Source organism: Anastrepha ludens, chromosome 5 (genome assembly GCF_028408465.1).
Source record: "Anastrepha ludens isolate Willacy chromosome 5, idAnaLude1.1, whole genome shotgun sequence".
Taxonomy (NCBI): domain Eukaryota; kingdom Metazoa; phylum Arthropoda; class Insecta; order Diptera; family Tephritidae; genus Anastrepha; species Anastrepha ludens.
Window position 1 is genome coordinate 9,033,810 of NC_071501.1, and position 72,089 is coordinate 9,105,898.

Genomic DNA, 72,089 nt, shown 5'->3' on the forward strand with positions numbered 1-72,089 from the left:
TTTTTAATAATTAAAAAAACCCAAAAATTAACGTAACCAATTTCATAAAAAGTGTGTAAAATCGAAAACCAAATTTATTTCAACAAGTATCAGCAGTTTTTGCAGAAACTCGCTTTAATAAGTTCCTTCTTTCAAATTTTTAACGTGGAATCCAAATAAAGTCGGAAAATAATACGGCCCACTAATGCATTTTTTACACGAATTTTTTGTTTTTTACGAATCTCAAAACAAAAAATACTTTTCCAAACAAAACATTACTCCTAAAAGGATGTCTTATTAAATAAAAATTTTTGGTGTAAGAGCAATAAGTACATCTTAGAAGTAACCAAGTTCCATTGTGAATTAAAATTGCAACGCAAATTTTAGGCCGCGTCTAGCCTGATAACAAGTATTGTACAAGTTGGCGCAAAACTAATCATCCAATTTGGTTTCTGAATCATTTGTTTACTGAATAAATAAAATAATTTAGAGTGGTGGAAATCTTGAATATTCTTCATCATAAATATGCCATTGGCACACATCTGAAAGTGCTCCGAAATCCTTTCTTAAATTTTCCTTTAATTCCTTAAATTCTATGATGACTTAGATCCCTGCAGAGCACTGCACGTGTTGGCATCACTGGTGCTTGTAGAACATGCCCCACTGCTGCGCTCAACGTTGTTCTGCACTTACTCCCTGTGGATCTGCAGGTTAAATCCATTGCTGCTCAGAGCGCTATGAGGTTGAAGGAGCTTGGCCTCTGAAGACAATTTGATGTAGGACATAGAAGCATTTTGAAGCAGATCTCCCTCCCCTTCCTTCTCTGTTCTTCGCACTGATCTCTCCATCCGCAAACTGTGTTTTGAGGGTTGTGCTAGGGCTATCTTTCCGAGCAGGCAAGACTGGAAAGAGGGGAGAGTCGGTACGGTTATAGGTACCTCTGTTTTCACTGACGGATCCAAAATGGAATCTGGAGTGGGAGCGGGGGTTTTCTCTAAATCAGCCAGCATTTATCCTTTAAACTGCCGGAAACGAGCAGCGTTTTTCAAGCAGAGGTCGTCGCGATCCTGAAGGCATGCAAAATGCTTCAAGATCGCTGTTGGGAGGGAGACATTAATATTTTTTCCGATTATTATTATTAGAAGGCCATTACGCACTGCGACCAGAGCTGATCTATTGTGAAAGGCCTATTTTGTAACCCTAGAGTTTTAGGCTTTTTAGAAATTTTAGCACAGTTTTGGGTTTGTTGTTCCAAAGATTGCATGGAGATACTACGATACCACCAAGGTGGTGAAGTCTTTGTCTGCCCAACGCAGGACATTCACAAAGCACATGTTCTGAGCTTTCTATGTCCATTTCGCAAAAGCGGCAGACATTGGTCTCGGATAGACCAATATTGTTTAGATGGTACCTCAGGCTGCAGTGACCTGTAAGGTATCCGGTTAAAAGACGCAGATCTACTCTGTTTAGTGAGAGAAATTTGTCAGATATTCCTTTGTTGGGACTTAGGAATAGTTTGGCTTGACGCTGACCGGCACAGTTTAGCCAATGTGCGGCAAGTTTTCTTTCCTCCCATTTCCTAAGGAATTCATTAATGTGGCCTTTTGTCAGTCCACAGAAAGGCTCAGGACCAGTAAGTTGCGTATTTGCTCCTTGTTTTGCAAGGTCGTCAGCCATTTCATTTCCCTCATGTCCTTCATGTCCCGGAATCCAACATAGTGTTACTGTGTTGAGGTTTCCTAACGTGTTTAGGAGGTTTAGGCAATCGTTTACCAATTTAGAGGTGATGGTTGTTGATAGAAGGGCTTTTAAAGCCGCTTGGCTATCTGAAAGCATGTAGATGTGAGTACCTCTCATTTTCCTTCTAAGGCATTCTCTCACACATATTTCAATGGCATGTATTTCTGCCTGGAATATTGTTGGGTAGGATCCCATCGGAATCGATTTTTTGAATTTGGGCCCATTGATTCCTGCCCCTGTTCTACCATTTTCCAATTTGGACCCATCAGTAAACCATAGCTGGGAGCCAGGTTTGAAAGTGATAGAGTTAGTTCTCCAGTCTGTTCGTTCATTGATTATAACTTGGAAGTTCCTGAAGAGTATCAGTTTGGGTGATAGTATATCATCCCTATGAAGAATGGGACTACGTAGGAAGTCTTCTAAGATCTTTAAATGTCCTTTCATATCCCCACTCTTAAGTTCAGATATACCTTTTAGTCTTAAGGCACTCGAGCGAGCTTCCCTTTCAATTAGAATTGGAAGCGGTGGTATGTTCAGGAGCACACCCAATGCATCCGTGGGACACGTTTTCATAGCCCCTGTAATACCAACACATACCAGGCGATGCAGTTTGCTTAATTCGTTTGCCGCCTTTCTTTGCTTGGCCTTGGGCCACCATGCTAAGGATGCATAAGTGACTATGGGTTTTACAACTGTGGTGAATGTCCAGAAGGTCATTCTAGGGCTTAGTCCCCATGTCTTACCAAAAAGCCTTGTACAGGCAAATAATGCCCTTGTGGCTTTTGAAGTAACTCTCTCAATATGGGAGTTCCACGTAAGCGTTTTGTCAAGACTAACGCCAAGATAGTTCGCTTCTGTCGAGAGTTCAAGTGTTGTTCTATTAAGGGTCGGACATTTGAGATTTATGTTCCTTCTCCTAGTAAACGGTACAAGTGTTGTTTTGGATGGGTTGATGGAGAGCCCTTTTTCTGTGCACCATTTGTTTATTATTGTAAGGGCTTGCTGCATGCGATCCGAAATGGTTTCCTCATGCCACCCTAATACATAAACTACTAGGTCATCAGCGTAACCCTGAGTGTGAAATCCTAGGTTATTCAGTTTGTGGAGAAGTTCATCTATAACTAGAGTCCACAGAAGAGGAGAGAGCACGCCACCTTGAGGGCAACCTCTTGTGGCTTTGATAGATTTAATTGTTCCTCCTAGTTCGGTGCTGATCGTCCTAGATTTCAGCATGAATATAATCCATCTAGTGATGGGTTCAGGTACCTCCTTTAGATATAGGGCATTATAGATTGCCTCATAGGAGGTGTTATCAAAAGCTCCTGATATGTCAATAAATGCACATAGAGCTATCTGTTTGGACTCAATAGCCTTTTCAATAACTGTTACCAGGCTGTGTATTGCAGTCTCAGTGGATTTTCCCTGTTGATAGGCAAATTGAAGTCGATGCAGTGGGAATTTAGCTAGATTGTATTCCCTAATATACTGATCAACTATCTTTTCCATTGTTTTAAGGAAAAATGAGCTGGGACTAATTGGTCTGTATGATTTAGGCAATTGTTCGGGTTTTTTCCCTACCTTTGGAATAAATACGACCTTAACCTCAGCCCATTTTGTAGGCAAATATCCTAGCAGTAAGCTTGCTTTGTATAGTCTGGTCAAATTAGGGATAATATGGTGTGCACCCTGTTGTAAAAGACAGGGGAATATCCCATCAGGACCAGGAGATTTGTATGGGCTAAATGTTGATATCGCCCATTGTACCCGCTTTTCATGGAACAGCTTGTTTGCTAGTTTTAAGTTCTCAGCACCCACAGATGTAGTAGTTTCTGCCGGTACAGAGATCTCGTCTAGCACAAGTGATCCAGGGAAGTGAGTGTCCAGCAGAAGTTGACTGGTTTCCTCTGGATTCCTTGTGTAGCTTCCGTCTGGCTTTTTCAGGGTACTAATGCCGTTTGAGTGATCTTTTAGTAGGGCTTTTTGGATACGAATAGCATCCGGAAGACTACAAATCTTTTCACAGTGATTCCTCCAAGTAGCCCTTTTAGATTTCCTTAATTCTTTATTGTAGTTGGTTAGGGCTGTTGAGTAGGAGGACCAGTCCCCCATTGCTTTAGCTCTATTCCATAGGGTTCTTGTTTCTTTACGCAGGTTGGAAAGTGTACTATTCCACCAAGGAACATTTCTTTGTGGCTTTTTCACTTTTACAGGGCAACTTTCGTGAAACGCAGATATTATGTTTGAATGTAGTTCGTTCGATTCGAACTCAAGCTCAGATATAAGCTGAATGTGTCGCTTAGAGCAGTTAACACTTTGTTCTAAATAGAAGTGAAAGTAGTCCCAGTTAGTTTTTCTGGGGTTTCTGTAAATTGCCATTTCTGGTTTGGTTGCACCTATATCGAATCTAATATGTCTGTGATCCGACATAGATGTTTCCTCTGACACATGCCAATTTGAGACTTCGGACAAAACATTATGGCTAGAGAGAGTGATGTCAAGGACTTCACCTCTGATTGCATTAATGAATGTAGGTTCGTTGCCTCGGTTTAGGATAGATATATTATACCTAAGTAGAAATTCAATAAGGTACTCACCTCTTGGATTGATGTTTGTGCTTCCCCACGCTGTGTGGTGCGCATTTGCATCACAGCAGAGGATCCACCGGAGACGTTTTTGCTGACAATATTCCACCAGGGCTATAACCTCCCTTGTTGGAGCAGTGACCTCATCTCCTGGAAGGTAGGCGGAGGCAAGTACTACCTCATGCTCACCTTTGCTCGTTGGCACTTTTACCCAAATCGCCACCAGGCCTTCCGATAGCTAAGCTGCGATCAAGGCACTGTCTCGCGGTATTGCAGCTCTCTTCTGGTGAGCTCCTGTAAGGAGTAACTCAAACATCTCGAACGAGCTGGAAACATTTCCCTTATCTGGGTTCCTGGGCATAGGAATATAGAGGGAAATGAAATTTCAGCTACCGCCCTCGGTGTCCCTTTGTCCGTTTTTAAAGGGAAACTACACAATTTCTGTCTCATCGTGTGCTATTTTGAAAACACTATGGCCTCAATACGATAGAAACAGAACGCTTAAGGTGATGGGAATCCCCCGCCATTCAATTTCCAAAACTCATGCGGAGAAGCTTGGAATTCCTACAGAGAAAGAAACTGTTAACCATTTCCTCCGCAAATGTCCGGCTCTGGCGGCTAGGCGCTTGAGATTCCTTAGCGTGCCCTTTGGAGATGACTTGAAGAAATTCTCCAGCCTAGATACCTACTAGAGGATGGTTCCATGTGTAGAAGTCCACGCAAGTGGGGAAAGTTACTGATCGCCATTCACTTGAGAGTGGCCAGGACGATTCTTCTACATATGGTTCAAGCAGCTCACAACGGCCGGGATTAGCCCACGTATCCTCTGGGTAGCTCCCGAACACCCGTTCGGGAGTGAGCTAACGTGAGAAGGCGAAGCATCCCAGCATAGCTGGTTGTGCGCTGGGTTTGGGACCCGCCACTTAAAAATCCCCCCCAAATGAAAATAATTACAAAGCCTCGGATGAGAACTGCCTTTACTGATGACGACCCCTGCAAACGAAATAAGGAATATGATTTGAGGGCATGCACCTGGAATGTCCGGTCCCTTAATGGGGAAGGTGCCTCTGCCCGGCTGGTTGATGTCCTCGTGAGAGTAAAGGCTGACATCACTGCCATCCAAGAGATGCGATGGACGGGGCAAGGTAAGAAAACCATAGGACCTTGCGACGTCTACTACAGCTGCCATGTAAAGGAGCGCAAATTCGGTGTCGGATTTGTTGTGGGAGAGAGACTTCGTCGCCAAGTACTGTCGTTCACTCCGGTGGACGAGCGTCTCGCAATAATCCGCATCAAAGCGCGATTTTTTAACATCTCGCTAATTTGCGCCCACGCCCCGACGGAAGAGAAGGACGATGCGACCAAAGATTCCTTCTATGAGCGCTTGGAACGTTCCTATGAGCGCTGCCCCCGCCACGACATAAAAATCGTGCTTGGCGACTTCAACGCCAGGGTGGGCAAGGAGGGAATTTTTGGTCCCACAGTCGGAAAATTCAGCCTGCTCAACGAAACATCCGGTAACGGACAGAGGCTGATCGACTTCGCCGGGGCCCGAAACATGGTAGTCTGCAGCACCAGATTCCAGCATAAAAAGATACACCAAGCTACCTGGCTGTCTCCTGATCGAAAAACGCGAAACCAGATCGATCATGTTGTGATAGATGGAAGACACGCTTCTAGTGTATTAGATGTACGTACGATCCGAGGGCCCAACATCGACTCGGATCATTACCTTGTTGCAGCCAAGCTGCGCACCCGCCTCTGTGCAGCAAAAAACGTACATCTACCTACGCAAAGAATGTTCGACATCGAAAAGCTGCAATCACAACAGACAGCCAGAAGATTCGCCACTCGACTCTCACTCCTGCTCTCGGAGAGCACTGCCCAACAAACCGGCATGCGCGAGCAATGGAGCAACATTTCTCGTTCACTACGTACCGCCGCCGAAGAAGAAATCGGATTCCGGCGAGCCCGAAAAAACAATTGGTACGACGAGGAATGTCATGCTGCCGCAGAAAGAAAGGATGCCGCCTATAGAGCCACGCTGCGATCGGGCGCAACGCGAGCCATGTGGGATCGCTACAGAGAGCTGAAAAAGGAAGAGAGACGTATTATCCGACAGAAGAAACGAGAGGCCGAAATACGTGAGTGCGAGGAGCTTGAGATGCTGGCCAACAGGAACAACGCCCGAAAATTTTACCAGAAAGTTCGGCGGCTTACAGAAGGTTTCAAGACCGGGGCGTTTTCCTGTAAGAACAAAGACGGCGATCTGGTGACTGACGTACAGAGCAATCTTAAATTATGGAGGGAACACTTCTCGAACCTGTTAAACGGTGACAGCTGCGCATGTCATAGAGAATGTGAAGATCCCGATACCCCAATCGTTGACGACGGAATTGTCGTTCCGTTACCCGATCATGACGAGGTGAGAATAGCGATAACGCTGCTAAAAAACAACAAAGCCGCGGGCGCCGACGGACTGCCGGGTGAGCTATTCAAACATGGCGGCGAGGAGCTGGTAAGGTGCATGCATCAGCTCCTATGCAAAATATGGTCGGATGAAAGCATGCCTGCCGATTGGAATTTAAGTGTGCTCTGCCCAATCCATAAGAAGGGCGATCCTGCAATTTGTGCCAATTACCGCGGGATTAGTCTTCTAAATATCGCCTATAAGGTTCTAGCGAGCGTATTGTGTGAAAGGCTGAAGCCCACCGTCAACCAACTGATTGGACCTTATCAGTGTGGCTTCAGACCTGGAAAGTCCACCATTGACCAAATATTCTCAATACGCCAAATCTTGGAAAAGACCCATGAAAGGAGAATCGACACACACCACCTTTTCGTCGACTTCAAAGCTGCATTCGACAGTACGGAAAGGAGTTACCTGTATGCCGCGATGTCTGAATTTGGTATCCCCGCAAAACTAATACGGCTATGTAAGATGACGTTGCTCAACACCAGCAGCGCCGTCAGAATTGGGAAGGACCTCTCCGAGCCGTTTGATACCAAACGAGGTTTCAGACAGGGTGACTCGCTGTCGTGTGACTTCTTTAACCTGATGTTGGAGAGCATCGTACGAGCCGCAGAACTTAATCGCTCAGGCACAATTTTTTATAAGAGCGTACAATTGCTGGCGTATGCCGATGATATTGACATCATCGGCCTTAACAACCGCGCTGTTAGTTCTGCCTTCTCCAAACTGGATAAAGAGTCGGCGCACTCGCGTATCGGCACCCACGTCACTGTTGACAGTTATAATTTTGAGGTTGTAAAAGACTTCGTGTATTTAGGAACCAGCATTAACACCGATAACAATGTCAGCCTTGAAATCCAACGTAGAATCTCTCTTGCCAACAAGTGCTACTTTGGACTAAGTAGGCAATTGAGCAGTAAAGTCCTCTCTCGACGAACAAAACTAACACTCTACAAGACTCTCATCATGCCCGTCCTAACGTATGGCGCAGAAGCTTGGACGATGACAACATCCGATGAAGCGACGCTTGGAGTGTTCGAGAGAAAGATCTGCGTAAGATTTTTGGACCTTTGCACGTTGGCAATGGCGAATATCGTAGACGATGGAACGATGAGCTGTATGAGCTTTACGACGACATAGACATAGCGCAGCGAATAAAGATCCAGCGGCTTCGTTGGCTGGGTCATGTCGTCCGAATGGATACAAACGCTCCGGCTTTGAAAGTATTCGATGCGGTACCAGCTGGTGGTAGCAGAGGAAGAGGAAGGCCTCCTCTGCGTTGGAAAGATCAGGTGGAGAAGGACTTGGCTTCACTTGGTGTGTCCAATTGGCGCCGGTTAGCACGAGAGAGAAACGACTGGCGCGCTTTGTTAATCTCGGCCAAAATCGCGTAAGCGGTTATCGCGCCAATTAAGAAGAAGAAGATACCTTTTCTCTCCTCCACTACATAAACAGCACTGGATGGCTGTAGATGGTTTTCTTCTCCCAATAATTTTTCTTTGCACAGGGAATGTTCCACATTATAGTATCAAAACGGCACGTAAATGCTACTTGCAGTGTGCCTGCGGCACTCTTGCCATTTTATCTACCTACTTAGCTTCATTCAATCTATGTAAGAGTTCACTGGCTCTCAATTTTATATATTAGAGTTTCTAAAACCTACTTGAAAGAATATCTGTGTAGAAAGACTCCATCGGGGGAATCACACCTCATAGTGTAACACAAAATGTGTGGCTGAAGGCAAGTTTCTGATATAAAACACTTTCTCGAGTGTCGCAAAGTAGCCTAAACTCATCTGTGAATAGGTTCACTGAGTCCCAAGTATAAGCCTTTAACGTGCCAAATTTGGAAAATTCACTGCCATAAAAGACCCGATCAGCTACCACAACAGTCGGGTCTTCGTCACCGGAACAACCCGGATTCACATTCGGCCAAGGACTGCACTTCAGCAGCTTTCCCCTTATATATGTATAGGGAATTTTTATACTGCTGCAACAACAACAACCCTATCACCTAACACTTCTCTTCCTGTAGACCGAACCTGTCGAAGCAGCACGTTTCCTAGCCTACCGTTGGATGGGCTGGACGATGACAATCGGTGACTACACCGCATTAACAGGGTCTAGTGAACTGCTAAAACAGCAACAACAACTAGGTTAGGTTAGTTAGTTAGGTTAGCTTAAATGGCTGCCCTAGCTTAGGGCACACTTGGACAAATATTGAAAATTCGTTGGTTGTGATTCCATAGATGGGAGAGGAGAAAGGAGAAGAGAAGGAAAAAGGAGCCTTGGGATTAGAGACGATGATGACCATGCATTTTTCGACGGCGCCGACGGTGGCTGATTTGCGTTCGTAGTTAGCCGCAACAAGCTACTGATGAACTTCATCAAATTTATGATATTTAGACCCGCTATATCCGCAGGCGTAGCAAGAACAACAACAACAACTAACTCGGAACAATCACGAATTTGAAATGCACGCACTAATTCTCAAGCTCATATCTATGATACATCATTAGGATAGCTGAAACTATGATTAACTTATCTCATCTTTTTAACTTTTTCCCATTCTTTCGGAGGCGAAGATGTTAAATTTAGATACTTCTGAAAAAAGTTGTTCCTCGGTCAAAAATAGTTCAAAGTATTTTCATTGTCCACAGGCCACCTTGGTAGTCGCCGTAGCAAAAGGAATTTGAGAGTGAAATGCCTGCAGTGTAACCTGGATTCAAACCTTAACCAGGGATTCGCAACAAGAAAATGATAGAATTTTTTTTTTTTTCAAACAGCGGCCGGATGTTTGCCACTATCAACTAAATCTTGTAAATAAAGAGATAAAAGGCGAAGTCCCCCTTTTCGTGGAATTTGTAGCGAAGTCCACACAGAAGAGGCCAAAAACTGAGCGTGAATCGCTACTATTCGCTTTTAAATGAAGTTAAGGGCGCCAGGAATGAATGAAGATAACGCGCGACTGAGAAGGAAATAAAGACCTCAAGCGACCCTCCTTAGTAATTACGTCTTTGCGCACACACTCACACACGCACCATATACTTTCATTACAGCACCACATGCATTTAGCACAAAAGATTACACCCCCAAAAGATTAAAAAATAATTTCCCAAAGTGCTCATCACCTGCTGCTTTTGAAAAGTTCCAAACAATGCGCTAATAAATTTAATTTAAGACCTGCGCCATTTAACGAAGCCAAATACATCAAAATGCATGAATTCAAATAATAACACTTTCGCACACACACATTCGCACATGCATTGAGTTTATTAATTAAGCGCTACTTTTACATGCGATTTTCACATAATTAATCATTTCAAAAATATCACCCGCCAACGCAAATTACGGAAATGCTGACATAAGCGATTGTTGTTGTAGAGCAAACGAATGAACGGCGAGAAAGCGTCAACTAAAAAACAAAAACAGTACACAACGAGGAAAGAAATTAAGCAACAATAATAAAAAATATACCTCTTTACATACATACACAAGAAATTACATACGGACACGTCAAAAGCATATCTTCCATTGAAAAGTTTTTTTTTTTAAAGTTTATATGTGCGTGCATCAAACAATTTTCACGTACATAAGTATTTTATCTGCGTATGTAGATTTGCATAAAATAGCACAGCAGGTGTTTGCAAGAGAGTCTATTAGAGAAATTTATAATATTTAATTATAAATTCATGAAACGGCGCAGAATTAAAAGCTAATAAAAACGTGAGGTGCGGCCCATTTCACAATTAAACTATTAAAGACACATTTCAAATAGCCGCAAAAATTAAACTTTATTTGTTATTGTTGTTGTTGCTTTAGCAGGCTTACAACGTTTTGTCCAGGTAGATGTCCGCCAACGTTGTGCCACGGAACTCATCGAATGGTAGACCCAAGAAAATCGTTTTTTCAACGGAATCAGACCAAAGGGAGATTAGACTTTTAGTTGGAGCTGATTTGAATGGGAAGGTGTTTAGTACCGGGCAGAGTTCCTTCATATATAAAACGAATGCTGATAGTTGCGGTAAATTTTTTATAAGTAGGTGCAGTAACCTGCTGCAATGTGAAACTATAGACTTAGGCTCTCTTTTAACGTGACGCCTTATAATTCGATGTGGCCAGCTGCACGCACCAAAAAATGCGTCGTTATCTTGCTCATGCGTCGTTACCTTGCTTGAACTGCAAGCGAGAGCGCGGAATGAACGACAAAGAGGCACAATCGGCCCCCGCATTCGGCAACGTTCAACATCTGGCGGTCCACTACTTGAGTGAGCATACATAAATATGTATGTATATGCGCATGTGTAGGTATATAAATTCACATATTTGTATTTGCATATGCCTTCTTCCTGTGTGCATGGTAATAAACCATTTCTCTGTTGAGAATAGGACGATGATAGGAAAAGTAGGAAATGAAAGGGAGTGTTTCGAGTATAATGTGTCTTGAAAAAGCCAAATCGATGATGGTGCCTCTTAGTGTTGTTGACTTATTAACGTCTGATGCACAATCGAAATTGAACATATCTTTCATGAATTTGATAAATGTTTCGTCATTTTTCACGTTTATGTAAATGTTACTTGACCTATTCCATTGCAATTCCATTTACCTCCTCCTCTATATCCATACAAAATATCTATTAAACAAATAAAATTAAAGTTTTGTTTTGAAAATTGCAACCATTCCATCAATATTTTCTTATGACTTTGTCACGTAAAACTATCGCCAGTAAACCGACTTACAGACAACCTCTTTTATTTTTTGGCATAATAGTCACTTTAATTTCGTCAATGCGAAGTCTTACGCTGTTCTGGGTTTTGTGGGTCGTAACACTGAGAACATGACACGTCCTCGCTGGGTCCCAGCGGTACTTTTTCCGTTCATATTCCCTCAAGGAAAGAGGAGGCGGTGTGAAACATTTGGAGACAGGGCATGCCAAATATCTTTACGGATGACTCAAAGTTGAGTGGAAGAGTGGGTGTGTGCGAGGAGCTCCCCATCAAGCTAAAATTTAGGCTGACGGACCCTCGAAATGTTTCCCAAGCGAAGGTAGCCGTAATCAAGGAAACAGTGCATTGGTTGCTTACTCCTGTAATTACTGCAAAGAACGTAAATATCTACCCCGACAACCAAGTGGCATTTAACGTTTTGGGCTCGTTGATTGTGCGTTCGAAGATAGTCGGAAAATGCCTGACTTCTCCTTAGATTGCATTCGAATACTTCGATATTAGGTTCATTTGGTTTCCTGGTGACTGCGTCATAGAGCGAAACTGCTGAGTTGATGAATTGACTACCCAGGGCACCGCTGAAACGGTTTTATCACAAAATGAGAGGATTGTGGTTCCCTTGAGAACCTATGGTCTACTCCTGGAAAGATGGAGCTCGCATCAACTCAACGAGCGCTGGGCTAGTGCGCGGTCATGCAAAGCCGCGAGAGCCCTCTAGACACCGGTAAATCGAGGGCGTTCGATGCAACTTCTAAGGCTAATAAGCCGCACCTATCGTATTTGATAGTTATCCTTACTGGGCATTGTCCGTTAGGTGTCCAAGCGGTTAGACTTGGGATTGCTTCAAGTTCTTTCCGCAAAAGCTGTCTGGAGGATTAGTTGGAATCATTTCAGCATCTTCTGCTCAGCGTCCTTGCTCTCGTCGGGGAAGGAGTTAGACATCTGGGCTCTTACTTCTTTTGCTACACCTTCCGATATAGAAGGTTTAAACATCACACACCTGGTGAATCTCACCCGTAGCTTGAAGTGGTAAATACGAACGTACGTAGCCACTGTGTGTCGTCCTCCTCTAGTCGAAAGTTCCTTCTCATTTTTTCCACCTGTTTGTTTCTTTCTTTCTGGTAAGATCGTTGATGTATCATTACAAAGAAAAGAGTAGAAGATCAAGAATAGATCCTTGCGGAACTCCCCTGTGTAATTCTAAAACAGATGATGTCAGTGGTCCACTACAGACAGCTTGTGACCTATTTTTTTTTGGAAAAGAGGCAATTAACTGCATAGAAAGCCCAAAAATGTATTCGCGTTTCGCGAGTCTAATACCTTTACGTGGTCAGGTAGGGTAAGGAAAGAGACTTTCTCCTCGTCAATGATGTTACGAATATCTTCAATAACGTTATTAAGCCCAGTTATAGAATTATGTCCTTTTTGAAAACCGTATTCCCGTTTGTATAAAAGAGAGTTCTTCGAAAGAAAATCGCTCAACTGTCGGGCGATTTGATAATTTCCCCAAAAAAGAACTGTTGTTGATGTTGTTGTTGTTGTTGTAGCAGTCTCTTTGCGCTATCAGTGTAGCGTAATCGCCGGTCGTCTTCGTCTAGGTCATCTAAAGGTAGGCCCAGGAAAAATGCTGCTTCGACGGGTTTGGGTCCAGAGGGAGAGGGGTGTTAGATGAGTAAGTTTTAGAGGGCATGTGAAAAGGTGGTTAGTGTCGTGCGGGGTGCCTTCACATGCTGGACATATGTTTGGTGTGTCGGGGTCGATTCTGGATAAGTAGGAGTTTAACCTGCTACAATATCCAGAACGTAATTGTGCCAAGGTTACGCGCCTTTCTAGTGTACCGTATCCCAAATAAGACCTCGTGTCGATTGGTGTAAAGAAATGTTGAAGAAATTCAGCAGCGGTGGTTCAAAGCACGTCTGTGGCATTGTGATAACCATCTAATCTTGCATCTATTCACATGCGCTGGAAACAAAACAGCAATGGACGGCATAGATGTTCCAAGACGACTTCAATCCAACAAAAGTTTTTCGCGGAGGAAGCACCTCAAAGAAAATGGTCGCCTGCTTCGGAAGTGTTCGCAAAATCTTGTCATGTGGCAACTATGCTACTAGAGAAACTTCGACGAGTGAATTCTCAGCGGCACGCAACCATTTGTTTGTGAGAAGTGTTCGGAGAATCAAGCAAACCCAACTGCCGAGGAAAAATCATCCTCTACCAAGGCAATGCGAGCTTTCACGTATCGGCTCGCACAATCGAATATTTGTGCACTACAAAGATCGAATTAATGGGTTATCCACCCTGATTTGTTACCTAATGAATTTCTCTTTTGTTTCGAAACATCAAAAACAAAATGCGAGGTCTAGGTTTTTCGACGCCCGAAGTAGCTGTTGAAGCTTTTAAACAGCTCGGTTTTAGTGGTATTCACTTCTAAGTGGCAAAGGTGCTTTGAAAATTGATTCAAGCGAGTGTAGAAGTGTGTTGACTACAACAAATCTCACATAAAACAAAGTTTGAGGTTTTGTATGAAATTCATAAGAAATGGACAAATTTCCATCAAAAATTCTAAAATTTTAATTAGAATTTTTAAAAATAATTTGAGTACGCAGTTTTATAGCCTATTAATTTTCTTTATAACGAATTCCAATTTTAAAATGACTTAAAATTCTCGTTGATTTTTGATAATTTTTTCCCCCGATGGTGTTGCGCATTTTTTCCATCCAAGAATTGCACGCCAAAATGCAGAAAAAAAAAGTATCTAAAATCAACCAGAACTTTGAGCCACTTCAACCTTCACCTACTATATATTATATACATTCACATATATAATACGCGTTCACAAATTTATGAATAAATTATTTAAAAAATATTTATCTCCATTGACATTCATATTTTCAGCAAATCGAGTGCCTTGCAAATGTTTATATTCAATTAAATGACTAAATTCGGATTTTAAAATTATTTTCTCGTATTTGTGTGCAAAACCAAAACGTTGCTAAAATATACATACATATAAGTGCATACTACCTATGTACTTATATATTTCAGTATTCCGGCAACTGGCCAAAGCAGCAAAAAAACCAAACGACAGCAGTCTTGCATGCATACGCAAGCATTCCTAAATCTACTATTAGTTGGCCAACAACAACGGAAATATGCAAATTATTAACAATAAATTTTTAAACACAAATCATTAGAGTGAATGCTTTTTTTTTGCAAATTTTCTGTTCAACATTTTTCTAATTAACATCATTTGGCGGCAGCAACAAACTATTAAAGCAAAATTTATCTGTTTTTAATGCGTTTTATGGTTGTTAATTTCTACTTTTATTTGTCATTCATTTGCCTTTATTAGTTGTTATAATTGTGTTATGCCTCAATTTTATAATTTTTTTATTTTATTGTATTAGAATTTAATTGATTTTTTAATGCCTTAAAATTTGGCAAATTATTGCAAAATGTCAAGCTGAACGCGTGGCAAATGTGCGTCAAGGAATTTCTATAAATATTTGCGTGCTAGTTGCTGGTGGGTGTGTGTCAGTGGCGGTATGTGTGAAAGTAGGTATATTTTTAGGATAAATAAACTTCTGCCAAAACACAGTTAAGGCTGAAAGTAGGCAAACACTTTGTGTGTTTTAATATATATTAATATATAATTAAAAATTTCTTATCTCTATTCCTTCTACTGAAATCTATCCGGGTGTAGTACAATGGTCTCCTGACTGAGTGCTTGGACTTGTCTAACCCTCCACAAATCTAATTTAATCTAATCTAATATCCAACAGCTACTTGACCAACAGAAATACTTATAGATTTTTTGACAAGTTGAAGTGATTTGAAGACAGTAGTAAAAGATGAGAACAGGAGGTATTAGAGGTTCCAGATTAATGCATGCCGAAACGGTGCTAATTGGGTCTTGGTCTTAGGTACTCAGCTAAAGCTACTGGAAACCACTCCACCCAGCTTAATTTGGTGTCTATTTAGACGCTTCCAAAGCTTTACAGAAAACTACGTAGATTTTTTCTCTTGTTCAAGTCTGAAAAATAGCCATTCGTTACTGCAGTCACCTTCCCGTTTGAATAAAATCTTTCTCCCGCCAGCCATTTCTTCAAATTGGGGAAAAAACAATAGTGCCAAGGAACCGAGAGAGCCATGTCTGGGCAATATGGGGGATGTAAAACAAGTTGGGAGCTTATTTCCATTACTTTTGCGACTACAACTGCTGAAGTCTCCGCTGGTGCGTTGTCGTGATGAAAAAGTAAAATCACTCGAGTTCCTCGATTCAAAGGAATGCGAAACACAAAACAAAAAAAAACCGATTTGACTGAAATTCGGTGTGTTAAGTCGGAGGAGCGTCTCCTTCTCTTTGTGGTGTGCGTCTTGATGTTGTTCCACAAATGGAGGGACCTACAGTTTCAAGCCGACTCCGAACGGCAGATATTTTTATGAGGAGCTTTTCAAGGCAGAAATACACTCGGAGGTTTGCCATTGTCTGCCGAGTGGCGACCGCTATTAGAAAAAACTTGTTTTTTCTTAATTTTGGTGTTTCACCGAGATTCGAACCGACGTTCTCTCTGTGAATTCCGAATGGTAGTCACGCACCAACCCATTCGGCTACGAAAGCCGCCACACTTGCCTTGACACTTGCTTGATTTCATTTAAATTTTACCAATTTCTTATATAAATACAGTTCATTTTACAACCAAGACCATATACTCGTAAATCAAGATTTCAGACTTCGTGAAAAATTAAAAAAAAAAAAAAAAAAATTTTCAAAAGATTTCCCCACTTTTTATTTTGATTAAAAAAATTTACATATACAGTTTTATAGTCCATTTAACTCTAGAGGTAGTTGGGCATTTTTTCCGCATGAAAACGATTTACGGTTTAGTTATATGGAAGAAAATTACCAACTCCGTCTGCAAGAAAACAAGAAAACAAAAAAATTCAAAAATCAATGCAATTTTTTTGGATGACTAATGAATTTTTTAAACTAGAATTAAATACACAATAAAACTGTGTACTCAAAATTAAAAAAAAAAGTAAAAATTCTAAAAAGAAAATTTTAAATTTTCATACAAATTTGAAAATTTCACAAAAATTTATTTTGTTTTTTTTTTCATTTCCAGCAAGTTTGAAACTTTTATTTGTAAGATTTTGGTTACCAATTTTTATAAAAAATAATTTAAATTAAAAAAAGAAAATGATTGCCAAACCTTACCAATATAACACACTGCGTTTATTTTGGGCACAAGTGTACGTACAAATCTTCTATTAGCCAAATTTTGCAAAGTTGCTGTTATTTGTGAGTATATTAAATTTTGACACCCACTGTATTTATTTATGTAAATGCAAACGTGTTTGAGGAATGTGTCGGCTATAATTAATTAGACATGCAAATTTTACATTTTATAGGCACAAAGCAAAGGCCTAATAATAGGAATTTTAATGAAATAGATTATTGAATGATATTTGAGCGATATATAAATATTTATGCTTGAGCTGCAATGTTATATTATGGAAAATATAATACAGCTGAATGCAATGGAGCACGGCATTGATTAAGAGTAAACTTTGTTTAATTAGTTATTTGCATCAATTCAATGAACAGAAAAATGATATTAAATTTTACGTTGTTCTTCCGCTACATAATCATTTATAGCAAACTTATCACTTTTTATGGAATTCAATGCAAGGAGTTGACGTGGAAGTCAGTTGCTTGACGTGGAGTCCTTCGCCTCAAAAAGTTGTATATAAAATATTTCAGTCACTCCTTCACTATATTTGCTGGTTGTGAGGGCTATTTAGGTTAGTAAGTCCCATCAATTGGAGTTCTAAATTGCCTCTCGGAAACGTTATTCACCACTGAGAATTCCACCTGTGAGTGCACCTCACCCTTAATAAGGTTCAAGAATCAATCGGTCAATTGATAGCCCGGTACATACACCGTAAACTGGCGACCAGATATGCCTTTATGGAATAGCTATTGCATGAAATAGTGTTTAAAGATAACTGACAAAGTTACTAGACTTGACTTGGATTATTCTCAGTTAAGTTTTAAGTATCGTGCGCTTGTGAATAAGTTAGGAGGGCCATGCCCAAGAGTCGTTCAAAACACATAACCTTTGGCCGAAATGAAAGCCACGAGATTTCCCAAACTCTGCCACACTTTACGAGTAGAAGACAATCAACAAACTTTTTTGGGGGTGCTCTCTAACTTATTTATAAGTATGTACATATTTTGAAGCTTCACCAAATAATATTTTTAATACACATCAACGAAATTAACCCTTAAACACAGTCTTCCCTTGACTTATTTCAGGCATTCAAGTTGAATCTTGAACTTTGGTTTGCTAAGAGACTTATTCGATTAAGTGAACATTAATTGAAATAATTAATTGAAAATAATAAAACAATTAAATTGGAATTAATAGAATTTTATGAAAATTGCTTTTGTGGCACATTTTAACCCTTTACATACCTCTATTTTGTGTATTTTCGGCACTTTATCGCAAAAAGAGATACAAACGATATATTTATTGCGGCGTTAGAAAGTTAAAATATGCGGTAAAAAAATGCCTCTTGATTTATTCATAGACCTGCTGAGCCAATCAAATATCTAAGCTATAGGAATCACATAGTATCTTATGCCGATTTACCGAAAGAATGTGCAAAGGGTGAAAACTTTAACATCCCCCCTAAAATATAATTCTGTGGGAAACTTTCAGAGCGTCCACACATTTTTTTGCCCTTCCTACCTTAACCCATTGTCGGAACTTTGTTCCTACAGAATTTAATTTCACTTTGCACCAGAGATTTTTTTTTACAAATGAGTCTTTACGAGAACTTATTATACATGTGTAGGTGATACTGCTGTCTTGAAGATATAAATTTCGTCAACCGAATAATTTGGCCGAAAATTCTCTACCAGAAAATTCAGCATTCGATTTTTTCTCTCGTGGGAAAGAAAACTCAAGAGAGAGAATTTTACGGGCTATATGGCTTTTGTTTTCGCCTTACTCTCTTTTATAATACAGAATGGACTCTTTTGCTCGGCTTTTCAGAAAACCTAATCTGTCATCAGAAAAAGCGATTGTGACGGAACTTAAATAAATAAATAGATAAAAATACGACGGCAGGCATAAACACTTGGGTTAATGCATGACTGCCACTCGGAAGTGCACAGATTCTTCGTGCATGAAACAACAAAATAATAGAAAACGTTGCGGTCGCTTTCGGCAGGCAAAGGCAAACCTCCGAGTATATTTCTGCCATGAAAAAGCTCCTCATAAAAATATCTGCCGTTTGAAGTCGGCTTGAAACTGTAGGTCCCCTCCATTTGTGGAACAACATGAAGACGGGCGCGCCACAAATAGGAGGAGGAGCTCGGCCAAGCACTCACAAAGGGTGTAAGCGCCAATTATTTATTTATTTTGAATCCCTTGTAGATATACCCTATGATCTGAAAGTACCGGGAATGTTTAATAAAAAAACCAAACAGAGTTAAATTTCAGGCAAATTTATTTTATCTCCTTCAAAATATGACCCGTCTGAAGCAACACACATGCCCCAACATTTAAGGGGGGAAGCTGGTCTAGAGCGCAAAAAATGGGCATATTTTATGAATTTATTTTGACTCAACAAAGGAATCAATCGAAAATCTGTGAAATAGGTTTAATAATATAGCTTTCATGGTACAAATACAAAATTTTTCGTCTGAATTAATTTCAAAATGGCCGCTGTCCAGCAGTTCTCCTAAGGCGCCTTTTTTTCTAGTGGGTCCATTGCCGAAGACGTAAACTCCTTAATTTTTGTCCTGGATCAAAAAATAAAATTTTTTTAGTTTCTATATAACAACAGAAAGAGACGTACGCAGGATTTTTTCGATATTTTGTTTTTTCGCGAAATGGTGCACGTTTGAACAAAAAGTTACAATTTTCACTATAAAGAACGACATAAAATTGTTGATTAAAAAAAAAAACTATGTAATATAAATAAAAAATCCTACGTACGTCTCCGGAGAAAGGTATTTCGAATGTATTGTCAAAATTTCGTAAGAATCGGTAAAGATTTGTTCGAGTTATGTCTTCGGCCAGTTTAAAAAAAGTGATTTCGAGAAAAACGCGTTTAAAGTTGTAAGTAGCGTTCGGGGCATACCTGCGAGGCACTGCCGTCGAATGAAAAATTTGGGCATTTAGACATTTTTGCTGGCATCCCTCATTTGGTATATTATTTCTAAGACCCTAAAGCACCTTTTAAGACAAAAAAAAATTTTTCGATTTTTTTAAAATTCTAGACCAGCTTCCCCCCTTAACCCAGTCGTCCATGCACCCCTGGTAGGCCGACGAAGGGATGGCCTTCAGCTCCTTCGTCTCATTCTCTTTGATCTCCTCTATCGACTGAGATCTCCTTCCTGGAAAACAAAACGAAGTCGCACGGGGCCATATCAAGCGAATACGGTGTTTGCTCCTCGATGGTATTTACTTGGTGTTTGGTCAAATAATCCAACACAACTTGGGCTCGGTGCGATGGAGCGTTATCATCGTACAAAATCCAAGAATTGTTTGCCCAAATTTCCGGCCGGCCAGGCAGACACTAATGATCTGAAAGTGACAGATGTTTATAGCTCTAATTCCGCCTGTTTTGGTCTCATAATTTGGAAACTGATGCCTTTGAACTCGCTCAATCGGCTTCCTAAAAAACTCGCCCTAGCCTCTTAACAAAGTATCGCTCACGAATGTAAAAGAAATAAAACTCGTACAAAGATATTAACCCGGCATGAACAATATATTTTTGACCTCGTCTAGAAGTATTGCCACAATAAAAATCGTTTGGGAATGTACCTGTAAAATATACAAACTTCGTTAGGTGATAGTCTTAACCTGCTATTATGCTTTTATGGAATACAAAATAGTATCATAAAAAACTCTCTCGGCCTTCATAAAAAACTTCATGCGTCTCCAAACCAAAGTAGCAGCACTCGCGAATTCAAAATAAATTATACTTCCATAGTTATGTTAGCTCATAAGCCTACTTTCCTAAAAACTGTTCCACAGGCATTGCCTTTCAAAGACTTAATTTCGCCTCGCTCGCTCTTAAGAAGTAAAGAGTGGTATATTTATGCTCGCTCGCGAGTTTTATTTTCCATCAATTAACGAATTATCGCACTTACCTTAAAAATTTCGTGAGTTCAAAATGCAGTTGGTACTTGTATACAGTTGTATGTATGTCCTTAAGTTGCTGCTTTGCTAGCCGCTTGCCAATTCGGTTCACTTTTACAATTAATAATAAAAATTTGAGGGATTTACACCAATTATTTACTTAGTATACCGTTTGTTGTTTTTATTTTTCTTCTTTTTTCTTCGTAAAGCAACACAATTTTTTAGCTATTTACATTTTTTTCTTTATTTGAGTATAAAACTTTTCAGATTCTCCACTTGAATGTGCAATTTGAAGTCTTTATCTTTTTTTTTTTTTTGAATTTCTTACTGCACTCTGTAAACCGCACACACTTTTTATGCTTTCAATCTTCTCGTTTCACTACTTAATCGCACCAGTTGCTTTGAGTTTTCAGCACTTACAGAATTTCGTGTACAAATATTGCTTTTATGCGCCTAAGTTTAATTAAGTAATTCGTTAAGAATGTAAATATTATTGTACAAATAAGTTACTTGATTTCTTCTCGTAGAAAATTTACATGCACACCCGACAGGCGATAGTTAATGGGCGTGCGAGGGGATTCTTAAAGCATTTGCAGCGGACTTGAAATTCTTCACATTTCAGTTGATGTTTTCGTTTTGGTCTGTAATGAAAGAAGAAAATAATTTTAAATTTATGGCAAATCATATTTCATTTAGTGAATGTTAAGAAGTTAATTGTAACCCTTCTCAATTTTTTTTTTTTTTTTTCAAAACCCATTGCCAAATTTAACACCAACTTAATCATAACCATAAAAATGAGCACAAAGCATTTTGTTTGAATGGTCAGTAAATGGGGCAGAAAACAAAAAAAAAAAGAATAAGCGAAAGTGGAGACTTGCACGCGAATTTGTGTTGGTTTAGAACAAAACAAAAAAATGTTGTTGATTTGCCGCTTAGCAACAAGTTGTTCGGCTAGGCATTTGACCGCAGTGTACTCGGACAGCTGTTCGCTGAACTGTTTCGGCAACAACAAGAAACACATAGATAAAACAATTGGCACATTCAGAACACAAGTCAACTAAGAGCATCAAATGTACTGCATACAAACACATACATACATACGTACGTACATGAGTACATGCCCGTTTGTAGACTCAACGTAAGAAAGCGTATTTAGAGAAAACGCGCGCGTTGGCTCATTTTTTACGCTGGCCAACTTCATACAAAGGCTGTCCACGGCTTGAATTTTGTTTCATGTCAGACTGACTGACACCCCAGTCACAGCTAGAGTAGATGTGCCTATAATATTTATGGCACTATATTTTAATAAACGTAGTGCGCACTAGTAGTATTAGAAATTTGTTCACAGAACGCTTAATTGTAACAGAGTAACGCCAGCGGGGTAGCTATAGGCATATGGATATCATTTTTTTTAGATTTATGAGAAATTGATTACGCCTAGTATTTTCATTGGCCTGTGCAAAGCACATATAACTCGAGCTAAAATTGAGTTTTCCTGGCAAGGCGTGGTGCTCATGTGACTTTTAGTACAGAGGCGGTTGGTATTGAAAATTTTCATGCAAAATAAAAATAAATTCGAATACAAGTAAAGAAAATTTTAGTATTTACAAGTAAAGAAAGTTTTATTATTTACGTATGATATCAAAACTCAAAAAAACAAAAACAATAAGACTCATCCAACTCCACCAAGTTTCATGAATTTAATCGTGTTAGACATGATTAGAAGAACTAATAACCCTTGAGTGATTCCTTGTCAAGTGATCTAAATATTTTGGGCATTGTTATCAATTCTTTCGAAACTTGTTTTATTTTTGGACTTAAGCATGCAGAAAATATTTAAGTTGTAAGCCGAAAAAAATTTTAAAAGATTTAATAATCTTAAGACTTATTCAGTTTCGAAAATTTTAGTGTAGACTATAAATGGAATATCTATTTATGATATACAATATATTTTTATAAACTTGCTTGTCAATTTTTTTGAAAAATATTTTCTTTGAAAAAACATTGTAGAAAAACAATTTTATTTATGAAATATATAATTAAAAAACTAAATTTAAAGAAAAAAAATACATTAAGCTTGACATTTACTCAATTTTTTAAATTTAAAATTAAACAATTAAAAAAAATTATCGAGAATTAAAATTATATTTTGAAGTGAAAAATCTATTGTATTATTAATATAGATTTTTTGTGTTGTTTTTTTTTTTTAATAAATTTTTTATTTTTTTCTAATTTTTTTGTTAAATTGAGATTTATTAAAACTTAAATAATATAAAAAATTTTTGCAGAAATAAGTTTTATTGTTCGTTAAAACATTTTTGGAAAAGTAAATTATTTTTGTTGAAATTTTTTTTTCATTTTTGATATGCCACTCCCTAAATTTTTTTTATTTGCTTAGTTGTTTTGAAAATTTTGCTACATATTTCTTTGAAGTGAAATATCTATTTGTGATACATATTTTTATAAATTTTGTTTCTTAATTTTTTAGAATTAAAATGTTTCAAAAAAATTGTAAGAAAAATATGTGTATTATAAAAATTATTATTAAAAAACAAAAAAATTAAAAAAAAGTTATGTCTATATTTAATCAATTTTTCTTTATTTTTCTAGAATAAAATATACTTTCAAAAAATTTTAATTATAAAAATTATTGTGAAAAATAAATAATTGAAAAAAAATCTATTTCTGATATATATTTTTATATTTTTTTTTTTTGTAACAAATTTTGGGAATCAAGTATACTTAAAAAATGTTTAGAGTAAATATTTATATTACAAAAATTATTATTAAAAAGTAATTTATTTAAACGAACATTAACAAATATATTTTTTTTAGTTGAGATTTATTAAAGAAAAGATAATTAAAAAAAATGTTGTAGAAAAAGTTTTTTTTTTTGTTGAAAGTGTTTAGATAAAATATGGTAGTTTTGAATTCCTGTTGGAAAGTTTTAGAAAAAAAAATGTTGTAATTTTTTCAGAACTATTTCCTCAGATTTTTTTCTTATTTGCTTAGTAATAGCTAAGAACATATTCTGTAACTACTGCAAGTTTTATAAAGGTGTCCCCATAACGTTATACGTCTTTACATTTTTCCACAAAATAAGGGACCTAGAGTTTTTGCCACAAATGGTATTTTTTAAGAGAAGCCTTGTCATGGAAGAAATACGCTCGGAGGCTTGACATTTCCTGCCGAGAGGCGACCGCCATCAGAAAAATATTTATCTGTCATTTGGTATTTCTAGGTTCTGATTTCGAAACGCCGGCTGAAATTGAGCAATAGCCTGGGTTAAGTTAACTTTGACCGCATCGGTCGTTTGAAGTTAACTAGTATATACCCTCGACTTATCGTACGGCCAAATCGCACGATCTTGGCGGCTTCAATGCCACTCAAGCAAATCGTTCAGGGGAAAGTTTTTTGATTACTATGTGATTTTCAATCATCAAACTTGCATTAGCCACTTAAACATAAGATTTGGCACACATCCGTATTAGGAAAGTTTAATTTATATATATTGTAATATAACAAGTTTTACAGGTTGGAGTGATGCTGCAGCTTATTTTCACTCAGTGCGGAGTAGTAATAGAAGGAATAAGATATCGTGTCCTCCCTCCTCCACCTATTTGCAGCTTCTACAGCACCTTCAGACTTTTTACATGTTCAGTGACCTCTCCGATGTCAGTGGTTATATCTTCACAAACCTTGTACCCGTTTTCAGCTCGATTTTGGCCACATCTGCCTTGAAATTCGTAAAGCCTTGTTTTTCACATCTTTCAACAATTCCACTAAGTTCCAGTAGCCGTCTGCTTGGCTGCACCTTGCTTCGAATTCACAATTGTCGTGACCTAAGGGAGATGAAGTCTGTTCTGCCTGGCCATATCCTTCAGAGATGAAAAAATTAAGTACTCGCTTGGAAACATCAAACTATCTCTTTGGAACTGTCACGTGGAGTACGCAGCTGCTTATTTATTCTATGAAGCTGGGACTTTTTGCATAAAAATTCCTGTCAGCAATCAAGCTTAGTGCATAGCACTCAGTGCTGCTTGGAAGAAAGTTAAAATTTTGTAGTAGGTATATTATTTTATACTGGGTTATTTTTGTCAAAAAAAGGGTAACACAAGTTTACATTCTAAAAGAACTAAGTGCAGCTTTATAATCGGAATAAGGCTTTGCTCGGTGTAGTTCTTACAGCCCAACTTATGATGGTCCATCGAAGTCTCCACAGTGTTCCTCACAAAAAGCAACATCATTGGGCACAAGCAACCACAATCCCCCCCCATTTATCCCAACCACAATTCGTTTCTAGATGTAGTAAAGTTACAATAACATTCCACAAGAGTGAATAGGGAACCTCTCTTTAAGGTGTTCATCCAATCATCTACCATCGAACTAATGAAAAGCGAATGCTGACTGTGTTAGTATTAAAACCTTCATGTGAAGGAGCGAAATCAAGACCAATTGTCACTTTGTGTTGCATTGGTATAAGCGAGTCAGCACTGCCCTGAAACAGTTTGCTCTGGAATAATTCCAAACTGGTTCAATTTACTACCGGCTGAGTACTCCTGTATGCATTTATGCTCTTCTCCACCCATGTGAATCTCAGGAATTCATGTGTTTACTAAATCCTTTCGGGACATGGCCAAATTAATTTCCCACGCCGACAGGTCTCTCCAACTTCTCTTAGCCAACGCTGAGCTATTTGAATTGAGCAAAGTTGTAGTTGGTGGCAAAGTTGAACATTTTTTTATATACAATATATTTATTTTTCTGTTTTTTAGTTGCTTAATGTCAAGTAAGCAAAACTAAAAACAAAAAAAAAAAAAAAAAATTACAAAAATACAAAAATTACAAAAAATTGCAAAAAATAGAATATTCGTATGAACGTCAAACAAAGTTAAAACGTGTAGATAAACGTGTGCCGCCAGTGTACTTATTAGACAGAAATAGACATAAAGTAATTGATGGCCGCCATTCGTTGTAGACGGCACAGAAAATTATTGTCATTCCACAATAGAGGATTTATTGATTTTTTTTGTTGCAATTTTTTCTGATTGTATTTTACTTGGGACAAAAAATGCTATATTTCTTTTGTTATTGCTTTTAATATGAATATCCGTCCATTTTTTTAAGGAATAAGTGAAACAAAAATGATCTTGAAGTGTAAGAAAATTTCTATTTACCTTTAATGTATATTCTTTTCAATTAGTAAAATTCAGAAATTTGCAGTCAGTTATAATAAAAAATAAAAAGAAATATCTCAGCTCTTTTATCATTGTGAATGAATAACTGGAGTTAATCTGACTCTAAAAGCCATTTTCTCACTTAACCACAAAAGTAAGCTTAAGTAACCAAGTTAATAAAGAATTCTTAATTTTAATTGTCAGCTTTCTATCGCTCTGAGGGTAATTTTCTCATTTAATCACTAAAGTGAGCTTTAGTAACCCGACCAATAAACTATTCTTAACTTTAACTATTAATTTTCTTAACTTTTAGGCTTTGTAATGCGGCGAACAAAACCACCATAAACAATTCCACTTTGATATACTAATCTTTACTTTAAAACTAATTACAAATTTTAACCGGCTCATAAACTAATCCCTAATTATATGAGCTTTAGTGTTTGAGGTTATATAGTAATTTAAAGTCAAAAAAGTTCGTCTATTTGCCCATAATTATTGCTGGTAAATATTTCTGCAATTATTTGACTGCTAAAACGAACATCAATTTCACATTAGCAAATCGCTAATGGTGCACTAATTATAAATATGACCCATACATACGCAGTAATCGGCATACAGTAACGGACATAAAAATGCGTACAAGTAAAAGCTGGCAATTAAAGCGCTTTTAGATTCCGTGGGAGGTTACTTTCTTTTTTATGAGCAGGAAAATGGAATGGCCTCTGTAGAGACTTCACTAAAGAAATTTCATGCATTAGTTTTCACGCTTGATTCTCGTAGTTATACCAACGAAGTTTTGCTCTATCTTTCCACAATTCCTTTTGCTATCGGTTAAAGTTTAAAATGTTCTACTCAAATTGTAAATAGAAACTTGTACTAAAGATCCGCTCAGACCTAAAGCTCCTGCAGAGAAAAGAAAAAGTGTTAATTTTGAGAGAAGAAGAAAAGCCGTAGTTTACACTGTACGACAATTTTATGGCAAGTCAAACCAGAGCAGATTTTGAACATATTTTCAAAGAGTACACCTTTCCAATAATAAAACCCTCGACTTTTTGGCGGTCTTTTAAAGTTTTCATTTCCCAACCAAGTTGTTATCAAAAAAGTGGAAAAGGTGACTAAAATATAAGAGATGAAATGCAATTTCCCATAACCGAAATGCAAAGTGGCTGCCCTATGTCCCCGATACCCTCACGAATTCCATCTCTGAGGAAACTATTCCCGTAAAAGATCAAAAACCATAAAAAAACGTTAATCATCTCTCGATAGCGCAATCCATTCATCTGTCACATGTTATTGGAAAACCCTTTATAAATGCCTGAGTGAAATCGCAGGCTTAGAGACATACATTTCAATCCATTAGCGCACACCTAAAGGGGTCCTTTTAGTCCTTACTTCAAGCAACACCTAAAACCAACCAACAAATTTGTAAGGTCGTTAGATTATTCAAATGTTCTAGAAAGTTATTCTGCGGAAAATTGTCATAGAGGGTTTCTTAGGCGCCAATGTAAAAGTCTCTAAAAAATAAAAAAAAAAATTGTGCCAAAAAGAAATAACAATCACACTCAACTTGAACAAGTAAAATAATCAGATGTGCAAAAATCGAAATACCGAAGGGCGTCTCAGAAAGGTTAGATCTATGGATGCTGAAAAGATTAGGACAGAGTTCACATCTGATCGAGGCACCAAAATTTATGCAAGAAAAATGTTTCAAATACTTTAAAATGCTAATTTTACTAGCCAGCATCTTCCAAAACATACACTTCTGTTAGCGAAAATGCGCTTATAATAAACCTTGAACAATTACCACACGCGCAAAAAAGCTGGGTTTACCATTTAAGCCCCATTGAAGAAGCTGTGGGAACCTTTGAGAGAAGTAGACGCTTGAGCACTTTCTCTGTAAATGTCCGGAGTTGGCAGGTAGACAAGTAGGGTCATTGGGTGTGCCTTTCTTCGACAGCCCGGGGGCAGTGTTCCAACCCAAATTTGTCAACCTTTTCTTTACATCAACAGCTCGGGTTGGCTGAAGTTATCTACCCGTTGGCGGTCTCATAATGGCATCAAAACGGCGTTGTAGTACTGCTTGCGTAGTGCCAGAGTGGCCATTTCATCTACCTACTTAGGGAAAATGCATCAAAAATGTCCACTTATTGCCTAAAAAACACCAACATTCAACCACAATTGATTGGAGAAAAACGCTTTCCTTAGACTGGAGCAAATTAGACAATTTTTTTTGGCGATGCTACTGAAACTGGTGAAGGCTTGACCGACTATTGTGTTCAACGCCTCGTTGGGTGAGGTGAAAGCCGAGTAGTCTGGGTGCTTTTCCAGTTATGCTATAAGGCAGCTGACGCGAGTAGATGGAACAGCAACCATTTCCGAACTGAACAGTAACCGAATATCAGCATTTGAAATGCATTTTCGCAAGGATGTGAGCTTTTACGAATATTCTGCGCCCTATCTTCGTGCCAAATTGGAGGGTGTGCAAGATAATCACATGGGAAGTTGTGATTTTTTTGTCTATTTCCGAACATTTTTTAAACGATTTCCCCATCAAATTTTTGTCTGGAGTCCTTATTGAATTTGCCCTGAAATGAGTTCTAAGTAATGCAGCGAATAATTTTTTTTTTTCGTTTTCTTATTTTTATGCCCGCGACTGTACAACTAGTACCGAAAAGTTTATGTGCATGTGTTTACTGAAACTTCTGCATACGCGCCACATGATTTATTGATGTAGTCATAGATTTTCACTGAAATGATGCAATCAGCAGAGCCAAAAATAGCCGTTTGTAAATATTTATTTGAAAGCTAAAAGTTGAGGCAGGTCCATTAAGTAGCGCGTAAAACCAAATTGACGAAAGAAAATTGTTTGTTACACGTTTTCGTTTTCAGTTTTAGGAAAGGGATCTTTGCGTGATTTATGGTACATATATTTGTTTGTATGTACTCGTACGAAGAAAGGAGAAAGTGATGAATATTTGCTTTCACTTTGGATACATAGACTTTTTCTTGCCTTGTAATGTCCATTGTATTTCGTACTATGGAATACGTAAAGTACAACGATAGTACTGGATGTCATTAGCGGAGTGGGGTAGATGCCTCCTGACTCACCTTGAAGGTGGCTTAGCCTACAGAAAAGGCCCTTATGGATGGGTCTACGATAGCAACCCAATTGGAATTGTTTGCTGAGCATTTTCTTAATCAGAAGCATAGTAGATTCGTTACGGGGAAGTTGCAGGGGTGCCACCAGGAGACAACCCGAGATAACTCCACTGCGAATCACTAAGTTATGATGTTGCTTTGGTAAACTTCGAGGAGCCGTGGATGTTCAGTTGTGGTGCTTGATAGAGATACCAGCGTATAATATAAAGTGGAAGTCGTGGAGTATAAGTACACCTGAAGGCGAGAGTAACATGTAACCACAAATCATGTGAACCTCACCCAGCATGTATTAAGACTTCAGAAGGTCTTAAGATGGCACCATCCTTTGTACTGATTACAGCAAACCGAGGTTGAGTTCGGGCGAAGCCGTCTTTGGCGAACGCAGCAGAAATAAACTTTAGGTGCATGGGTAGGCTCCATGCGAGCTCTAAAAAGAAGTGTCGGGAATATTCCTGCTGCACAGAGCTGTTCGAGTGTGACGGCAACGAAAATGAACGGCAAGCGAAGAAAATAATAATTTCTAATATATCTATGTTGCTCAATACCAGCAGCGCCGAGCCGTTCGATACCAAACAAGGTTTCAGACAGGGTCACACTTTACTTCTTTAACCTGATGGTGGAAAAGATAATGCGAGCCGCAGAATTTAATTGCCCAAGCACAACTTTTTAAAAAGGGCATTCAGTTGTTAGCGGATGCCGGTAATACTGACATCATCGGCTCTAATATCCACGCTGTTAGTTCTGCCTTTTCCAAACTGGATAAAGAGGCAAAGCGAATGGGTCTGGTGGTGAACGAGGACAAACGAAGTACCTCCTGTATCCAAAAAAACAGTCGGCGCACTCGCGTATCGGCACACACAACACTGTTGACAGTTATGATTTCGAGGTTGTAAGAGACTTCGTTTATCTAGGAACCAGCATTAACACCGATAACAGTGTCAGCCTTGAAATCCAACGTAAAATCTCTCTTGCAAACAGGTGCTACTTTGGACTAAGTAGGTAAATGAGTAGTAAAGTCCTCTCTCGACGAACAAAACTAGCACTCTACTAGACTCTCTCTCATCATGCCCGTCCTGATATATGAGGCAAAAGTAGTGTAGGAGAGAAAGATTCTGGCAAGATTTTTGGACCTTTGCATGTTGGCAACGGCGAATATTGCAGGCGATGATACGATGAGCTGTATGAGCTTTGCTACGACATAGACATAGCCCAGCGAGTAAAGATCCAGCGGGTACGTTGGCTGGGTCATGTCGTTCGGATAGATACAAACGCTCCGTCTCTGAAAGTATTGGATGCGGTACCAGCTGGTGGTTACAGAGGAAGAGGAAGGCCTCTTCTGCGTTGGAAAGACCAGGTGCAAAAGGCTTCACGTGGTGCGTCCAACTTAGCTCGAGAAAGAAACGACTGGCGCGCTTTGTTAAACGCAGCCCAAATCACTTAAGCGGTTATCCCGCCAATCAATAATATGAGGAATATATCCACATTAGGATGATCTAAGCAAGAAAAAAAAAAGAATTCTTACCCTATATTTGTTCGTTGGCCAGAAAAATGAGACTAACTATTATTACTCTTTCAGTATTTACCAGTGCCGTCAACGCTTCGAAAATTGTTATCGAATGTAGATGGCAAAAATGCACTTTTCCGTAAATTTGGTATCAAATGTTTACAGATCGATATCTGTTCCTTCCGATCGATATCGATGCCGATATCTCTTTCTTAAATTTTTCTTCATAAAAGCCCAAAAAATTAAAAAATACAATAATCATAATAATTTTAACTGATATAAGTCACCGCTTGGTATTTTTCATCAAGCCACTTGACTCCTTCAGGTTATTTTCTTCGAGAATATTTCAATTCAACTGGGTACACCGATAAATCAGAAACACTTCACTCAAATCAGTATTTATTGCCGCAAATACAGCCTGATTTACAACGAGAAGTCTGTGAAAATGGCACATCCAGTTGCTCAAAATCATATGAAAACATTAATGCCATAAAACTAACTGTCAAATGTAGTAAATTTAATTGGCATTAAAAAACATTTCTTGCTATTTTATTTCCATTAAACTTCTGCGCCTCCAAAAAACTAAACACTTTTTATTATAAGCGAATACAATTTTGGTTGCCCATGAAAAAAGTGATTGCACTTTGCTTTTTTGAATTACACTCCATATTTTCTCACTTCGTAAGAGCCTCATTCATTTTAAAATAACTGTAAATAACTGCAACCGCACTCGAAAAACACCGACGCACTATTGACCAACAATTTTAAGCGCTGATGTGTGACAGCTCGAGAGCAGCAAAAAAGGCAAAAAAATAATATTAAAAAAAAAATAATTAAAAAATAACAAAGAGGTGAGGAAAAATTCAAAGGGCCTTCCAAAGCGCAAATGTAAAATAAAAATTTTTTTTTATGATATTTTTTAAGTAAGATTTTTCGTAATTTTTTGTTGTTAGTTTAGTTGGGTTTTTTTTTTGTGTTTTGAGTGGCTATTATTTGTGTTTGCTTTCACGTCGACTACGCCTTTCTTGTTTATAAATATTTCATTTGAAATGTGCGAATGGCAGGTACTCTATTTTGTATGTTTAGTATTTCATGCTAAAAGATTATTTTGGAAAAAAGTGTCGCCATTCATATTTTATATTAAAGCACGTACGATATAAGTGATTTTTCGTTAATTTAATTACGTGCTATTTATTTTGTATATTTGCTTATATTTTTATATGCGTGTATGTATGTATGTATGGGTGTGTGTATGTTTGTGCAGTGCATTGTTTAATTCAGTAATACACTTACTGAAAATTAGTGCAAATGGAAAAATTTTATAAGAAAAAAAAAAATCTGAAAAAAAATTATTTCGTTAACAGCAAAAAATTTAATTAACTTTTTCAAAACATTCATTTAAACTCCCCTCAACTGCAGCGTTTGCTTGCCCGCAAGCATTCACTGCAACTGTCTGTCAATCGTTGCGCGCTGCATTCGCTCACTCACTCACTTTATAATTACGCATAGTTTATTGCCCAATGGCTCAGCAGTTTTGTGGTCCAACGCTTTTCGGACGCTCAGATGCGCGCGGTCATTAGTTGGACATGGTTTTGTTGTTTTTGTTTTTCGTGCTACTTTTTTATTATTATTTAATTACATTTTACTAAACCTTGTTCAAATTTTTTGTTATACTTTTGTTGTTGTATATTTTCATTCACTCACACTGTCAATTGTTCGTGCATTGCTGCATTTAAGCAATTAAACCATATTTGACCTTTTCCAATTGCCATCCAAGCCAACAAGTCATTTTAGCTTCAAACACCACCACTGTCGGCTGTCCACTGAGTAGGTGAGTGAGAGCAAAGTGGAGTGCGGGTTGCCGAGGAGGAGGACTGCAAACAATTTGCCAGAAAAAAGGCAAAGGCAACATTTTGTTCGACACTTGATAAATGTGCACAGCGATTAGCGAAACCCCCTAAATGAATGCGCAAAATGGAATGGCGATACAAAAGAGGAAATACAGTACACATAGACGGTCAGGCAATGCAAACAGGCAAAGCAAAGCCAAAAACATCAAATGAAATGTGTTGAAATAAAATATTAGAAAAAATTGCAGAAATGCAGCAAATAAACTTTAGTGCTGGAAAATATTTTTAAATAAGGATTTTGCAGCATATTTTATTAATTTACTGCACTAAATGAAGTTTGCGGTGTTGCGCTTTGAATAACTTTTTTTCTTGTTTTATTTTTTACTTATCGTCTGGAAAAAATTTATTTAGTGGTTGAATATTTTAGCAAAGTTGAATTGTGTACATAAAAACCATTGCAAGCGTTCCTCTTACTGCTCCACATATATGTACAGTTGCGTACATATACTTAAGAACAGTAGAGAATTTGTACTTATTGCTATAGCGCTTTCACATATGAAAAATATTTTGTAATTGAAAATTCATAACAAGCACAGAGAAATTGGAAATCCAGGAGATTTAGGGGCTCCTAAAACACTCAGGCTAAAAAGCCCATTGTATTTAGAGCTCTGCAAAGAGGGTAGATAGTCAAGGAGTGAAAGAGAAAAGTATCAGAGAAAGAAAGAGGAAAGAATAGAGACAGAGACAAAGGTGGCAAGTCATGTGAGAATTTCCAGATTCTTTGACAAATCTGTAGATATCGTCCAGTTTTCTTCTTCTTCTTAATTGGCGCGATAACCGCTTACGCGATTTTGGCCGAGTTTAACAAAGCGCGCCAGTCGTTTCTTTCTCGTGCTTACCGGCGCCAATTAGACACACCAAGTGAAGCCAAGTCCTTCTCTACCTGATCTTTCCAACGCAGAGGAGGTCTTCCTCTTCCTCTGCTACCACCAGCTGGTACCGCATCGAATACTTTCAGAGCCGGAACGTTTGTATCCATTCGGACGACATGACCCAGCCAGCGTAGCCACTGGATCTTTATTCGCTGCGCTATTTCTATGTCGTCGTAAAGCTCATACAACTATCGTTCCATCGCCTGCAATATTCGCCGTTGTCAACGTGAAAAGGTCCAAAAATCTTGTGCAGAATCTTTTTCTCAAACACTCCAAGCGTCGCTTCATCGGATGTTGTCATCGTCCAGTTTTAGAGAACGAATATTACTCACTCTCACGACATCGGAATCCAAAACTCGTGGCCGTGCTCTAGCAAAGGCAGGGCACTCACAGAAAAAATCCTCAGTGCCATCCGCCTCTTCCAAGCATGACAGGCACATTGGGTCCTCAAAGATTCCAATGGTGGTCATATGCTGACCCCATGGGTTGTGTCCTGTAATGATACCGTCCGTCAATCGAACGTCTTTCCTTCTAAGTTTTAGTAGAAATTTCGACAGTTTTCTATTCAAAACACTTTGCAGCTCTGTAGCGTTCTAGACCGGACCATCGCTCTTTATGTAGATTGCATACATAATCGCTGATCCAATTCATGAATCCTGCAGAGCTGGTTCCGATTATTGGATCTTGCCCTTGTGCGGAAACCGCGACCCACGGTTGGCCAATTCATCGGCAATTTCGTTTCCTTGAACACCGAAGTGTCTTGGAACCCATATAAGTACAAGCCTGTTTTGCGAGAGAATTAAGCTTCTTTTTACATTCTTGAACAATCTTTGAGGTTTGCTTCGCATTCTCCAGGGCCTTCAGTGCAGCCTGACTGTCACTAAAAACTCCAATCTGTTTCCCGCTCCATCTTCTCTCGATTATCCATTCGGCTACTTTCAGGAGGACAAAAACTTCCGTCTGGAAAACAATTGCCATTTCCCCCATACCATAGCGATACTTATTACTATCGCTTAAGTACCATTCGGCTCCAGACCTTATTTCATTCCTGGACCCATCGGTGAAGAAAATATCCGTCAAGCCTCCCTGAATATATTCTGGATTGCTGGCATCAAATTTCCCTCCAAATGAAACTGTGGGTAGCAGGTCGGTTTTAGGTGCCAAAAACAGTGGATACTGGTCAGATAGCAACTTAAGGACTTCTCTGTGTCCCGAAATTCCGTTTTCGTGCCAGAAACCATATTTATGGAGTCGACACATTGCTTTTATTGCTTCCTGTTGTATCTCAAGATCCAGGGGGAGCAAATCAAGCATAGCATTTAGGGCATCACCAGAGGTTGTACTCATGGCACCCATAATGCATAAACATACACTTCTTTGCAACCTGTGTAGTTCGCGGATTGTGGACTTAATCATGCTCCCTCGCCACCAGACCACAGAGGCGTAAGTGATGATTGGTCTGGTAAGTGCTGTGTATTTCCATAGGACCACAGCAGGTTTCTGTGGTCTATCACCTGCTGCGGTTAGTATAAAAGAATGTGTATGTATGTATAAATGGTTTTTACACCCTCTATTGCGTGTTTGGGCAACCACAACCTCCTATTTGTGGTTGAGGTTTTTCAACAAATGTAGGGTCCTACAGATTTAAGCCGACTCCGTGAGGCAAATCATTTTTATGAGAAGCTTTTTCATGCCAGAGATACACTCGGAGGTTTGCCTCTGCCTGCCCGGAGGCGCCCGCTATTAGAAAAAGAAATAATATAGGACTGTTTTTAAGAACTATATCTCTCGCCACTGAACCGACCAGCCAAAGAATTTATTGGAGATTTTTTACGCAATTACAGCCATAACAATCGAGCATATGAGATTGAAGCATTCCTGAAGAGCTTAGGAGATCTGTGGGTCTGTGTGAGGGTGCAGGGTTGAAAATAGTCGACAGAGACGACATTCCGCGTATACCTCGTGCTAAGGTGCGTGTAGTCAGCACGGTAAAATCGGAAGTCTCTCTGTTGCATTTTCAGCGACAACATTCTGACGTCCCTACAATGGATTGGAAACTGCTCAGGAAAACCGGATGTGAACTGATCTCAGGACCTTAAACTCCAAATTAACAAGAAGGCCGAGGACTTGTTGTACCGTCGCTTCGGCAATATGTTTTGCGGCACGGATAGAGTACACCTGCGCCTTAAGAAACGACACCTTAAAGATGGCAACGAAAACACTCTGGAGGCCGGGAAAGTAGAGAGATACCTCACATCAGAATCCATGTTGAACGCTACTCTCACACTTTATAGTGAAGATACGGAAACAAGAGAGCTTGATTCGGATGGAGAGTGGGCAAACAGCCTTTCTATGCCACAGAGCACTGATCCAAATTGAGTTCTGCAGATCAACCTCCACCACAGTAGGACGGCATCGGTGGAACTGCTTCCCGTGCTTGCGGAAGGTGGCTACGATGTGGCTCTAAGCCAACAAGGTAAGGATTAGAGTCTAACAATTTTGAACTGTTCTTCTCACCTGTGGTAAAGAAGACTAGATCTGCCATCTTAGTGCAGAATAGTGCAGAATAATAGTTCTTACTTTATTCCTAGACTCCGTACTAGGATGATAGCGTTAGAGGTGGACGAGGGACCAAATATCTGCTCTTCCTGCTACATGACCCATGACCTCAAGGCGCCACCCATGGAACTACATTACCTCATGAGAGAAGCTCACCGGCGGGAACTAAAAGTTGTGGTCCAGAAAAATTTCCACATAATTTTATTTGCTTTGAGAAGCGAAATGTTACGCGAATGCGTTAAAATCTCGCGTACTCAACTTTCAAATAAAGAGGAACATAGTCCGGTCTGACCATAGTAGTTTAAAGCAAACACAACGCCTAGTTCTTGGTCCGCCAGCTCTATTGCTCTCCTCGATAGAACCAGTTTCTTGAACTTTCTTCACCAACCTTTGAGTTTTCGACTCTTTCGTACGATTATTATCACCAAAAAATACGAACTTTTGCGTTATGCTGTTCCTAAAGATCAACCATTTTCATAATAAGCTTCAATTATTTTACCGCGTCGTTCTATCTATCGGGCACCATTTAGAAATTATTCACTACTGACATCTAAGCGTCAGTTTTGAAATACCCTTTACTAAATTTGATAGCTGAATTCTTGTTGTCCTAGAAAAATGTTGATAGAAATGGCTTTCGGTTCTAGTTTTATAATTCACGTTTATTACCCTCAGTAATTGGTTACTACAAAAACCTACCAATGACGTCACAAAATCAATTCTGTATTAGCCACTTGTTAAATTTTAAGTTACGGCAATGCAATTCGCATCTATTGGAGGATTTTTGAAGTGAAACCTCTTAAGCGTCGATGGACGATCGAGAATGGAGAGTAAAATTGCAAGGCCATACAACGTTTTGCGCATTTCGTTCCGCGAGAGAGAAAAAAGATATAACGTAGAGAAAAAGGGGAGAGAGAGCTATACCTTATATATATAAGTTAGATACACTTTAGGCTATTTTTCCTTGTGATTGCTAATTTCTAGTGAGAAATAACACTGCCTACTTTTTGACACTTGTTTGTTGGTGCAAACTTGTAGGAAATATATATTTTGGTGCCTACTTTTTGGCGTTATATTTCCTTGGTGCCTACTGTTTGGGTCGTTTTTTATTAATAATTTTTTTGCCGTTTTTTTGTTTTGGTGCTTATTTCCGTTTCCTGGCTAGTGCTTGTGCGTACTATAAAGTGCTATCCATGCCGGCGTCGGATTTATTGGTTTTGCCTTGCAGTAATTTGTGCCGTTGCTGCGGTCCTGAAATCGCTGCGCTTGTGCGGGTGATAAACACTCGGAGTAATGCGCGTTGTTGCCACGGTTTGTGTCCGGCGTTTACCTATACCGGTCGACTCTTCTCCGTTTTTTGTAAATTTTGTCTATTTGTATTCTCTGCAAATGTTGTGAATTTATTTAGATATATACTCTTTCTCCCTCTCTCTCTCTCTCTCTCTCTCTCGGGTCTCTCCCTCTCTCTCTCTCTCTCTCTCTCTCTCTCTCTCTCTCGGGTCTCTCCCTCTTTCTTTGTCTGCTTTGAAAGTTTCACTTCTGTTATGTGTACTACGCTACACGCACTTTCTTTCATCAGTACTCTACATTTTTTCTTGATATGTCAATATACTGGGCTTAAGAGATAAGTATGGAAGAAAAAAAATTTAGCAAATCGTTCTCATACTTATTTTTTTTGCAATATATCAAAAAACCAAAATAAATTTGAAAACACAGATGCTTTATAATCTGTCTCTGAAGACAGGAAGCTTTGAAAACTTTGGAATAATGAATTCCCAGTTACTAGTTTTGTCCGGAAAGAGAACGTCTATATTGCAGTCAAGGTTATCTTCCTGGTCTGTTAACCACAGCACTTCAGTTCGAGCCAGATTCTATTCAAGTTTGAGGCAAGAGCTTTGCCCGTCATCGGCAGCCTGTTAGACAGCCAAAGCCTCCAGAGGAAGCAGTTCTGTTCACTGAAAAAAATCTGAATGGATCTAGCCACTCGACAAGTAAGAAAATGTTTAAACTAGCATCGTGAGGTCTGCACTATTTCTAGGAAATATTGTGCTTGTGAAAATCTCGCGTACTCAACTTTCAAATAAGGAGGAGCATAGTGTAGTCTGATAGTTTAAAAGTTTCCAGTGTATGCGAAATTTTATTTGAAAATGATTTAATACTTTGTTTGATTAATCGTATAAATCACCACTTACAGTAGCTATAAAACTGTTACTAACTCGGCCGCCAGTGTCAACTTTTGGTATCTGCTGGTAGAAGAAATAAATTTAAAATCTCACCGCTAGTTGAAACACCCAGTATACGGGCATATGATTTTGCGACAAGATGAGTTGCTAAGTGTGCAGAAATGCTTTCAATCAACTTTGAAAAAAATATATATATATATTTTCATAATTTTTTTTTATAATTTTTCTCAACTCCGCCAAGAATTTAAAATAATTATCGCGCTCTGTATTTACGTTTGCGCAATTATTGTTGAGATAAATTATATAACTCTTCAAGAGTTTCAAGAGCTTTAACTGTGTTGTTATGTATTTTAACCACAACAACAAAAAGCAGCAAGAAAAAACGCAGCATAATAGACAGAACAAGAGAGTTGGCTTAGAAACAAGTTCGAGCTGGGTACGCACGCACAAGTGGCAAGACGGCAACAATGGCAACAATTGAAAAGAAGCAAAACAATAACAATAACAAGAGAATAGAGGAAATATGTTTGCAAGTACAGGGTGCGTCATCTTAAACTGGTCAATGGTATTTTTTTAGAAATTTCCCTTTTTTTTCAAAAGCCCATCAGAGTTTAACTCAATAAGTTTCCGAAAGCAATGTCGTGGCATACCGCTGTGCGCCGTGCGCTGCAGAGATTGTCAAAATCAATTCTATAATTCCATTGACCAGCTTGTACTGGCGCACCCTGTATGTATGAGATTGAACGTTGGAAACAACTTAAGCTGCGCTGCTGTTGCTGTTTTGGCTGCCGCATTGAAAAACAAGTTAGCGTGCCAAGCTGTGATACGAACATATGAGCAAACATACCTATGCATAATACTTACACACACATACATACTTACATACATATATATGTACGAACTCAAGTGCACATGTATGCATGTATGTGTATGTGTATACATATCCGCACCATTTGATGGACGACAAGTCGCAGAGGGTTCAAGCTGACCAAGTGGCCGAGGCCAATGTGGAGGCGCGCAAACAAAACAAATCTTCGAAGTTAGGCACATCGTAATCCAGAGAAGAATAAAATTAATTAAAAAATATAAATAAAAAGCGAAGAGAAATAAAATTTTAGAAAATACTAAATTTTTACATAAAGAAACCAACAGAATGCCAAATACACAATAACAACAATGGGGATAGCAACGACCAGCCTGAGCAGCGTTCAGCGAAAATCTTTGTTGTAATTGTACAAAGCAGCAAAAAGTTTCGGGTTTAAAGCAAAACATAATTTTTTTATTCGCCACAGTTAGATAAAAAGCCAAAATGTGTAGATGTGTGTTTGTGTTTTTGCTTGCTGCTGGAAGTGAAAGATGTCTGTAAAAAAAAAACTTCAATACCAAAAAAGAAAAGAAGTTTGGCAACTTTGCGCTGCTTTTTGGTTGCTGATATTCCAATCTTTCGGACTTTTTCCCCTACTTTTGATTCTTTTTGTGAAACTTGAAAATATTTAGAGCTGAGAAATATGCAGAAAGAAAGAAAATTAGCTCAAAAGTTCTGAGTAATACAAGAAGTGGGGAAATGCAAGTACAAATTCGGCCAAACTCGTATTGTAGAAAAAAGTTAGAAAATTTTGAATTCTCCGAATTATTATAGGCTAACTGAAATCGTTTGCATCTACGCTGCAAAAAATACTTTAGGAATTTCAATTTTCTAAATAAAATTTTTCTCACACTCATTACGAACAAAGCACCCATATAATTCACTTCTTCTTTATTAAAACCAAAAAAAAATTATATTGTAATTTTTTCAAAGCTTCGCAACTGCAATATGAACGGGTTTGAGCTCCTTAAAGAGGGCCCAGGTGGTAAAGAGGGTCCATTCCCATGGCAGCCGGTTCTACGTTACCGGAATGACTCGGGTTTTTCCCGACCAAGAGGTGCCGCCCCAGTAAACTATCCCTGTCTAGTGAACAGCCTTTTAGCTTAATTCTTGGCGCTTGCACTCCTTATTTGGGGTTTTGCCGAGCTGCTCCTCTGATTTATTCTGTGCGTCTTGATGCTCTTTCAATGAAGAACGATAGATGGTTCTTTTATGAGGAGCTTTTGCTTTATTTTAAATTTAATAAATAATAAATCTAATAATAATTTGTATAACAGCTTAACATAATAAAATGCATTAGGTATTCCTTGAGAGGGCATTTTACTGAAAATATTTGCACAATAGTGTCAAAAAATAATAAAAAATTTCCTAACCAGAATATAATTAAAATTCACTAGTTTCTATACACAAATGTGTTTAGTGGCTGCTTGAAATGGTTTCTACCGGATGCATAGTCGAAAAAGTTTGAACATTTTTAAAAATGTTTCAGATTTCATCTAGATCAGCAACCAATTTCTGAAGTTTCTGCATAAAAAATTATTGGCAACGCCAGTAAAAAAATGTGTTTTACTAACCATTTATCTGCATCACTCACAATCCAATACTTAATTCAACAGCGTAATTGGCTGCCACTTTAAAAATCAGGTAGCAACACATTAAAAAAATATTTTTCAAGAAAAAATTTCCTCTTCTATTGCTAAAAGTTAGATTACTTAATTTTTTAGGTGGCAACGCTATTCAAAATTATTTTTTTTTATTAAAGCCTTTCTAGTTCCCTATTGTGCAATACTCGCGATTTAATACCCAATTCAATGGCATATTTGGCTACTACTTTAAAAGTCAGGTGGCAACGCCACATAAAAATATTCTATAAAAAATTTTAATCCTGCATTTGAACACATTTCTAGCTGTTTATTCAATTTTTAAAATTATGCTTTTTTGTTTTCATTAAAACTTAGGTGGCAACGCCACGCAAACTAAATTTTTTATTAAAATCTTACTAATCTTCTATTGACTAATACTTACATTTTCTCACCTAATTTAACCGAATCATTAATTACGATTTGGAAAAAACACCGTTCAAATATTTAAGTGGCAACACCATTTAAAATAATTTGAATACTTAACACTTATCTATGGGTAATACTAGCATTCCAAAACTTTATTCAACAGCTTAATTGACTACGACTTTAAAAGTCAGATGGCCAACGCCAGACAAAAATATTCTTAAAAAAAATCTTAATCTTGCATTCGAACACATTTCTAATTGTTAATTAAATTTTTTAAATTATGATTCCATTTTTATTAAGACTTAGGTACCAACGCCACGCAAACTTAATTTTTTATTAAAACCTAACTAATCTGCTACTGATTTATACTTACATTTTCTAACCTCATTTAACCGAATCATTAATTACGATATGAAAAAAAGCCATAACAATATTTAAGTGGCAACACCATTTAAAATAATTTGTTTACTTATCACTTCTGTGCAATACTAGCATTCCAAAACTTAATTCGACAGCGTTATTGGCTACGACTTTAAAAATCAGGTGGCAACACTATATACAAATGTTCTTCAAAAATGTTTTCCCTTTCCTTACGCACACATTTCTAATTATAAAATTAATATTCTAGTGATTTCTCTTTTGTTTTTAATTTAAATTTTGGTGGCAGCGCCATTCAAATTAATATATTTTTGAATTATCTTATTTTCATCTTCTCTCCACTTAAGAATGTTTTTTTTAATTAAATTGACGAATAACATCTATATCTCAGTTTTTATTAAATTCAGCTGCCTGATATGTTTCTATTTGTATGATACAAATTAGGTGGCAACACTATTAAAAAATTTAACTTGCCTCTACTTTTTAATAACTTTGATGTCATACCCTAATTGTAATATTTATTTTTGTTTTTAATAAATTACAATACTATTTTGGAATTAGAAATAGGTGGCAATACTCTTTCGCAGAAACCATCTACAACCAATAGTTGACTTGCTTTAGGGCGCTGTGATCTCTGCGACCTTAGACCTTAAGTCTATTGTGATTCAATGCCCTTTTACCTGGCCATGACGAAACAGGAGTAACGAGACTGTCGCCCGAGCTATTGAAATGTGATGGTGTGAACCCTGATAAACTGTTAATCATCTGCCAATTTAAAATAGGGGTGGTCCGGCAATCTAAGTCATATACCGTGGAAGTAATATGTTGAATATCAAAAAGATTCGTGTAGGTTTGGACTTGGTAAGTCTGGCATCGACCAGATATTCGCGATACATCTAATCTTGGATTAGGCAAGAGAGAGAAAAACTAATAGCACACCAATTCTTTGTCGATTTTAATTACGCTTAATTAAATTTGGTACTCCCGAAAAAGTAATACTGCTCAGCCGTAGTAATACCTACAGTTGCCTAGGTATCGTGAAGCATATTTTCGAAGCGTACACGTCAAGGAAAGTTTCATACACGGTGACTATCTCTTTGGTGTTCTTTGATCCGAAGATTTCTTTTTGAAAAGATTTTGCCAATTAGAGAATTAAATTGAGTTTTTATACGAGCGTGAATTTGCTGTCGTAAGTAGAAGATAACTATTGACATATCATCGCCCTCAAGGAAGGCAGTCAAGGCAATGTTATCAACCTATCGACCAATCAGAATATTCACTTTTCCGCACCCAAGCCGCTATAGAGAGTAATCACTTTGAAGTTGAAGACGTCCCTGTTATTTTTAAGAATCAAAATTGATAGCCCACATAATGCCAGCCTCAAAACCTAACAGAGAATATCTGCTGTCAACGAGTATTACTTGGACTAAATATGCAATTTAGGGAGAAGGAAGAAGAGAACTAAGCACACATATTTTATATATCTCTTTCCTGCTCTTACATAATATTCAAAGACACCGAAGTATGGACGATAATAACATCCAATGAGATTGCACTTCGGGAGTAGGAAGCTACAGAGCATTTAAAGGCCTTTGCTTTTTGATGACGGCGAATATCGTAGATAATGACCGAAGTATGGACGATAATAACATCCAATGAGATTGCACTTCGGGAGTAGGAAGCTACAGAGCATTTAAAGGCCTTTGCTTTTTGATGACGGCGAATATCGTAGATAATGGAATGACGCTCTATAAGCTTTATAGCGAAAAAGACTTAGTGCACCGAATAAAAATTTAGCGACTCAGGTCTAGCCCATGTCATTCTAATGGATACAAACGCTCGAGCTCTAAAAATATTTGATCCTTTGCGTTAGGGGAGTAAAATGGGGAAGAATTTATTTATCTTTCCAAGGTGTTAGTAAAACGACTGACACGGTCTGTTTGGTTCGGTCGCCTGGTGCTTACAGTGAAGAATAAGAAAAGGGGATAGAAGAAAAAGGTGAACAAGTAGCAAAAGAAATGGAAGAATACCAAAATACAAATATTTCCATTATTACGAATCATATTTTCTTTTTTTAATTCACTTATTTCCTGGTTACTTTAAAGTATTGCCGAAATTCATGAACAAAGCGCAAAAAAATAGCAATAGAAAAAGTTGTCAATCAACGTTTGGTATACAAATTTATTATTTCTGGCCTCGCCTATAACGTCTGCAAGAAATAAAGTTAAAGCACCGCTGATGACGACAACTCGCATCGCCAGACAGAAACACTTTAAAGTGGCTCAAAAAAAGTGCAGCTTCTTGGTGTGGTGTGGCAACTAATCGTCAACCAGACACTGAACCCAAAGCGCGCGATTGGAGGCGATGTAATGTGTGCGAGGCACGGACATTAAAAAACATTTAAACTCGTTCGTACATACACACAAGTATTGTATATCTAACACTTATACGAGTATGCAAGTATGTGCGTGTGCATGACAGTTTACTGTAGATATACTTTATTATATTATAAATGTAAAAATGTACGTATGTAAGCTCGGTTGTAAGTAAACACAAAAGTAAGTATTATGCAAAAGCAGCAGCTGGCTGCTACGAAAACTGCTAAAACTGCCACTCAGCTACTCTGCCACTCTGCCACTCAGTAAGTCAGTCAGCCAGCTAGTCAGTTAGCCAGCCAGCCAGCCAACCAGCTGCTGGAACTTGAAGCGCTGGCGGCACCCATGAAGTTGTAGCCCAACTGATTAAGCATACGAAGCCGGTTTTCTGTGAACATTAAAACTAAAAACAAAACAAATAAATAAAAAATCCACAACTTTACAAAAATTTGAGCGCAAAACAAATAAATAAATAATTCGTGCTCGAACTAGTTACGTTTAAATTTACTATTAATTTTCAAAGCCGTGAAAAATCTTGCTACAAATATGCAGCTTTGTCAGCCGCATGGATCCGCGCGGAAAAAGTTAGGAAATTTGAAGTGTTTTGAATTAGATAAAACTGGGTTATTTTTTATAACGAGTTTCATTTTAAAGTGAGCACAGTAGAAATGATGAAGGGGCAATTAGTGGATACCAAAATTAAGGGTGTTGTGAAATTTTCAAAAAATGAAAGATGCGTACATGAAATATTTCTACATACATATAAATACCATTATATGAAGAGTGAAAATATAGAAATATACATAGATAATATTTTTTCCATAAACTGATGGCCTAGCCGCTAATGCTTTCAAATCATTGTGATTATAATTCATTGCTTTTCCAATTTTAAATAAAAAAAACTATATATTTTTTCCAAATTTTTATATTGAAAAATTTGACTAAACTGTTAAATTTAACCAAACTGTTAATTTATCTTTTTTTCCAAGAATTTTTTTTAATATTAAATTTTACTTTAATACTATTGCAAAAAAAATGTATCATTCTTTCTTTTTTTTTTTATTTATTTAGTTTTTACTTTTTTTTCAATCATAAAAATCTGGCTCGATGTTAAACTTCTTCAGCAATTTACTGTTATAAAAGTTAAAGGGTTTTAAGGGATTGGGGGTAGTCAGTATTTTCAAAACATTAGAAAGGTGACATTTTAAGCTTCATTTAACCAAAAAAAATTAAATTCGGAGAAGTTGAAAAAAAGTTATAGCTGTTCAAAAATGAGTGAAAATAATGAAGAAATTCGCTATATTTTGAAATTTTTGTATAAAAAAGGGAAAATGCCACGCAAGCCACCAATGAAATTTGTGAAGTTTACGGAGACGATGCTGTATCAGTTCGTGTAGCACAACAATGGTTCGCTCGCTTCCGTTCTGGAAATTTCGATGTGAAAGAAGAACCTCGCTCCGGTCGACCTATCGTTGAAAAAGTCGATGAAATTAGGGAAAATATTGACCAGGACCGTCACATAAGCTGCCATGACATCGCCAAGGCACTAAACATTCATCATCAAACGGTTTTGAACCATTTAAAAAAGGCTGGTTACAAAAAGAAACTCGATGTTTGGGTACCAAATGAATTGTCTGTGAAAAATTTAATGGACCGACTTAACATCTGCGATTCTTGGCTGAAACGAAATGAAATCGAACCATTTCTGAAGCGAATGGTAACAGGAGGCGAAAAGTGGATCATGGTGCAAGGGTGGTGAAGCTCAACAAATGGTCGCAAAGCCAGGATTGACGCCTCGAAAGGTTATGCTGTGTGTTTGGTGGGATTGTATAGGAATCATCCACTATGAGCCTGCTCGAACGATTGATTCTACACTTTACTCTCAACATCTGATGAGATTGAAGCAAGCAATCGAAAAAAAACGGCCAGAACTGATCAGCAGAAAGGGCGTCGTCTTCCATCAGGACAGCGCTAGGCCACACCCATCTTTGATGACTCGGCAAAAACTGGGAGAGCTTGGCTGGGAATTTTTGACGCATCCACCATATAGCCCTGACCTTGCACCATCGGCCTACCATTTGTTTCGGTCAATGCAGAACTCCCTTAATGGAGTAAAGTTGGTTTCAAGAGAAGCCTGTGAAAATTACTTGTCGCAGTTTTTCGCCGACAAACCACAAAAGTTTTACACTGATGAATTAATGTCTCTAGAAGAAAAATGGGAAAAAAGGTGGTCGACCAAAATGGTACATAATTGGTTTAATAAAGTTCATTATAAATTTAAAAAAAAAGAGATGAAGGTTGATTAGAAATACGAAAAGACCTTTCGACTACCCAATATTTCATTTCCTTAAAAGAAATTTTAATTCATAACAAAAATTTTCTTTAAAAAAATTTTATTTTATTTAAAAACGATTTGTTTTATTTAAAAAAGATTCAAAAACCATTTATTTTATTAAAAAACTTATTTTTTTTAATTTTTTTTATTTAAAAAACTTATTTTATTAAAAAACAATATAATCTAAAACATTTATTTTATATAAAAGTTTTTTTTATGTAAAAAATTTATTACAATAAAATAAAAAAATATTTTAAGTAAAATAAATTGCTTAAATAAAATAAACAAACAAAGCAATTTATTTTATAAAAATTTTTTTTAATTCAAAAAATTTGTTGAACTTAAAAAATTATTAAAAAATTAAAATTGTTGAAAAAATTTATTTTATTAAATTTTTTTAATATTTATTGCAATTTATTTATTTAATTTTTGCTTCTTAATTAGTTATTTAATTTCATTTAAGACATTTTTTTTTCCTTAAAAATTATTTAATTTCTTATAAATTTGATTAATTTCTTATAGATTTACTTTTTTTTGCCAACAGAAGCTTGTTTTTTTTTTTTTGTTTTATTTGAAAATTGGAAAGTAATGAATTACAATCACAATGAATTAAAAAAGCATTAGCGACTAGGCCATCAGCTTAGCAGAAGCTTTTTTATTTCCTTTCCTTAAAAGAAATTTTATTTCATAACAAAAATTTTCGTTAAAAAAAATTATTTTATTTAAAAACAATTTGTTTTATTTAAAACATAAATAAATAAAACATAAAAATTTTATTTTATTTATTTATTTCATTTAAAAACAATTTATTTTATTAAAGAACTTATTTTTTAAAACTTTTTTTATTTAAAAAACTTATTTTATTAAAAAAACATATTATCTAAAAAAATTCTTTTATATAAAAGTTTTTTTTTATGTAAAAAATTTATTGTACTTAAAAATTTATTAAAAAAATTTTTTTTTGAGTACAGTAAAATAAAAAAAAATTTTAAGTAAAATAAATTTTTTAAATAAAACAAACTTGGCGTAAGAAAATTATTTTATAAAAAAATTTTTATTATTTAAAAAATTTTTGTACTTAAAAAATTATTAAAAAAATTTATTTTATTAAATTTTTTTTTAATATTTATTGCAATTTGTTTTTAATTCTTGTTTTTTAATTTGCTATTTTATTTTATTTAAAAATTTTTTTTTATTTAAAAATTATTTTATTGTACAATAATTTTTTTTATTACTTTCTTATAGATTTACTTTTTATTGCAAAGAGAAGCTATTTTATTTCCCTAAAAGAAATTTTAATTCATAACAAAAATTTGCTTAAAAAAATTTTTATTTTATTTAAAAACAATTTGTTTTATTTAAAAAAAATTAAAAACAATTTATTTTATTAAAAAACTTATTTTATTAAAATTTGTTTATTCAAAAAACTTATTTTACTACAAAAAAAAATATTCTCTAAAAAATTTATTTTGTATAAAGGTTTTCTTTTTTATTTAAAAAATTTATTGTACTTAAAAATTGATTAAAAAACATTTTGTTTTTTGTTTTAAGTAAAATAGATTTTTTAAATAAATCAAACTTGGCGTAAAAAATTTATTTTATAAAAAAGTTTTTATTCAAAAAATTTATTCTACTTAAAAAATTATTAAAAAAAAATTTGTTGAAAAAATGAATTTTATTAAAATAGTTTTTTAAATATTTTGTGCAATTTTTGTTTTTTTTTAATTTATGTTTTTTAATTTGTTATTTTATTTCATTTAAAAATTTTTTTTACTTAAAAATTATTTTACAATAATTTTTATTTATTAATTTCTTATAGATTTACTTTTTATTGAAAAAACCACACATACGAGAATTTTTACTCAAAAAAAAAGTTAATCAAGTTCTTTCGTCTCAGTTTAGCCTGGGAATTGGAGTGTTAAAAATATTAAATTCATATTTCAAAACACAGTCAGATACTTGAATTTTATTTTCATTTCAAGATTTGTCTACGTCTCTGTCCCATTTTCTTTGCCCGTCAGCTTTTTGTTTGAAAATTGGTGAATGAAGTTAGATAAGTTTGATTTCTCTAAATTTTTTTTGGGTGGCACGGTTTTTTACTAATTTACGAAATATACTCTAAAAACCCGTAGGTAAGAATTGCCAAAACACTTTTAGAAAAAATTCGATACATAATAAAGAGAAAAAAATCATCGAAGGCTAATGAAAATTTACTTTGGAAATTATATAAAATGCATGCCTTTAAATGCTTAAGAAAATTCACCTTAGAAGTCCCTAAAAAGAATTCCCAGTTTATATTTGCCGGTATTGGATAAAAATATTTAAAAAAATTTCTAGAAATCGTGAGGATAGCTGAAGGCCTTTCAGGTCAATGCTTTGGCCTATAAGAAAAATAATTATGTCTATCTATTTATTCTTCTTTAAAATAAATAAATAAATGAAGCAACAAAAAAGTGAGTTTCTGACAATATGCAGCATTTCAGTTTATTCACACACAAAATTAAAGTTAATATTTTTTTATTATTTTATTTTAATACTCTGGCAGTTTTTAGTGTTTTGAGACTTGGAGTTGATTAAATGGTTTTCCGTGCGCTGCTTAAACTAGAACTAAGCTAAAATATGTAAACAGAACACAGCTTTCAGCAGGCATTTAGTATACTTGGAAAAAAAATTTCGAAGGCTAATAAAAATCCGCTTTAGAAATCACATAAAACGCATTCCTTTACTTAATAAAATTAATCTCAGAAATCGCTAAAAAGAGTTCCCAGTTTTTATTTGTCGGTTTTGAATAAAAACTTTTAAGTAAAAATTCACTTTACTTATTCTCAGATATGAATACCAGGTATCGGATTTTGCATTTCGCTTCAAAAAAAAATGTTACAAAAATGTTGAAATGCCAGCATTTAATTAAGTTCTTCAGCGCACTGAAGGTAGAATATAATTCGCTCAAGCGCTAATATTTTCCGCACGTAAATGTACAATTTTGTTTATGAATAACTTTTTTACTAAATAAAAAAATGGTCTTGTGTGATGGAAAACTTTATTTGGCCTTTACGCGCTCCATTGCTTCTAAGTTTATATACTGCAGCCGTCTGATTTACAAGTTTCAAATATGAATAGTGTTTGCAAAAATTATACATCTTCCGACATGGTGACAAATTTTGTGGCACTTTGTACTTGATTAAAATATGTATGCAATTTCATAGCTCAAGCAAAAAAATATTTAAGACTAATTTTTTAGTGCAAAAGCCTCTGCAATGGTAGCAAAATGGCCTAATTTTATTCAGAATCTTACGAAAAAAAAGCTTGATCTGAAAATATTATTCTTTCATTTAGTAAAATTAAAAAAAAATACCCAGTTTCTCCTTCCGCACAGTTAGTAAGCCAAAAAAAACTAAGTTCAAAACATAATCTACTCTGCACAATCACAATCGAATGCCGACAACCTTTCGCACAATTGCTTGGTTATTCACGTGAAAACTTCCGTACATCAACCAACAGCGAAAAAAACAGCACATTTACCATACACTAATGCTATAAAATTTGCATAAAACGGCACATTTTATACACAAAAATAAATTTTTATTTAGAGTAAAATACTGTTGAGCCTACCGTCAGGCGGAATTAGTCTAATTAGCCGGTTAGTTACGAAAATTGTTTCTTCAAAAAAATATTTCAAACAAAACAGAACTAAATCCCGAAACTTTTTCAGTCAGCTTTGTGGCTATTGGCAGTGTCGTACACACGTACGATTTTTATTTGATTACGAGTCCTTAAAAATACGTAAATATGGCTGCCTGTTTGGCTATTTACCGGTCTGAGGCCGCGCACTGCCTGTTCGGCTGACTTGGCTTGTTGGCTTCCTAGCACTGCCTGCTGCTGCCTGTATGGATCCAATTCGACCGAGCGCTTTGCTATCTATAAACCTAATGAATATCATTGCAGCGCGTGCGCTACAACGAAAGCTCGGCCGGAAAGACACAAGTAACAACAGAAGCAGCAGCAGTAGCAGCAACAGCAACACCAGCCGGCGAACAAACATAAATTTGGCAAACCAAAGGAACTCAGCATTTGAAGCGAACAAACAAATGAATGCACAAAAGCACGAAAGCAACAGCAAGGCTAACAGCGACAGGACAAAACAATTATTATCCACATACATCTACATATATAATATATGCACATACGTATTTGCAGAAATAGTAGTAGCATGTGACATCGGTCATACCCGAAGTCGCGTGCAAGCGAAATGTACGAAGTCAGTACAGAGGTTAGGGCATAACTAACATACATACACACATTGAATATAAGAAGCAGAACAGCAACAGCAACAGGATATTGTAAGGGAGCTGCGCCGCTCTGTATGCAGTAACAGCAACAGGGCTTGTTCGGACTGCAGCAGCTGCAACTCCAGCTGTTAGTTATGGCAGGCAGCCAGCAGGCACGAAGCGAAAGTGCTATCAGCTGAAATTGCTGCGCTACGCAATACGAAAAAGTCCAATGAGGCCTATGTATGTGTGTGTGCTTGCATTATTACGGATGTGAGCAGGCTTTTAATGAGATAACCGAGAATCAGAGAGTAGATAGATGGCACTGCAAACAGCTGAGCGCAACCTGCAAGAGAAAGAACGATGCGAAAAGCAAACGGTTGCAAAGCTGCATAAAATAGAGAGTATACGAGTATGTAAATTTGTAGGTAATTGTGTGAGTACGCACGCATATATTTAGAGCTTAAGGTGCGTGCACTGAAATCATAAGTAGGAATTTCCTAAATTAATTAAAGTGTAAATGTGAAGCGGGATGTAAACCAAACTGATCATTCTATTGTAAATGTTCGCCGTGGTAGAGTGTATTTTTGAATGAAAGTTGTTAACGAATTCGAAGTTCACTGTTTATAGGAAACACAAAAGTAAAGAATATTTTTTCTAATAACGGCCGTCACATGGCAGGCAATGGCAAACATCTGAGTGCATTGCCACAATAAAAAAGTGGAAGTAGAAGTCATCGACCGCTCGGAGACTCCACAAAACTGTATACACCTCTATTTGTAATGCAATAAATTGAAGCAGAATTGAGCACAAAGGATGAGGAGTTGAGATTAACAGTTGGGCCTTTAATAGTATTGTCTCTAATTTCTGTGATGATAGTTAAATTAATTAGATGTGTAATGGCTTTGCCAGAGAAGAAGGCACTGCAAGCGTCGAAAGACTTTTATTGTCCTATAGCCAATCTCATGCAGTTCAAGCAGATACTAATTTATGATTCCTATCAATATCCTCTGGATAGTCTCATGCTTCTAAGATGCGGCTGGCCGAAGCTCATCATTATTTGGAACAACTTATTATATAAACATATAGAAAAGCTGGTTATGTATTAGGCTTAGAATTTGCCAAAAATAACAAAATAACTTCCATTTAAGAACTAGGCAGAGCCTGATACTCATACTATAATTTTGTTCTTCTAATAGTTATATGTAATAGCTTAAAGGAATACATACCAATCTGCTCAGAATGTTGAGAGATACATATGTTTACTCCTTGTCCAAGATATATTGGTACTAAAAATAGACGAACTCGGCCAATAATAACGATAATTTTCAAAACAAATCTATTTTATAAGTAGGGAGAAATTACTCAAAAAGAAATTCGACGAAAGTAAAATTTAAAAAATGGGCGGTGACACGCCCACATTCGGATAAATACTTGTCTCTCGATAACTACTCCATAAAACTCATCCCAGCTTGGTAACCTGGCCTGATCTGACTTATACATTAGTTTAGGAAAAAACATCCATTATTTTCCCCATAGATGGGTATAGTGATCGATATCTCATAAAGTACCGATCAAACAATTTAAATTTTATGATTGTTTTCAAGGAAATTTCATACTAAAAAAATGTTTGCTTGTCTGTTTTTTTGTTTGTTCCATTCAGTTCTGAGTTATAGGGTGTTAACAATGGTCGGCTCAAATTAAATTTTATTAAAATTGGCACCCGTATATTAAATTCAGTCTGGACCAAATTTTGCTTTCCTTGCTTGTTTTCATTTAATTTATAATTATTAAAATTGAGTTTCATTTCTTTTAATTTCTTTATTTCATTTCACTCTATTCAGTTTCATTTTTTCCGGCTCATTTAAATTTTCCTCTGATTTCGTTTCATTGTGTTTCATTTTATTTTTTATCGCCAAGGCTTTTTCCATTTCCTTCCTTCTTTCATTTATTTTTTAATTTTACTATTCAATTTATTAAAGTTTTAACATTATTAACATTTAATTTCATTTGTTTAAATTTGACCTGCCATTTCATTTTATTCAGTTTTATTTCCTCTCATTTAATTTCTTCATTTGGTTTCGTTTCATTGCATTTCATTTTATTTGTTAACATGAGTGTTTGTACCATTTTCTTCCGTTCTTTCATTTACTTTTTTATTTTTAATTTTCCTTTTTACTTTATTATAGTTTTTCCTTTCATTTAATTTAATTTCATTTATATTCATTAACATTTAATTTCATCTGTTTAAATTTGTCCTTTCATTTCATTCTATTCAGTTTCATTTCCTTCCGTCTCATTTTATTTCTTCCTTTGATTTCGTTTCAATGCATTTAATTTTATTTTTTATCATTTTTCCCCTTTTTTACATTTATTTTTTAATTTTTCTTTTACTTTATTAAAGTTTTTCCTTTCATTTAGTTTCAATTAATTTCATGTCCTTCATAATTATTTCGATTTAATTTCACGTGTTTAAATTTGTTTCTTTGATTTCATTCTATTCCATTCGTCTCATTTAATATTACCTTTCATTTCGTTTCATTGCATTAAATTTTTAATTTTTCCCTTTATTTTACTTCAGATTTTCCTTTCATTTAATTTAATTTGAGTTAATTTCTTCTTTTGATTTCGATACATTGCATTTCATTTTATTTGTTACCATCATTTTTTTTTTAACTTTTAATTTTTCCCTTTATTTTAGTAAAAGTTATCCTTTCATTTGATTTCATTTCGTTTATAATTATTTAAAATTTAATATCATCTCTTTTAATTTGTTCCATCCATTTTATTCTATTCAGTTTCATTTCCTTTCGTCTCATTTAATTTTTTTTCTTCGTTTCATTACAATTCATTTTATTTGTTATCATTCGCTTGTTTTCTGTATTTCCTTCCGGCCTTTCATTTATTTTTCATCTTTTAATTTTCTCTTCATTTTATTCAAGTTATTTTTAATATTCAATTTAATTTTTATTTATTTGATATCATGCATTTTCCCCCTTTAATTTAAATTTTTCCCTTCAATATATTTTCTTTTATTGAACTTTACCCTGGTATTTATTTTCATGCCATCTCGTTTTATTTATTGGAATTAAATATCCCTACATGCCACTTTCCATAATTTTGGTCTAATTTCACCTCATTTCATTTAATTCCATTTCAGTTCATTCTGTTTCATTTTATTCCTATTCATTCCATTACATTTCCACTCAGTTATTTTTTCTTTTGATTTTATTTCATATCGTTGCATTCTGTTCCATTTCGTTTCCTTTATTTTCATTTCACTTGGTTCCCATAATCAGAGTATTTTTTTCATTTTCGTTCGTTTTATTTATTTTATTATATTTTCTATATATTATATATAAATATTATATACCTCACTTTCTGTAATTTCAAATTAGTCTAATTTCATCTCAGCGCATTGAATTTTTTCTTTTATTTGATTCCATTTAAATTCATTCTGTTTCATTTTACTCCAATTCCTTCCATTACATTCCCACATTGTTATTTTTTCCTTTCTGTTCCATTTCGTTGTCTTTCTTTTCATTTCACGGGCTTCCCATAATCAGATACACCCTAGCAAACATACTTAGACACCCACTCGTGTGCCCGTAATTGCCACTCTCTCAGTTTATGTAGCCAAGTATGTAACCATATATCTCACTGTTACATTCGCTCTCTGTGTTCTGCATAGTAGAAAGAGCATTTCCTTCACTGCGGCTCAGCTGTTCTGTAATGCAGTCTGTAAACCATAATATCTACTTTTCTGTATTTGTAGACATTTGCCAAACAAAGACACAAATGAATCGATGATCCAAGTGTTTGCTATTCGAACAGAAGAATTAATGAAAAAATATGTTTCTATTAATTCACGAATTGCTGCGTTCTATTGGTAGTGGTTAATTAAGCATATCCTAATCTTTAAGTCGTTGTTCCTAATTAAACACACAGTTTATTAACCACACTTTTACATTTGTACGCAGACTTTCGACCTGATCAGAGTAGTTTTTTCCCAAAAACTATTCACAAAGAAAAAACAAAAACCTTTCTTTCCACCAACAATCTTAGTACACTCGGCTTCTTGGTTTACTGTTACACGCATTGTTATGCAGCTAATAAACATTTTATGACCAAACACCAAATATGTACGAACAATCTCAGCACTCACTCAGCAAATGCAACGCACTCAACGAGAGCCGCCGCCGCCACTTTGCTAAGCTTTTCTTTGCTGTAACTGCATACCGAATTGATGTGTATCCAGAATGTTAGTACTCGTAGTAACAAGTTTTGACAGCTGTTTTGTTACTTTGTGGGCTCTAGAATCTTCACAACTTCTTTATTTGTCCGGTGCATCTGTAAACTTCGGTTTGCCCCTCTTATTTTACTTGTTTTTATTTTTGTTTTTCGTTTTCTTTTTCTTGTTTGCCTCTCTGCTGAACTTATTCCTATCTTTAATACTAGCTTTTTTCTGCACTGAGTATTTGTTACGACATTTAATGTTGTAGCCGAAAACCTGCTTGCTGTTATTGTCACACAAGTACGAGAAAAATTTTAAAGTTTAAAGACGAATAAGCTTGAATGACATTAGAGCGACGAGCAAACTTTGTGCAAGTTTTCTATGAGGTCTGGTTGCATCACTAGAGACACTCAGCGATCTTTTCTTGTTGTAAATATTTTAGTAAAAATTTTACTACTATGCCTTCCAAGTTAGTAGAGCGGAAAGACATATTGAACGCCTCGCAGTTATACAGTTTTTCAGAAAAAAATGTGGGGGTCTTCATATCGACAGGCTCATGCGATTGCCGGACTCAGCGAGTACAGTTCAGTCGACGTTATTTACCATCTGCCTGACTGTAAAATAGCGCTAACATCAGAACAACTCTGGTCTACTATGTTTTCGAATTGCCAGATAATCAAAAGCGATGTCGATCTTTTACGTAGCGGAGGAAGTGTCGTCTTAGCGCATCGTACCCTAAGAATCATAAAAAAATGAGCAAATGAAGTGATTCGAAACGACTCTGCCCTGAATATTTCAAAGCAGATGAGGTTATTACGCCTCACACTCTTAATGAAAGTCAAAAGGCATACGAACGTCAATTGCCTTTGAGTTTCAACAGGAATGGGAACTCATAATCCAAACTAAGCTTGGCAGATTATAAGTTCAAAGAGTTCATAGCAGGAATTTGTAGCCCTTCTATAGCGCCAAAAGGTGTTCAGCCGTCATCAAAATATTCAGAATTAGATATATTCAAACTAACTTCTTTTTTCACAGGATACTGCTCAGTGTCCCAACTAAGACTCGCACAAAACTTTCCAACTATTGCCCAAACTCACCAGAGGCAGAAAAAGCGATGGAACTGTTTCTTAGCAAGCTTGATAGATTACCAGCTTTGGCCTTCAGCTATGGTGGAAAACGAAATTGAGCGAATAACTTTTTTTCGTAACTTTTTTCACGTCACCAGGTACTCGGCAGCAGAATTCTGCCCGCTTATTTCACACGTTGTCACACTCTCCTTCAATCAGTAATTGCTTAGATGACAACGAAGCAACATGAGCGCAGTCTGTGTTAATTTGTTTCTTATTTCGCTAACATAATCTCTATTTTATCCCAAACACACCACTGTCGTGACCCCGGTTACATCAGCCAATCATCAGCTGATTCTTTCAAATGCGCTGAGCGCCGTTAAACGGTCTGATATTGGCCACACCTCCTAAATTTTTTTTCACTTTCGATTACAAGGTTTTTATATCCGAAGCGAAATTGTGAGAGACACTACAGTTGTCATATCATAGGGGTTTCGGCCGCAGAATCGTGTCTGCTCATTCACACGTATTCCTACGCTCTTTCAATCAATCGTTGTTCAGACGGCAAATGAGTAACATGAGTGGTGGTCGCATTGATTTGTTCTTGTACCATCTCAGTCTTGTCGCAAACAAACCGCTGTCACATCCCCTGTTACGTCAACAAATCAGCTGTTTCCTTTAAAGTCGCTGAGTGCCGGTGAACGATGTAATATTGGCCACACCTTTGCATTCTGTATGCCATGGTTTCTTACCAGTAATAAGGCGCTAAGTGGAGTTTTAGAAAGTTGCCAACTCGAGCAATAAGCCAGCCAGAGAGCACAAAAGCACAGTTGTCATCAAAACTTCAAAGCTTTATAAGGAATTTGATCATACAACTTTCTCTAGAGGCAGATAACTTTGAAAATTATGTGATGTGACCAATTGCTAGTATTCACTTGAATAATTTTATCACAAATCGCAAGCTCTTCATCGAATTTAGTTGATGCTTGATCGGGTTTAGTTGATCCCCCCTCGCATGGGGCTAAAAACGCTAGTTGAAAGTTCGCAGAGAAATCAATATGTAATTGTTTAGACCTTTCGAAGAAGCCTCTGGCGCTGTTAGTTGAGCTGTGAGGTAAGCTAAGGATTTGGAATCATTTTTCACTCCCAACTTCCCACGAGTGCAGCATTCAACTTGACCATTCTTTGAAAGCGAACTTCTTTATATGCTTCGATCACGCTTGAAATAAAATTGTTATTTAAGTTAGTTAAGTTAGGTTATGTCGGGACCATTAACACTCTGCAGAAAGTGAAAAACAACCATGCTGCCATTTCGTATCGAACGAGTTTCGAAAAAACCAGCCCATTTTAGCCAGTAGAAAATATTGCGCATCCAATTATTTTCTTACTCATGGATGGGTTTGAGCGTCTAATCCTCAGAAAAGGCAAAAAATGGGGATTTAAAAGTCCCTGTTCAGTGTTTCCCTTCCACACTGTGTGAAACCCACCTACCACCAAATGTTTTAAAGACAATTACCATCGAGGTAAAGCTGGTTTGATAGCGTCATGGTACTTCCTTCATTGAGCTCGTCCTTTTTCGCTGAGTCGAAGTATGCACAAATTTCTGCAATTTCTTAACTAGTATTGAGAATCGATTGACAGTTAATTCAAAAAGCCCTAAGCGAATCTCCAGCATCCAGAAAACGCTTCAAATTACCCAACGAACTCTCGAGTAGTCTCATTGAAAGTAGTAGATGAAAGGCTTGCACATTCAATCTCCACACAATTCTGGGGCTCAATTGAGGATTGGGCTGGCAAATTGCAGTTAACCCATTGACATTTTTTTGGCTTTTTCCTGTAAATTCCATGAGATTTTTAATACAGAATAACAAGGCTGTTTTCAAAGAAGTCATTTAAGATTTTCGTATAACTTTCTGTAAAATCTTCTGGTAAATAGTGGCACTTCTACTTCGCTGAGACGAATGCAAGCATCAGTTTTACGTAGAGCTAACTTAACTACTTTGTTCTTAGCCTATCAATTAGGTGTTCTTGAATTTTACAGCATTGCGCATTGTTTTCAATCAGCATAAAGCATTAAGCCAGATACCAGATACCAGATGGAGACTGACTTTTATTAAGATTTAAAGTAGACATCACGTAGGATGCTAACGCTTTTAGTTAATCTGAGCAGGAGGATATACTTTTGACCCTCCTCCAAAGCCTCCAACTGTGCGGCTCCTAGGCATGTAAGCTAATAACTTTCTACTGAATGCTCCGATTTTCACGAGGTTTTTTATATTTTGAAGCTTATCTCTCCTGGAAGGTTCTTCTCTACATAAATTGCATAGAGGTGTGGCCGTAAGCCAAAATGAGTTCGAAAATATTAAAATTTATTTTCAAACTGAAAATTTTCAATCGGCAACGAATCAACCGAGTTTCTATTATCAGTCTGCGTTACTGCAATTTACTATTTTTTTTTATTGCTATTAAAAATTTAAGGGAAATTTACTTCAAAGCATTGCTGTTTGTGTCCGCTTGCTGTGCCCTAAACTCTACTAAGCAGGATAAGCAGGAACAAGTCGCAATACTCTCTGATTTCTACAACTGCTAATTTGTTATTGTGTTGTTCGATATCCTTCGTAAGTGTCTCAAGGGCAGAGCAGCTAGTTTTCAGATAAAAAGTACAGAAATACGCCCGAAGGTGCTTAGGATCCTTTGGAATAACAGGAAAAAAACTTCATCTCTCCGCCAAGAAATGCTTAGCTCTGCCTAGATTTCGTTAGAATATTCCCTTTCAATATTTGAGAATCTAAAATTTGCCTTCATCTCACACCGCACCTGATGGAATATTCCAAGTTTATTTAGGTCTTATCGGCAATTAATCTCAAAGCTGTCAGTTGGATATGAAAAATTTGTAAAAGCGAGCAGCAATTTAAAATAATTTAATGATATCGAAAGTTCCAATCAAAAATCGATAACTACACCTTAAATACATTTTATTTTTCATTTCTCCTTTTTTCCACTTCATAGCTCTTTATTTCTGGCACCTACCGCTCCTACAACTATTTGCTACCAAAACCGTTGAAGGGCAAGTAAAAGCATGGCAGAGCAGCGCTCAAGTGCAAAGGAACGAAAGAAGATAATTAATACAACAATATGCACAAGACAGGCATGAAACGGATAGAAAAAAAGTTGGCGCGAATCAAAGAAAAGCGTGTGAAAATTGGCTTAAGATATATTGGTGTTAGTGTTGGCAGCTGTCAACTGCAGGCATTTGATGGATCCTTATAACCGTAGGCTGCAAAGTAGAAGCTAAAATATAAAAGCGGATAGACATGAGTACATACATACATAAATGTGAGAGAGTGGGTGAATAAAACGTGGTAGACAACAATTGCGTCTCATTAAAGCCAGAACTTGATTTGCTGTCGTTGTTGCTTTTCTAATGTCCGTTCAAATCGGCACAGCAGTTTTTTTATTACTTTTTCTCCAGCGGCTTGGTAGACATAGAATTGCAATATCAGCTTTGGTAAATTAAAATGTCCATTTTTTCCTTTCTTTTTGCTCTAAGCTTATTGCCAAGCGCAAAGTTGAAAGAACAGCAGGCAAAAAAAAAAAAACAAAAAACGATAAACGAAAATTTGCAAGATTTCTTAATTTATGACAAAGTGATTTCTCTTAGTGCCAATGCCCTGGCCATCATTCCAACAAACACTAGCACATAGAATTGATTTGATGAGGTACAGTGTGTTCAAAAGTGGAGCAGATGAGTTCGAAAAAATATAATTTCATATAAATAAAGTAAATTAAAATATACAATAATTATAATAAATATAAATTATAAAGAAATTCTCTCGAGTTATCGTTTTTGCCTGCGAGACGTGTCCGCTTTAAGAAAAAAAACAGTATTCTTTAACTTTATGTTTGATACCCAGAGTGAGTTTCGAATATAGGTCCATGGAATCATCGTCATGCACAAATCTTGTCGTCTACGGTGGCTGCAAACCAACACTTATGCAAATTTCAATACTAGTCTCAAAGCCTAATCTGTAAATTAATAGAAATACACAGACCTAGCCCGACAACTATAGTCAATACAAATGCCAGTACCGATACCAATACCAATACCATAACAAATACCAACACTAATTCCAATACCAATACCAATACCAATACCAATACCAATACCAATACCAATACCAATACCAAGACCAAGACCAAGACCAATACCAATACCATTATCAATACCAATACCAATACCAATACCAATACAAATACCAATACCATAACAAATACCAACACTAATTCCAATACCAATACCAATACCAATACCAATACCAATACCAATACCAATACCATTATCAATACCAATACCAATACCAATACCAATACCATTACCAATACCAATATCAATACCAATACCAATACCAATGCGAATGTCAATATCAATGTCCATACCAAAACCAGTACCAATATCAATATCAATACCAATACCAATACGAATGCCAATGCCAATACCAATACCAGTACCAATACCAGTACCAATACCAATACCAATGCCAAGGCCAATACCGATTCCAATACCAATACCATTACGAAGTACCATTACCAATACCAATATCAATATCAGTAAAAAATCCAATCCCAACATCAGTACAAAAATCGAATCCACAACAATCTATAACCATAACAAAAAAATTGCAATTCTGCAAAAATCTATAGCATAAATACATCACTGTGCGGCACCCATAAAAAACACACACAAACACCCTCAACTTTAGCGGCACGGCTGGATGAATACTTTGTAATAGGAGTGGCGGTGGTAGCAATTGTTTTTCTTGATTGGCACACGAACTTTATGCCGACTCGCAAGTGGCTTTAATGCTCGTTTTCTTGGCTTGCCGTGTTCGTCAACGGCTGGGTGGTAGGCACCGCTGGAACGTACGAGGTAATTTAGCATCGAGTACATTTACCTCTGTGCCACTGCATACAAATATATCAACCTACATACACACAGCCATTAAAATATACATTTTTACATATCCACACACACACACACACATTAAAAGCAGGCCTAAGTTTATTTGTTGCGCGCTGATTGAAGGACATTTCCTGAAATGATTTGGCTTAAACGTACAAATGTGCGCTCCTCTTAAACGTGCAGAGGTTCACCGAAACTCGGCATAGCTCAGTCATACGTCTCCATTTGCCGGTTTAGTCAATTTAAGATTTAGATATTGAAATGTTTTATGTGGGTATGGCATGCAAAATGAATAGAAAAGCAATTACAACAAAATGGGTAGAAAAATCAATAATGTGTGCGCGCCAAGTGTCAGTAAGATTTTAAATTGAATTATTTATGCAAAGTAATTGAAAATTGAAATGAGAGCTTTTTTTCAATTTAGATTAGTCGAATTGACACATTGGGTGAGTTGAAAAATGATGCGAGTATTTGTGCCCGGGTTTGTATGAGTTTCTACATTTGCACATACGGGTATTATATTTGCTTCATAAACCGGTTTATATAATACGTAATGATATTTAAATTCTGTTTTTTAATAAAATTAAAAAACTTAGTTATATCTGGTTTCTTTGCCTGCCTTTTTTAGCTGAAATAATACTAAGGTGCAGGCTAAACCAGCTCATATCAGTGGCCACCAGAGGTAGCAAACTTTGTGGCAAGCCAACTCGAGGTTACAAGTCCTCCACAGCCTATAACCCATGGGCTCCCGAGCAATAGCGGAGACCCCCAACGGGCAAATAACTACAGCCAACCAGAACTGTTGATGTAACTGAGAAGGTTGGTGGGATTTAGATTGGCGCACGGAACACCCCGTGAGCTTAATCGTGTGGCTGCCAAACCCGGACATTTACAAAGAAAGTGCTCAATAGTCTCTTTCTCTGAAAGGTATCCACAGCTTCTGCAAGGGGGATTAAATAGTAAACCCATCTTTTCTGCTTGAGTTCCGATCATCCAATGAGCGATAAGCATAGCTACAAATTCGGAAATTGAATGGATTATCTATGTCCTGTGTCTATTGTATTGGGGCTGAAGGATTCTGAAAATAGTACACGAAGAAATGGAGCTCGATCTGGACTGCGCTTTCCTGAAAAATAAGTTGTGCAATTCCCCTTTAATAACAGTCAAGTAAATAAATATTGCGTTAGAATTTCATTTATAATTCTCATCAGGCTTATTAAATGAAGGAACAGTAAACTTTACAGGCCGTTCAGACTAACCTCTGAACTCCTAACTAACAACCATTCGACTGTGGTAACCCACGGTCCGCTGCAACCGGCTCAAATATGGCCAAAATGCTCAATAAGTATCTAAACACAAGCGCATCCGAGAAATCTTTAATAACCAAATAAACACCTCATGCATGAGCTCATAATTTTACCAATCTACAACCGGTAGCCCAGTTTGGCTTAACTAAATTCCTAGAAATAGAGCGCCCGCCGTAGCCGAATGGTTTCGGGTATGACTACCATTTGGAATTCGCAGAGAACGTAGGCTCCCCAAAAAAAAAGAAAAAAGCGGTCGCCCCTCGGCAGGCAATGGCAAACCTCCGAGTGTATTTCTGCCATGAAAAAGCTCCTCATAAAAAATATCTGCCGTTCGGAGTCGGTTTGAAACTGTAGATTCCTCCATTTATGGAACTACATCAAGACGCACACCCCAAATAGGAGAAAGAGCTCGGCCAAACACCCAAAAAGGGTGCAACCGCGAACTATATAAATGTGTAGAAAAACCTAGAAATATCTTAACTCAACTGAGAATGTAAGTTTTTGTTTTTAATTAAATCACCTAACTGTCGCCCGTCACGGTGTCGGGACTCTTCCAATTGAGAGCGGAAATTTAGATGAAGTTTCGTCCTTGGACTTTTGTTTCACACATTTTGTTTGAGGCATCTCCACAAAACGGAGTCGATGACTGTCTGGAGATCAAAGATCACTTCTTCTCGTCATACAACGGAGTCGAGGACTGTATGGAGATCAAAGAAGATCACTTATTGTCGTCATACAACGGAGTCGAGGACTGTAGGGAGATCAAAGAAGATCACTTATTTTCGTCTTACAACGGAGTCGATGACTGTCTGGAGATCAAAGATCACTTCTTCTCGCCATACAACGGAGTCGACGACTGTCTGGAGATCAAAGAAGATAACTTCTTCTGAAAGTCAGCCTGCATGAGAATATTTGTCTTACAAATATTTGTGACTACTGATTCCATCCAATTGAAGCCATGTTCTTGAATTTACTGTTCTTCAATTTCCAAACTCATAAATAAGAAATCCTATTAATATAACAGTACAGCCCATATTTTAATAATATTAACACTCTTTAGAATACTCAAGTTTCAAGCCTCTCAGGTTAGGTTAGATTAGATTGAAGCGGTTTCCACTGTGGGACACACTCAGGCTCATAGCCTATTGTGATGGCGCGTGAAGAACTTATCCTTATCTCTCCTTAAACCATTGTATATATTTCAAAAATTTTAGAAGATCTCTGAATTAAGATCTTCCAATTCAGTTAAAAATTGTCTATGTCTGCTTAGAGCAGAAAAATGTCACAAAGGGTGCGGGATCATCTCTTCCCATCTCAACTTGACAACTTCTGCAGTAGTGATGTGTTTACCCGCCAATCCCATGGGCAGTGCCCCGTAATAACTGAAATCTGTGAGTTAAGACAGTGCTTATCTCGTCTTAGCAAAGATTCTGTGCATTTAGCATTAACAGTTGGCCACAATTGTCGGGAATCCGCGTTACCTTTGGCTGCAATAACTCAGCTATCTCGTTAAGAGATCCTGAGGTTACCTTAAATGTGGTCGACTACTTTGTGAGTGGTTTTGTCACCGCTTGGTTATCAGAGAAAATACAGATATAATCTCAGGGTATCGTATCACACTGTGCCAGTCTCACGGCTTTTATTATTGTCATCAGTTCAGTCTGAAAGATACTGCAGTAGTCGAGAAGCTGAAAGCTAAAAGAGATTCACCAGATGTTGGGCTGATACATCTTCGAGCTTTAAATCACCTTTGTAGGTATGGATGGACTCGCCCCGCCCTACGGCGTCGCATTTCCAGACCTCCCTTGAGACGTTTTAATGACAATTGTAGGCGGAAGTGCATAGTACACCAGTCCGGGAGTCTCCGAAATTGTTAAGGTCATACCGTAGCGGTAGCCCATATTTGACCACTTACTACTTACTTACTGTTCAACCTCATTGCCGCCTGCTGGAGTATTTTGCCTATACTCGTATGTATATTTAAATGTAGTTCTCATCCGAGATTTTGTTGTGTGTATTTTAATTCGGGAAGGATTTTTATGTGGCTCGTCCCAAACCCAGCGTACAACCAGATATCCTGTGTTGATTCGCCTTCTCACATTAGCACGCTTCCAAACGGATGTTCGGAAACTATCCAGAGGATTTTTGGGCGAAACCCGGATGTTGTGAGCTGCTTGAGCCGTATGTAGAGGAATCGTCCTAGCCACTTCCAAGTGGATTACAACCAGGTACTTTCCCCACTTACGTGGACTTCTACACACGGAACCATCAACGCACCAATCAAGAAGAAGATTACATTTAAAACAAGTTTTTTTCACAGTTTTGTGTTTGTTGAAGGCAATTTTGTGTTGGAGTATTGCAAATTGGAGAGGAAAAAAGGAAACAGTCGACACATTCATCTGTATTACTTTGACCAAGATGAAAAGTCAAAGCAGGCAGCAAAAAATGTATGGAACTCAGAACGAGCACTTCTATGGCGAAATTATGAAAATGCTCTCAAAATGGCAAAAAAAAATGTCGAACAGAGAGAGTGGCCGCTATAGCCGAATGGATTGGTGCGTGGCTGTCATTCGGGAGTGCGTACGTTCGAATCTCCGTACGTGAAACAGCAAAATTATAGAAAACGCTTTTTTTCTAATAGCGGTAGCCCCCCGGCAGGCAATGGCGAACCTCCGAGTGTTTTTGTGTCATGAAAAAGCCGCTTATATAAAATAATTCGTCGTTCGGAGTTGGTGTAAAACCATACGTCCTTCTATTTATGGAATAACATCAAGACGCATACCAGAAATAGGAGAAGGAGTTCGGTCAAACACATAACAGAAGTGTACGCCAATTACTTATTTTATTTTATTTAATTAGGAACGAGAACTTCTATGTCAAAATTATCGTAAAAAATCCGAGAACATTTGATTGATGATCGGCTAATCCAAATTATGCTCATTTCATCGTCGAAAAAGGTGGCATAGAATTGCAGATTTTTTTTTTTTTGTGCATATTCTATGCTCGTTTTAGCCGAGTGTTCTTGAATGTAGAGGAATACCAAGTGAGTTTGTATTCAATGATAATGGAAAATGAGGAGCTCAGGACTTTCAACTTTATTGAGCCTTATAGCTCGGGAGATTCTTATCAAGTGTCTTACCCTGATAAAATGACGTGAAAAACAAAAATATCAATTTGATGCGCACTTAAAAGGACAAAGCAAGAAGCAGTGTGAACTTTCCAAAAAATTGTAAAAGATGCCTGATTTCCAAAGTACTGAAATCTTCCAACTCATTCAAAAATTGTCAATCCAAAATGGTGAACCACGTCTGGATTTGTTTGATGATCGACTAATCCAAATTACGCTCATTTCAACGTCGAAAAAGGTGGCATAGAATTGTCCCACTGAGACTCCACACTTTAAAGTTTATGTTTGTGTACGGAAAACCTCTTCCTCAGATTCAAACACGTTCAAGCCATCAAATTTAGCCTATCTCTTCATATTCGTCCACGTTTCTAAATGTGGGCGCATCTTAGCACCTCCTCGAATTGTTTCGCTACAAACTTGGACACTTCTTTACTTGCTTCATTTTAGTTTCCACATACATAGGTATGTGTATGTGCGTGAAAGTCCTTTTCTGATGTTTATAAATATTTGTTAATCATTTTTTGAAACTTACAGTCAAGCGTAGATGACCAGATCCACTAGAAGTAATTAAAATTCGTTTCCGAAAACTTGCAAAGTTTTAATGGAGCAATCCAAAAACAAAGATGGAAACAGATTGACACTTTAAAAATGGCGGCACAATGCTGACACACGGAAATAGATTTGTATGCTATTTATAACTGTAACAGTAATCGAAGGACGCTATCATTAACCGATATTGCAGCGAAGATTTGTTAGCCCACGTACGTTTAGATTATTTTTAAATAACTCGCAGAATTTATACAAATAGCACCAGTTGAATGGGACTTAATTTAATTTTTATTATAGTTTTTTTTTATTCCCAAAGAATTCACCTTTTCCGCGATTTTTGCGATTTAACTTAAATTTTATTTATTAATGTATTTTTTTATGATATTTTTTACGCACTTTTCACCAAAAGTTGTTTTTATTTCGCAATTTTTGTAATTCTATTCGAATCTATTTTAAACCAAGTTTAGCACTATGCACACATACATACATATGTTTTGTCAATCAATTTGGTTTTTTTTTTTTACATTTAACAATTTTCGGCCGAAACCACATTTCAAACACTTCAATCCTTGTTGTTTTTTTTTTTTTGTGTATTTTTCTAGAAAATAATTTCGCACGCACACCTACTATCGACGACCTCACAATTTCGCGCACAACGCCAGACTACACTGAATACTGGCGTTACTGAACCGACTCAACGCTGTCCCACTGACGGCCGCGGCAACGCACAGTAACAATCGAACATTTGCGTCAGCATCGACGAATACTTCGCAGCTTCCAGCAGTTTTACAACGATGTGCAGAGTTACAAATCGCAAAGCAGCAGCTGAGGCACACAGCGCATAGAGTGATGATGCGCTTTAAAAGCGCTATTTGGTGTTGTTGTGCTGCTTCTTACTCGCCTTGCCGTTGTTGTTGCACCACTATTTGCTATTGCTGTGTCGGCTATTGTTGCTACAATTTTTCAACATGTCGCTGCTGCAGCTGCTTAGGCCTGTACTTTTTCTGCAACTTAATCGGCCAACTTTTTTCTGTTTTTCTGTGCTTTTTGCTTGCTTGGTGGTTGATAAATTTTCGCAAATGCTATTGTTAGAGTTATGGCATGGTTGTATCCATATATGGGTGTGTGTGTGTGTATGTAGTTTGACGGTAACACTATTTTTCTGCTTTGCTTTACTTTTGTAAATTATTTAATTGAGCAGATGCTGTGATTCAACTGTGTGCTTCCAACGCTACTGCATTTTGAAATGCCCATTTCAGACCGATCGACATATCGACCCAATGCAATGGCAAAGGGGCACTCGCGTCACCGAAAAGTTCAAAAGCGACGTAGGCCATACGAAATATTACTTGCGAATGCACTGACCGCTGATGGGAGAGAATTTGCGAATGCGTCGAATTTTGCACGGTTGAAATGTATTTACTTTTGTATGTATAAACATACACACACATACACGTACGTACGTATGTATTTGTGCGAGCGTTGTTGCAAAAACTGATCAGAAATGATTGCACCAAAGCTCTTGCCCTTCCACCCTTCTCGCATATAAGTACTCTTCTGCAACACTACTCTCGTTGTTATTGTTGTTTTTCTTTACTTTAACTGCTCCCACTCCACACACTCCATACAGAAATTTTCTTGGCTCTCTCACACAATAAACACTAATCATCAACACCAAACACTTCAGTACTCACTCTCACGCTCACCAACAATAAACAAGCAAACAAACAAACACTTCCTGCGTCTGCTAAGCGACCGAACCGAATGGCGTACCACCTTACACGTTCACGTTCAACTAGCGAATGAGCTTGGGGTTGGGGCATGATATTGTATGTTGGCTTGCGAGCAGCGCCCGAACGTAGTAGCACAGTAGCGAAAGCAAGAGCAAACCAGCTTCTACAAACAACTAAGCACTACTTATTTGTTGCCGTACACACCTCTCTATGCACGATTTGTATGCCTGTGTAGTGTACACGTACAAAAAATTTAGCTTTGTATGGCTCTCGCTGGTGGCAAGCATACACCGGCATCTCAATAGCACACAATCAACGTCAGCGCAGCCAGTCCATGTCCGTGTTCGCGTCAGCAAACCAAACCAAGCACCAGGCATACACAGTAACAGACGTCGCTCATTCGGTCGGTCGGTTGGTTGGTTGGTTAGTTGGTCCGTCGACTAGTCGGTGGAAGGCACGCGTTTGGTGCGCTGCAACAAACACTTTTTAAAGTTTAGTGCTGCTGTGGCTGGTGCTGGTGCTTTGTGCCACACAACCAGTTTTGCATGCAGCCTTTCAGTGCACACAAATACACGCACACGTACATAGTTTCGGGCATAAATTTGTATTCAGTCAGTCGCTTGTGCTGGTTGTCAGCCGTTTGGCCTACCCTCTTACGTCTGCCCTATCCCCCTCTTGGCGGATTGTCTTGCTTCCAATGCTGCCACCGCAATTGTTGTGCCGACGTCACACATTTTATTTGTGGCTGTGGGCGTTGTTGCTCTCAGTGCAATTGCTGTGAGCGTACACCCAACGCAATAGGGTTAGTTAAAATACGATTTACATTTTTTATTTAGTTATATATTTAGAATATAATGGAAATGCGGGAGAATAAAAAAGTTATCAATATTTGGTTCATAAGAGTGTTGGTTTTATAGAAAATGTTAACCTTTCCGCCATTAATGAAGAAAACAATTTTTTTTTAAATACATATGAACTCTACCAAAGCTTACTAACGGTAAATATTAAAAAAAATATTAATAATAATAATTAGAAAAACCAAACTTAAGAAAAAGATTTTTAAAATAGCGGTCGCCTCTCGGCAGGCCATGGCAAACCTCCGACTGTATTTCTGCCATGAAAAAGCTCCTCATAAAAAATATCTGCCATTCGGAATCGGCTTGAAACTGTAGGTCCCTCTATTTGTGGAACAATATCAAGACGCACACCACAAATAGGAGGAGGAGTTCGGCCAAACACCCAGAAAGGGTGTACGCGCCAATTATATATGTATATATAATTACTGAAAGAATTACTCTAATAAAAATTAAGTAAATAAATAAGTTTTAATTCTCTTTGGTTGGGGAATAAGTTCATAGCATTTTTACAGAAGACTTTTATTTAAACAAAAAACAATAATTATACCAAGAAGTTAATCAATTATATATTCGCAGTTGCTGTCTACAACCTCTTCACACTTCTCCACCAATTTGTTGATTCCGTTCCGCCAAAACTCGTCTGGTCTGGTGTCAAAGAAGTTGTTGAACCAGTTCTTAAGGACCACTTTGTTATCGAAGGTAACGCCCTTTTAATGGATGGTAATCGGTCTGTGCAAGCTCCGGAGGATACGGCGGATGCTGAAGGACCTCCCATTCAAGCTCTTGGGATGCGGCTTTGACGATTTGTTCAACGTCGGGTCTGGCGTTGTCATGAAGGAGTATGGTTTGATCATGTCGATCAGGTTTTTTCAGTCGAATATCCTCATTCACGCGGTGTAGCTGGGCAATGCAGAGCTCTTTGTTGGTAGTGGCATTCTTTTCGAGAATTTACCAGTGCACCATGCCCCCTGGTTCCACCACACTCATATCATGATCTTCTTTTGATGAAGATCCTGCTTGACTCTCGGCGTTGGCGTATTTCCTGGTGCCACCCACTCCTTTCCTTGCTTCATATTGATGTATAGGCACCACTCATCTCCCGTAATGATGCGGTACAAAAAGCGTTGTTTATGACCGCGTGTTGCTCGATGGCGGGCGAGATGTTGAGAAGCAATTTGAAGGCGACTTTCTTAATTTTTTTCGTTGAGCTCGTGAGGCACCCAGGTACCCAGGTTGCCAATTTTTCAACAAATCCCATTAAATGAAGGTGAGAATCGTTTTATGATCACAATTCATTCTTTCCGCCAATTCACAACTGATTTGGCGACCGTTCTCCTTCAAAAGTGATTTCAGACGTTCTGTATCGAATTCAGAAGGTATTGGGCTGCGGAACGTGTCATCGACGTCAAAGTCCCCTTTTTTTAAACCATTTCCGTGCTATAGACTCGCCTACGACATCTTCTCCATACAACTCGCAAATGTCCCGGGCTGCTTCGGTAGCTTTTTGACCTCGATCAAAAACAAAGAAGAGCAGATGTCGAAAATATTGATTTTTGCCTACTGGGTATTCCTTTTCTAAGCCTCAAAACTAATACAAAATTAAATAGCTCAAACATACAAATAACTTAGTTTTTCAGAGCAGAAAGAGTTCAATCGAATGAATGCTTACCCTTTGCCAAACAGTAAGCAAATCGTTGTAAAATAAAAGAAAATAATATATAAAAACGCTATGAACATATTCCCCAACCCGGCCATCAGGCAGCCATTTAAGCTTCCTGACCACTGTAGTATCTTTCGAGCAGAAGTTTTTGCGGTAGAAAAGGCTGCAGAAATAGCAATCGCAAAGACATCACGCAACTCCAAACTAAATATATACGTTGACAGCCAAGCTGCGATGAAAACACTAAACTCATATGAAATTTCATCTAAAAATGTTCTAAAAATCAGGGAAGACATAGAGAGATTAGCCGCAGACAGGTGGTTGCATATCTATTGGGTACCCGGACATAAGGGCATTGCAGGAAACGAAATGAGATTGCCAAAAGCGCTGTTTACCGACAATTCGAACAAGAAAACGACATACTGGGACCTTTAAATACGGTATACAAAGAGATCGTTGCGGACATGAAAATGCGGATAGATAGGAGGTGGAATAATCTAGCCACTTGCAAAACCGCGAAAATCATGTGTACACAGTGGGCAGATAAATACATCCGATTTGTTCTAGCTCTGTCTAGAAAAGAAAGCAGAACTATCGTAGGTATGCTGACAGGCCACAATTTGCTAGCGTCGCACGCATACCAGATAGGAATCACAAACAACGATAGCTGCAGATTTCGCAATGAACTAGAAGAGAGTGAAACGTTAGAACACCTTCTATGTTCTTGCCGTGCATTAGCTAGAACCAAATTAAAATGCTTAGGAGCTTTACACTATGAGAAGTTAGAAAACCTTTCGGGGATAGAGCTCCAAAGTTCACTTAGATTCGCAATAGACGTAGGCGTATTACAAGATGTCTACTACAAAGAAACGTAAGGGTCTAGCTCCATCTGGTAACACTAAGGATCAATAGGTCTATGTGATGGCTTTTAGCCAGCCAGGTCAACCTAACCTATTCCCCAACCCAATATATCATAAGGTGTTATCGATTTAGGATTTTTATTTTCTTAATTTCCGCAGTATATTTAATTTACTTGATGGAAATTTTGTGAATATGCGCAAATAATTTTTCTTGGTTTTATTAAATCTACCCCTTCTAATATTTCTTCATAGACGTATGATGCATAAATTTTTGAAAATTCAATAAATAATATTCACGTATAAGTAAAATTTTGACGAAATGTAAGCCATTTTGTAAAAAACCATTTCATAATAAAAGTTAAATTTTAAATTTAAATTTAAATTCTAAACATTTAATTCTAAATTTATTTCTACTTTCTGTATTCAAATTTATAATAAAAGATTTTCCAATAAGAGGTGTTGTTTTGATATTAAAAGAAAAATGTTATTGTTTAATATAAATGTACGAATGTTTATTTCATTATAAAGAGGAAGATATGCCGTTTATAGTGGAAAAGTACATCAGGCAAATGACCACCACGACCACGCTTACAGGACAATATCCTTTTCATGAAATCTTCCATAAGTTAATTGGAAAGTGGCTGCCCTATGTCCCCGATAGCCTTATGAATTCTATCTTCGAGGCCTTGAATCGACCCTGGGCTGTTGGCGTAGACCTTCTCTCTCACGTAGCCTCAAAGAAAAAAGTCACAAGGTGTTAAATCACAAGATCTCGGTGGCCAATTGTGATCACCTCTTCGAGAGATAACATGGTCCGGAAACTTTTCGCGTAAAAGATCAATGGTTTCGTTGCTTGGGTGGCACGTAGCGCCGTCTTGTTGAAAATGAACGTTGTCCAGATCAATACCATCCAATTCTGGCCATGAAAAATCGTTAATTATCTCTCGATAGCGCAATCCATTCCTCCTGTTATTTGAAAACCCTTTACATATGCAAGGAATTAAACTGAAAAAAAGATGTTTGGCTAAATTTGGCTCTAGAACTGAAGAGTTAATTAACCTTTGGAAAGTGAAATTAGGAGCGAATATTCCCAACTGGAGTCGATACATTGTTAATTTTCAAAAATGTATTTTATTTCGTGTCAGAGGAATTGATTATTTTATACATTTCAATAGTTACAAACTAAATTTGTAGTGCGATTAATTTTTCATGGGCAATGTACTCAACAGCGTCGTATTGATTATTCTACGTCATTTCCGCTTCTCTTCAACATTTACAATATTCAATCGTTCCTAAAAAAAATCATTTACAAGACGAAATTGCACTTTTCAGCTACATATTTCCGACCGACTCACCTGGTACCCTCAGGCAAGCACAACTTTGAAGCTCCACCTTCAGACTTTTAGTGGTGCCTGGCTGAAACTAATATTTTTATATTAATATAGAGTAAAAAGCTGGAGCTATAAATTGGAAACCTAAAGTCGAGTA

The 72,089-nt window shown here is 37.1% G+C and overlaps 1 protein-coding gene across 1 annotated transcript; it reads right to left on the reverse strand.

Annotated features, from left to right (window-relative positions):
• Positions 1–20,932: 20,932 nt before the first annotated feature.
• LOC128864970 (uncharacterized) lies at positions 20,933–50,243 on the reverse strand. Its single transcript, XM_054104795.1, has 2 exons — positions 49,793–50,243; positions 20,933–21,297 (listed from the first exon to the last, which is right to left on the reverse strand). The coding sequence occupies exons 1-2, from the start codon at positions 50,139–50,141 to the stop codon at positions 21,275–21,277; spliced, it is 372 nt and encodes a 123-aa protein (XP_053960770.1). The 5' UTR covers positions 50,142–50,243; the 3' UTR covers positions 20,933–21,274.
• Between the last annotated feature and the right edge of the window lie 21,846 nt (positions 50,244–72,089).

What these genes read in the sequence shown, in the direction of transcription:
- LOC128864970 (XM_054104795.1), bottom strand. Translation starts at nt 50,141, where the DNA reads ATGTATGTGGATAATAATTGTTTTGTCCTGTCGCTGTTAGCCTTGCTG. An exon ending in CAGTGCGCGGCCTCAGACCG is followed by an intron (nt 21,298 to 49,792) that starts GTAAATAGCCAA and finishes CTTTCATTACAG; the next exon opens with ACCAAAACGAAAACATCAAC.